Source organism: Crocodylus siamensis, chromosome 4 (assembly GCF_052110815.1).
Source record: "Crocodylus siamensis isolate JL-2025a chromosome 4, ASM5211081v1, whole genome shotgun sequence".
Classification (NCBI taxonomy): Eukaryota; Metazoa; Chordata; order Crocodylia; family Crocodylidae; genus Crocodylus; species Crocodylus siamensis.
The window spans coordinates 194,863,018-194,935,106 of NC_143398.1; the positions used below are offsets into that span (position 1 = coordinate 194,863,018).

The 72,089-nt window shown below is 41.1% G+C and overlaps 1 long non-coding RNA gene across 3 annotated transcripts; it reads left to right on the top strand.

Moving 5' to 3' along the window:
* The first annotated feature begins 20,690 nt into the window (after positions 1-20,690).
* Positions 20,691-57,004, top strand: LOC149867386 (uncharacterized). Of its 3 annotated transcripts, none has more exons than XR_016442026.1 (4): positions 20,691-20,805; positions 39,601-39,690; positions 39,836-39,897; positions 52,274-57,004. It is a non-coding gene; the product is annotated as an uncharacterized LOC149867386 (long non-coding RNA). The 3 variants fall into 3 exon arrangements; XR_016442025.1 differs by lacking the exon at positions 20,691-20,805 and adding an exon at positions 35,102-37,379; XR_016442024.1 differs by lacking the exon at positions 20,691-20,805 and having other exon boundaries at positions 38,001-39,690.
* The last annotated feature ends 15,085 nt before the right edge of the window (positions 57,005-72,089 follow it).

Sequence of the window (72,089 nt, forward strand, 5' to 3'; positions counted from 1 at the left end):
GTTTGAGAGGCAAGATGCCTTGAACTGAACACCTGTATAATAATATATCTCTGTAATATAACCATCTTTGGGTGCACCTGATGCTTGCATAATATAGAAAGTTAGGCTATCTATACATGTGTTTGGAGGGTGGAGGTGATGTTTTAATTAGAACAGTTGCCAGACAGCTGCTCTAATTAAAATGGTTCATTGTCACATGAATTAAGCCCCCACAAATTTAAAAATGGCTGTGGGACACTTTATTTAATGATGAGGTTTAGCTAAAGCACCATTAATCAAGTCTGCTCTCACATGTTCTAATTAGAATGTAAATGAGCACATATATAGGTAACCTTAGGTTCTAAACTTAGAATTACTTATGCGTGTCTTAAACCTTGAGTGAATGAGTAGTACAACAAATTAGTGGGAACATGTACTTTCTGTCCCTTCCAAAGGTTAAAATGTAAGGACTAAGACACTAAATTTTAAGTTTGTGATTTTAATTATAATTTGTGAACAGCACATGCCTTTTTGTCTTTTGGTTCATTCCCCAGCAGATTTTTGTCTAAAATAAATAACGAACTCTCCAAATACTAGCTGAAACAAGAAACAGGAATTCTGAAATTCTGTGAGGAAAAGTATGTTTCATGATATTGCTATCCCAATTTTCTACATCTGAAAGTTTCAGAACACACTTTGGGGGGCTTATATAAACTAAGTGTATTAGAAATTCCATCAGCCTTAGTGGAAAGTTCAGGAGGCATTGCTTTATCTTTTTGGCTTTCTGTATTATTGTATGTGAATTGTGCAGAATTTTGGCACATTAGTGTCTGTGGCAGGGCACTGTTTGTGCCTGCCCCTTTAAGGGCCTGGAGCTGGCAGCTGCCAGGTGCCTGATGAAGGCAGCCATTTTGAATCTGGGGCTGCCCATATAAACAGGGCAGTTCTGCTGTTAGAGGCCAGGCAACAACATCGCCTGGCCGGAGGGCTGCTGGTATCATCTGGAGGTAAGGAAGGAGCTGTAGGGGATGGTCAGGAGGCTGGGAGTGGGTGGCCTGATGGGGCTTTCAGTGGCCTGGGAACTCCCAGGACATGCCAGGCCAGTGACCACCCCAGTGAAAGGTGGGTTGGGGCACTTTAATCCCTAGTCCCCACAACTGGGTGGGTTACCCCTTGTTTGGAGGGCCTGGAAGGTAGACCCTAGGAAGAAGAGTGTGAGGCCATGGACCCACGAACCTGTCTGACACTTTCCCCAGCTGAGGGCCTGGGGTTCCAACTGGCCTGGAGGTGGGCCAAGGCTAGTAGCCCAAGATCCCGGGGGGACCACACCTGTGAGGGGAAAGCAGCTCAGGGAGCCACATTTGCCGAGGATGAAGGCGAAATAGGCTGTCTGAAGACAGGAATACAGGCGGGGTTCAAAACAGAAGGATTCTGGGTCTCAGTGTGGGGTGCTGGTGATTATAACAACATTGGGATGTCATCTGTGAGGCTTGGGCTGTGGTGTAGGGGAGGAAAGGAGCTGCAGATTGAGTCCCCTGGCATGGGGGCAGGAAATGGGCAGCCTCCCGCTTATTAACATCCACTAATCAATTAATTCCAGCAAGGCATGGTGGGCGAGAAGGTGGGCGGTTAGCCCAGAAACAGGTGGGCGGGCCACGATTAAATCAGTCCCAAGAAAGCCCCCTGTTACAGTGTAATATTTGTATATGTATTCCTGTTACAAGTTATTTATCATCTTAATTTTTGGAAGCTGACTAGCATTGTAAAATATTAAGACAATGATTATTTCTTAATTATAAATTATTTGGCACAAAACGATGATGTAGTAGTTAACTTGAGGTTTCATCTATGTTCTATTAAGGCTACCTAAAGCCATTCTAATAGGATTTCGATCTGCTTTGTAAAGTCTTTGTTGTGCTAAGACATATGAGGCCCACCTGAAGTTCTCACTTAGGCAAAGCTGTCATTGGGAGTATCTACATGTGCATTTATGCTGGCTTAAATTTACTGTGTAGTAAATTACTACACAGTAAGCAGAAAGAGGCTGGCATCTATACATGCACAAGTTAAAGTGCATTAATGCCGTGTGTGGGCTGACTTGTGATTAAATTAGTCCCACGTCCATCCACACACACAGTGTTACTGCATAGTAAGGTGTCTACACATGTGTTACTGTGCAGTAACTAATCAGGCAGAAATTTGATACCTGCATGAGGCAGATATCAAATTTATGCTCAAGTCACCGTATCTACTGCACAGTACAGGCATGCATATGTAGACGTGCGCCTGTACTTCACAGTAATTTCAGTTACCGTGCAGTAAATGTGCATGTGTAGTTGCATTCATGGAGAATTTTGTCTAAGTACAGATTGGATTTAAGGCTATCATGTCATTTTTCATGCTGCTATAATTCCAGGGCATACTGGGGTGAAGTTCAACACAGAATGACAAGCTTTTCTATGAATTTAGTGTAAATTTCACAGGCGAGTCAGGCTTTCAGACATCACAAATAGCCCCTACACTTTAGTTAAATACAGCCCATTAAGCGGTGGGGATTTCTGAAATAATTAAACTGTCCTCAAATGGTGTCTTTCCCTGAAGGGGTAATGTTCTTTTAAAAGATAAAAACAACTGAGTTGATTTTCAAGGTATTACAGAAAGGGAAATGTTCCAAATAGAACCTCAAGTATTTTTGAATCATCTCAAAACTTCATGAAAAGATAGAAAAGTATTATTAGCAATTATGGTATACAAAATGAATTTAAAAACATACTATAATCTAAAAAGGAAAAGTGAAATGTTCCCAACCTGGATATTTAAATGCTACTAGTGACAGTGAAGTCACTTAATGAATGTTAAGTCATTCCTTGGAAGTTTAAAAAAAAGAGTAGCATTCATTCTCTTTTCTTTACTGATGTGTGTGTGTGTGACTTGTTGAATTAGAGTTTTCAGGCTTGTAATCAGCCTTTTGTAAATATCAGTTTACTGGCCACCCAATAGGCTGGTAATTGCATTTTGTGTTGACACACAGGGAATTATAATTTCGGTTGTAATGTTACCTAACAACATCCTATAAAGTGAACAAGTGCTGAAAGAATTACTGCCAGACAGCTAATTTATAGCCAGTTCTTAAAGTGGTATGATAGGTTATGGAGAACCATATTCAGTCATTTACAAATAGAGGCAGGAGAATGCATTATTATTTGGCTAAATTTCGTTTTTTTTCCTGGCTTCAGTGGAACAACACTGATTTTTCTTTTTCACCATCAGTGAAGGATTTGGCTTAACGTGGTCAAGGTTGGATATCAAATACCTATTTACATAACACATGCACCTTCTCTCCCTTCTTTCCCCCAGAACTCAGCCCTACAAAATTGGACTGTCTGTCACTGTGCTGTAATGTCTGCCAAGATGGCTGCTTCTTGCCTCTGGCCAGCAAGAGTCTTGTCTTAACCTTCTCACAGCCCTAGCTGCTGCATGCAATCTCTTGTATCTTGATGATGCTTGTGTATTATTTACAGGAACTTTTATAAAAAACTATTTACAGTAGAGAAGCAAGAGTCTTGCTACTGCCCTTGCAAAGGTCAGAGGCTTAGCTTTGTTGTTGTGCAATTGCACCAGGAATTTCCTACTGCCTCACTGAGACTGTCTCCTGGGACACCAAATTTCTTGAACACTCTCTTTTTCCAGAGGACTTATTCTGTATCATGCAGTTGTTCATGACTCTGGAAAAATCTTTTTGTCCATGTTCAGCTATCTAAAAAATAAAAAAGGTGCATATCTTATTTGGGGCCATGTGATAATCTAATAAAATATGATAAGAATCACAATGAGCAAGCAAGGGAATAGGAAAATGAGCAAGATTGTTGATAATCCATTTACTCTGTAAAGCCACTGACCATACTTTCATTCAAACAAAAGTGTATAAAGGTAGAGGTTGCTCGAACTCTAAAAGCACATTAAGGAACTGAAAAAGAAATTCTGTAGAAATAAATAAAATTGATCACCTAGGTAAGGCACTGTATGTAAACAGCTTCAGCCCCCTTATCCAGATCTAGAATTAGGGGCTTCTGAAAGCTAAAATCAATGCAAAAGTTACTTATATGAAGCCACGGGAATTGGGATTTCGCTTTTCAATTTTTAAAAAAAATATATCCTTCCTTAAAAATGTATTAAAAACCTGCCTGTTATCAGATGTACTTGTACCCATGGCTATTTCATAACAAGTTTACATAATTGTATTTTTTTTAAGTTTTCCTGAATGCCATACCTTTATCTTAAAGTAGCCCCATTCCACCCAGTGCCAGAAGTGGCACGTGCAGGCGCTTCCTGCTTGCTAGGAGTAGTGTGAGCAGCCTGAGGTAAGTTACTTGGGAGAGGGGAAGGAGGAGACTGGTGGGATTGGTGGGGCTGGCAGGTTCGGGGGGGAGTTTATGGGGTCTATAGGGGAAGAGTTGTTGGTGGGTCCATATGGAGGGTATCCTGGTTGGGGACAGGTTGGGGAGTTAATAAAAGCCCAAGAAGGTTGGAAAGCAGTTGGGGGAAGAGGGAATAGGAACAGTATAGCCCTGGGCATGTGATGTGTGGCAGCACTTTCCCAGCCCTGGGGCTATGCTGTCAATTCGTGCAGGTGTTTGATAGGTTACATTAACTCATTTCAGAGTGGATTAATGCAGGTCTATCCAAACTTAATTCAGCTCTGAGGTGAACTAACTTTAGATCAGGTGTGCCATTTGTAGGGCAACCTATGCTCCATGAATGCCAGCTATTTGGCCCCCGACAGACATATTTCAGACTTGATTAACCAGTTAATAATGTCTTAAGTAGTGACCTGACCATACATTCATTCAATTAATGGCAAGGTAAAACAGGGAATAAGTCACATCATTATTACACAAAATATGTGTAATAGCTTTGTGGCTATTTCCTATCACACCATTGATTGAACATGCGGCTAGTGCTCCCAGATTCCAGGAGAATCCCATGTGCTCCAGATGTTGACAGTGCTGGTCAGCTGGCAAGAACTCTCAGGCAGAGCCTTTGGAGCCTTTGGCTTGGAGCCTGGGTTCACCCTGCACCAGCAATATGGTGTAATGGGATTTGATATTTGCACATGTAGCATAGCAGAAGGTGCAATTGTTGGAATCATGCATCATATCCCCTTGTACCTTTAATTTAATGTCTGTCAGGGGCCTTAGATTGACCTAACCTTGGTTAGGTCTATCTAAATGTAAAACCTGTACATACCCCACATGTGCAGATGTGAAGTCCAAGTGACATGTCAAAGCCTGGCAAATATTTGGCCAAAAATCTTACCTATTATTTTTCAATAATTGCCTCTCTGGGCTCAGTTTTTAAAAATGTTTAGGTGCATAGAGATGCAGAGACACACCTACTGGGAGTTTCATGAGCAAAAATGTTTAGCTTGTGGAAGCCTATTCAAGGAAGAACTAAGCTTTGTACTTGTGTTTATAGGCCTATAACCTACTGTTATTACCACCACCAGTACTGTCCCATTCTAAAGGGGTTTCTTGTTCAGGTGTATCCACCAATAAGAATCAGTCTATATTTTTGACTAGGTCCCTGGATCCTCACTGCATTTGTAGGCAGCAAAGTAGGCAGCAGCTAGTCTCAGGTAGCTCACTTGGGCAGAGGCTCCTTTCCTTGGCAGTTGCTAGAGAGAGATAATGTGCTAGCTCCAGCTCTAGGCTTATATGTCCCCCAGGGCCCTGCCTCCTTCTGATCAGCTGACTGCCTGCAGGTATGAGCCAGTTACCCTATTTGGCCATTGCTTAGGCATCCCACAGCTCTGGAGCTCTGCCTAGCATTCTGAGCAGCCTGGCCAGGCTGCTTCTGCCCTTTAAAGTAGCCAGCACATCTTGGTGTCCTACTACAACATATATACAAGCTTTTATTTTTCATTTTTCTTTTGCTTCTCATTCCTTAAGGAGAAAGAGAACAGGGATCTGATAAGCTAGTATGGTATGGATACATTACTTCAGGAAGAAGAGGCACTAGTTTTGGAAATGCAATGTGGGGTGCATGCACATCTGCATGAATGTGTATATGTTTGAGTTGCCTATGTGTGTGTCATTTGAAGGTGTCATTATTTCTCAGAAGAGAGAGGTAGTTTGCTCTGTTAGTCTGAAGTCAGGCAGAGGATAGGGCATAATGACACCTTAGAGTGTATGTACACATATTAAGGTGACTTAAAATAAGGAGACTCAAACCACGTTGGAGTGTACTGTACATGTACAGATCCTTGACATGGTGGCAGGCATCTTGCACTTAGAGTCAACTAAATTAATTTGGCTGAAAATAATACACCTTGGAAGTATATTATCTTGCCTCATATAAGTTGACTCCGATCCATATACCTGTGTATGTTTTGACAGTTAAGTTGACTTGACTGGCAGAAAGTTGGCTTGTGTGTATGCACCGTTAAAAACTGAGTGGTCCATAGAGGCACAGCTTTCATAGCAAAAGCCTGTTTCATCATATACCCTTCATAGCTTCTTACAAAGTAGGGTGTCACTTACAAAAGCTTAAGCCCCTCTGAACCAGTTAGTCATAGAGGTAAACTGCCAGCCTTTCTTTCTCAGAAGAGGAGTGTGAAGACTAGAGAAAGAAGGAACCAAAATAGCGATGTAGGAAATAACCAAAGGATAAAAAGAAAACAAGTGATTAAAATGATATCAGACAGAACCACTTGATTTGTGCTCATGGCAAGAACATATTGAAAATGCTGTTAATTTAACATCTAGCATCTGAAGACTGTGCTGATTTGTAACACATCAGTAAATCCAAAATGACAAAACAGTCACTGATCTAAAACTGAAAGTGGAAGATAGAATACAAGAGGAGCTGTTTGAAAGCTAACTAAATATTGATAAATTGCCATAGAAAGAACAATTCCATTGACAAGCTCTTATTGAGCTAAGAGCCAGTTATGCTGTCCATTTAATCATAGGTTTGACCTAACCTCTTATATTACTGAACTGAAAAAGACAGGCATAACATCCAAAAATATTGAAAGCTCCTCTATATTTTAGAGATTTCTGTGATGAATGGTTAATGACTGTTTCTATAAATAGGAAAGTAAGGACTTCCTTCAGAGAGAATAACAAGGAACTTTAGGTGTGAGACATGGGACCTATAGACTTAATTGACCTTGGATATGGGAGCCAGTCTTATGAAACAATCTTGGCTTGGATTCTGTTGTCTTACTGCTGAATTGTTTGTTAAAGATTAAACCCATGTAAGAAGTATGTACTGACCTTATGCAAGACAGGTGGGATAATTACTGACTTAGAGTTCCTAAAAGGTATAAAGGTATCTACAGCAAAACTTTACTTGTGGGAATATTCTTTACTCACCCAGGTAATCTGATTGAGAAAAGACTACTGTTCTTATTTTAAAAATAGCTCTTCGTGGCCACGTCTCTATCAGTGGTGGACTGCACAGTCATTTAGTACTTGCATAATTAGTACTCAAGTACTAGTACTAATGACAACTCAAGTACTAAATGACTGTGCAGTAACTGGCATTGCTGCACAGTAGCATCCTCATGTGGTTTTTTCAGATGCTACTGTGCAGTACCTCATTACTATTGTGCAGTAGTGTCAAATCACAGTTAGTGCCCACCAACTCTACTGCACTGTACTAATGAGCTACTGCACAGTAGCATCTCATGTAAACACACTCAGTATTATCTTATTATTTTTTCTATAGAATGAGTATCCAAAGGCCTCAGTCAGGATTGGTCCCACACCTATAGGTAACATGATTAAAGACAAAGTCTCTTGTTCAACACAAAAAATGATTATAAGGAAGAGAGTGGTATACAGTAAATGGGGGAAAGTAAATATATGCATTAATCTTCCCTTGCCTCCTTGTTTCCTAGTCCTAAAGAAACAACACACTACATGATGCCTTATAGATGCAGTCATCCCATTTTCTCACAAGCATTTAGAGAGGTAGGGGTTTTATAACTGGAGTCTCTGTAGTTATATTGATGTTCTAGTGGGACTTCATTAGATGGTCAAACATGCTTTTAATTTAGAAGAGATCATAAATTGGTATTTGCACTTTGAAAATTTGAATCAAACTATTGTATCTCTAAATAATAGAGGTTTTTTAAATGGTATATATGCATTTTGGGTACGTACTTAGAGTTTTGTATGGCTACAATAAATAAAGAAATACTATTGATATATCTAGATACCTGGGGAGAGAGAGAACTTTTGGCACCTGAAGAAGCAAAAGTTGAAGGTTTTGGCACATTTAGAATTGATGCTGGTCAGTTTGGGATTCTGTGGTAATAGCACAAACTCCCAGCTGTAGTGAAGGTTGGAATTGTTCAGTACTATGTCTGTATAGAAGAGGACCATATTTTCGGCCCAGGTTTGTTTGTACGTATATCTATATCTCACACACACACACACATGCACTCAATAGCATGCAGGTGTTTTGTGATTTGTTCTGTTGTTTCAAATGGGATTTTGGAAAAAACGTTTTATTTTAACCTTTTGTAATGAGAATTGTTTAATTTAAAATGACTGTTTTGAATTTTTTAAAAATGAAATTGGAAGCATAGTTTCTAAAATATGAAAAATCAAATGAAAGAATTTGTTTGATCCAAAATTATTATTTTATTTTATTTTACTTCTCAGTGGGCATGTCTACATGTTCAGTTAATGCAACTGAATATACTCCAGCACAAATTTGTAAACTAATCCTGATGTCACCATCTACATGTGTGTTTAACCACAGTAATTTACCGTGCAGTAGGATAGTCCCTGTGTCTGAAGGGACTATCCTACACAAGAATAAATTAATCTACTGCACACTAATTGTGGTGCACGTGGAGACAGTGATCTTCTGCTGCACATTAAATTGTCTAATGAGTAACAGACATGCATAGTTTGGAAAATGCTGAAACCAATTTTCTTTTGGATTAGCTTGAAATGAAATAGCATCACTCCCCCTAGAAATTAGTGAACCAGAAAAACAGTTATTCTATATAACTCTAGTACAATGCATTGCACAGTGGGACTATGATCTTAGCTGAGGCCTGTAATGAACATAGTAAAAGAGTTAACAATATAGATATGTAAACAGTCACACATAGTTACCAGATTTTTAACAATTGTTGCCCATTGCAATTTTCTCATTTCAGAGCATCTGTTTGAAGACTTAGCATGACACAACCTTAAGAGATAGAAATGTACGTATATATATATTTAAATGAAATGATGAATGAAGAAGATCAAAGGCGTAGATTTTCTGACAGATTTTGCAGCTGCACAGTCATGAATATATGAGGCCCTGACAATACGTTACATTAAATGTAATCAAAAATGCCTTTTCAAAATGAATCCCTGTGTGTTCACAACAGTTTCATCAAACAACATCCTACAGTGTATAACTCTTAAAATAGAAGCAAATACATCAGGAGCTTACCCCTGTAATATATTTCTGTACATCAAGCAAAATTTTTAATTTAAACAAAACTGTGATTATAATGAGGTTGTTTAAAAAGACACAGTCTGTAGCGTATTTTCAAAAATTTACTGAGTGTGGGGGACAGGGTTAGTGGCAGTCACAATGTTAAAGGAGTCACTCTAGCAAAATGCACTATCCCTAATCCCTGCAACTCTACATTCTCAAGCATTTCTAGATCAATGCTGTGTTCATCATCCTTTACATGTTTTTTGCTTTTTCACCTTATCTTTCAGAAGAATGGATTAGTCTGCTCAAATACGTTGACACCTTTGTGAATTGCAGATGCATTTTGTTGGCACAGGTTATGCCGTGTGCTAAGCCTATCTTCTACAAGGAAATATGGAAAGAATCTAGAACTTGAAACATGGATTGTCATAATTTAATTCCAGAAAATCCAGCTTTACTTTAAATATGTTGACCTATTTGCCTAATCAAAGGAAATTACTTTCAAAAATGGAAATTTCTCTGTCTACTGCTGGCAATAAATCTGGCTGAAATGATCTTACCTTTAATTGCGCCACTGTTTGTAAGGTTTTGATTTCTATTTTCAGACCAGCTACATTTACTTTGAAGACATTTTTAATGTTTAGTCATTTCACTACATTATTAATAACGAGGTTGGCAATAAAGTGCCTATTTAAATGAGTAATGTAGGTGAGCAGCAGCTTGATTCAAATCAGAAAATTGTGTTTCAAAGACCTTTGTGATCTTGTCAGGATACTTCACTATTATCTATTATTACAGAAAGAAGTTTACTTTTCAGGTCTGCTTGCTGTTTTGGAATATTTATTATTTCACTTTTAATATAGTGTTATAAAGTGCTGTTTAACATTTAATTTCCTGGTAGCAAAAATGATGATAAATGAGGCAAATGCATTTCTCACAATCATATGTAAAGATTTATTATTTCTCCTTCTGTCATGGAAGTTGTAAAAATAAATGTATTATTTTCTTTTTTGGTGGTTCATAAAAAGCCACTTGCTTCTAATCTAGTTTTGCTGTTGCCAGTGACCAATGGTCTGATCTACTAAACCTAGCATTCCACTGCTGGAGTTCTCTAACAACCTCAAATGATTTTAAGTTTTAATTAAAACAACTTTAGAGATTATGGTTATTAATATAACCCCCCTGATTTTCCTGAATTTAGCTGTTGCTATCCAGAGGTGATGAGTACCACAGACTAATTATGTATTGTATTAAAATGTATTTTTAGTTGTTCCTGGAGCTCTTAACTCCTCGATTGTCCACACATTAACACCTGAAACTGGTTTTAAACAACTTTAGGAAGATTAAAGTTACACTACTCCAGGGTAGGTTTATCTCTGATCTGTGTTACCCAGCTCATGGCCCATTAATGTGTGACCATTGTCCACAGATGAGCCACCTTCAGCATCCCAGGATGCCATGTCCACTCGTCTAAATTCCTGTTCTATGTGGACAAACATTGTGCCCCTTAAACTCTACTGCCCCCTCCCACCCCCAGGGATGCAAGACCATATAAACAGCCTGCAGAGCACATCCCACTAGCCAGGTCACAGAGAATGGATAGGCTTAAGGGGGGTGGGGGACAAAGGAGGGGTCCATATCTGGTCCCCATGATTTGGGGCTACCTTCCTGGGGCAGTGGCAGTAGCTCCCCCAAAAGTGCCTTTCCTCACTGCTCCAATTTCACAGCCACCTCAGGAAGCATGACTGCAACCCCCATACCTATTCCAAATCTCAATGCATTAAAACATGAGACCTTTTTAATATACGTCCTTTTTATTTCTTTTTAAATGCTTTTTATCACTAACTGACTGACTGACTTCATTCACCACTCTTCCCACACCTCCCTTTTCTTCCCACCTCTGATTTCATAACCCACCCTCATCCCATTAATTCTTGACCTAGCTTCATGTCTGTCCCCCACCTAATAACTCATTGCTCACATTACCCTGACCTATAGCAGGGATAGAAGCTTGTTCTGGCTCACCAGTCCTCTAGTGGCAACTCGTACTGTAGCTCCTAGTCTAGTGATTTCTATTGGCAAGTCACAGGTGTGTGAGTGGAAGACAGCATCTACACACACATTGTGCTGGAGTTTATTGTTCCTGTCTGTACCATTTGATCCAGGGCACAGCAGCCCCAGGTGGCAGGGGGCCAGGGGGGTTAGCCTGCCAGCCTGGGACTACTCTGACTTGGCTCATCATGCTGCAGAGGGGCTGGCTGGGGCATGAGGGTGCTTCAGTGTGGGGCTAGCTGGCAGGCAAGCCATACCAGCTGGGTCAGTGTCTGCTTGTGCATTGTTGTGCACTAAAAAGCTCTGCTGCAAAATAGTACTTGTATTTCCAAGTACTAACCTGCGGTCAAGTTTATTAGTTTGCTGTGCCTAATAGGCTGCATGTGTATATGCTGAGACATTTACTGCAAAGCTAATTAGTCAGCTCTGAAGTAAACAGCTCATGTAGATGCAGCCTCTGAGAAGCTTTTTCGCTTTAAGGTGTGACTGCTCCAACCTTGAGCTAGCACTAACACTGATCAACATTTGAGCAGCTCAAAGTACAATGCCCATGCAGGCATCCACATAAAGGCTTATTTCTGAAAAAACAGGTATAACTTCAGACACAAATACAGTGGAAGCAGCTGTATGTTAATGTTAGCACCTATGCAAACCTTTGTAGGATCAGAGCCTAAATGTAATTTATTTTTCCAGGATGCTGAAGCATTCATTGAACTTAGTGAATCTTCCAAGTTTCCCTATAGCTCTGTAAAGAAAAAAAAAATGTTGGCAAACAGGTTTGCAAGTGTTGGCTTAAATCTTCTACACAAACATATACGTCACATGTAAAAAGATTCTATTACAAGCCTTCAAATAAAGACTTTATCCAAAGGTGGGCAGGGACATTTAAATTATATTATTTTAAGCTAAAACCAGTCTACTAAGGGAGTCACTGTTACTTCAGGAGCAGAAGGTAAGAGGAAAAGTAGAATTAAACTTGCTAGTGGTGGAATATTTATAAGGGCCAGTTTCTTAATGTACTCCACTACATTCTTCTGCACTGATAGATTTCTGCTGCAAGGCCCATACCATAAAAATGTCCCAACCACTGGTTTCAAGTGTTCCTTACATTTAGTAAAGTACCCCTTAAATTCTGGCAGTTCTGCCGCATAGTTTCGCACAAGTGTTCTGAAAATCAAAGATTCCAGAAGGGAAAATGGTTTGCAGTTCTCATAAGCTGTGTTGGCTTCTTACAGATATGCAAAAAAAAAGCAAGCAAGCAGTGCTTTACTTTAAGCTCAGCGCATTCCTGTGCTGAGTGCAGTGCATGCCCAGAAATGGCATCCCATTAGTTTTACCCAGTTTGCCCAAGACCTACATAGATCAGGTGCTTCAGCAGGGCTTTTTGGCACTTTTATCTAATACCTGATTGAATCGGTTATTAGATAAAATCACCCAAAAGCCCTGCTGAAGTTCTCGATCTATACAGATGCTGGGGAGCCAGGAAGAACTGACCTGCTTCCTCTTTCGATAAAGTGCTGTTTTGTTTCTCCCCCATGTCTTTCAGCAGCTATTGATGCCTAGGTGATGACTATTTTAAGATTGCTGTTGGGGGGGCGGGCAGAGCTGCTCTTACACACTGCTTTGCAAAACTATGACCTACAGGTTGGCTGCTTCTGCTGTAAACAAATTTAATGAGGGAAATTATTTTAACAGAAGACTCTTCTCCCTTCATTATGCCTTGGCCATTATCATTCTTTGTGGGCATTTAAGAATAATTACAACTGGCTTTTATTTCTATTCATAGTATACTTGTTGCAATACCATGTCAACCCATCAGAACCAGAAAACTTTCCAGAAGACAAAAATGTCAATAATAACAGAAATCTTCCTAACTCTATCTGGTCTTACTTAATCTCCATGCAAGAAAATTTCCATTTAAATCCCAGCTCTACATTCCCTTCCTCCATTTCAGTGAGTACAGGAGAACATTCCTTAAGCCCATTCCCTGTGCCATATTCTCTATTCCTTTCTTCCTCTCTCACTGCCCCAGGCAAAGCCCCCACTTATGTTTCATGGATTTCTTGTTCAAAGGAGGAAGTCTTGAATAACTGTTTTATGTGCCTTGAAGATCTATATCAGTTTGTTTCTTACTATAAAAGATAGGCATAACATATGGAAGCACTGAAAACTCTTCTGTCTTTTTAAATAGTCTCTTTTATAGACTGCTATACAGATGATCAATTGGGAATATTCCTATAGATGGTTTCTTTCACTGGGGGAAAAATATCCACCATTAGTCTGAGGTATCTGTACCAGCCAACTGGACATTGGCTAGATAGAACAGAGTGCTCTCATCTGATTTGGCAATTCCTATGCTTTACAATTAGAAAAGGAACCAATTAAAAGGTTAAAACTATCCATGAAAGTAGTTTCCATCATGTAAAAATAAATAAATAAAAAAGTCTTCCAAAATATGCAATAGCTGAGAATAGCAAATAGCAGGCTCTTGATTTACAGGTTGTTAAATGGAGAGAGTCTTTGCTTCTACAGCATGTCCTCTAACTTAACTAGGTCTGCACAGATCAGCACAATATTTCTTACTTTTTTATTATGTGATTTCTTAACTTTCAGTAGTGTAAGGTATAGACTAGTACAGAAAGCATACATTATTTTTGTGTGTTTGGGTAATACTTTCAAAAAGAGATGGTTATTGCTTTCCAAATATATATTTTCCATTTGTTTACAGAGTTTGGAGCAAGAACAATAATATATACGCATGCAAAAAATATATGGCTAGTGAAATAGACCAAGTCAATAGTCTGTCTGAACTAATATTTGACTGGAATAGAAATATGACATTTGATTACTAGAAAAATAATATTACACAAAGTGATATAATGTTGAGCAGACTTATAGCTTTCAGGTTCGACAATCCGACATTGGCTTATAAAGCTGGGATAATGCTATAACTGCAAGACTGAAGGCAATGAACCCTCTTATTGTCTGTGTTGGCTGACTTTTACCACTTGGGAGATCTTTGCAATAAGTTTAGAATAAGGGCATTATATCAGTGGCACCCAAGAAGATGGGGGCAGGCATCTATTGCCCTTTCAAACAGCTGTTATTTTCCAAATCTCTTATAGAACCTATATAGCAATTTAACTTGAAATTTAAAATCACCATGTAGTCAACTACTAACTTACTTGTGGATGTCTGTTGTACAGGTTGGTTTAAATCTTGGCAGGATACAGAGATCCAGATACAAAAGCTATATCAAAAGTGATGCCAGCTGTAAGACCAGTTGAGCATAATGTTGCTTACACTGGCCATGATACAGAACTTGTGCTTATAAACAACAAATTGATGGTTGTGAAACACATGATGTATTCTTAGATTATTTTATGGGTTGGGGAAGAAACCTATCAACTGGGTAGGCATTCAGAATAAAATGTGCTGTGTTTTCTGTGTGAGATCTGTATCCTTCACTGTTAAGGAAATTTGTCCATATATACTATTTTCATGAAAGTTAGGCAAGATTATGAATTAACAAATAACTCCAAATGGATTAAGACTGGAAGGGACCATTGTGATCCCTCTGACCTGTATTGCAAAGGCCATGGACACAAGGGCAACCAGCACGGTTTCATTAGGAGCAGGTCCTGTCAGAGCAACCTGATTGCCTTCTATGATCAGGTCACAGAAGGGTTGGATGCAGGTGTTGTGGTGGATGTAGTCTTTCTGGACTTCAGCAAGGCCTTTGACATTGTCTCCCACCCCATTCTCATAAAAAAACCCAGGAGACTGTAGCATTTATGCCTACACAGTCAGATGGATTGCAAATTGGTTGAAGTGTTGTACTCAGAGGGTAGTGGTGGATGGGTTATTTTCGACCTGGAGGGAAGTGGGTAGTGGAGTCCCCCAGGGCTTGGTCCTTGGGCCCGCACTGTTCAATTTCTTTATTAGTGACTTGGGCGATGGGGTAAAAAGCAGCTTGTTTAAATTTGCCGATGATACCAAGATTTGGAGTGAGGTGGGCACACTAGTAGGGAAGGAGAGATTACAGCAGGACCTGGACAGGTTATAGGGGTGGGCTAACGAAAATCGGATGGGTTTCAATACTGACAAGTGCAGGGTGCTGATAATGCGAGGTCATGGCCAGTAGGGCTAACCATACCTTTTTGTGCATCCAGAGATGCATCTCAAGCAGGGCCAAGGAGACGATCCTCCCCCTCTGTGCGACTCTGGTCAGGCAGCAGCTGGAGTACTGTGTTCAGTTCTGGGTGCCACACTTCAGGAGGGATGTGGACAGTGTTAAGAGGATCCAGAGGAGGGCCACCCACTTGATCCAGGGACAGCAGGGCAGACCCTATGAAGAGACACTACAGGACCTCCAATCTGTTCAGCCTTCACAAGAGAAGGCTGAGGGGGGACCTGGTGGCCATCTATAAACTCACCAGGGGAGACCAACAGGGTTTGGTAGAGACCCTGTTCCCCTAGCACCTCCCGAGGTAACAAGGAATAACAGCCACAAATTGTTAGATAGTATGTTTGGACTAGACATCTGAAGGCACTACTTTACAATCAGGGTGACTAGGATCTGGAACCAACTTCCAAGGGAAGTGATTTCATAGATTTCATAGACATCAGGTCTGGAAGGGACCTCGGGAGATCATTGAGTCCAGCTCCCTGCCCAAAGGGCAGGAAGTCAGCTGGGGTCATAGGACCCCAGCAAGATAAGCATCCAATTTACTCTTGAAGGTGTTCAATGTAGGTGCTTGAACCACCCCCGCTGGCAGACTGTTCCAGACCTTGGGGGCTCGGACAGTAAAGAAATTCTTCCTTATGTCCAGCCTGAAACGGTCTTGCAGGAGTTTGTGACCATTCGACCTAGTCATCCCTTGGGGCGCTCTGGTGAACAAACATTCCCCCAGATCCCGGTGGTCACCCCTGATAAACTTATAGGTGGCCATCAGATCACCCCTGAGCCTGCGCTTTTCCAGGCTAAAGAGTCCCATGGCTCTCAGCCTGTCATCGTAAGATCTGTTTTCCTGACCTCTGATCATGCGCGTGGCTCTCCTCTGGACTCTCTCAAGCTTCTCCACATCCTTTTTTGAATTGTGGAGCCCAAAACTGGACGCAGTACTCCAGCTGCAGCCTCACCAAGGCCGAGTACAAGGGGAGAATGACGTCCCGGGATCTGCTCGAGAAGCATCTATGGATGCAAGCCAGTGTTTTGCTTACTTTACTAGCCGCAACATCGCATTGCAGGCTCATGTTCATCTTGTGGTCAATGATGACCCCCAAGTCTCTTTCTTCTGTAGTGCTATCCAACGTAGCACTGCCAAGCCTATAAGGAAGCTGCAGGTTTTTCCACCCAAGGTGGAGAACCTTGCATTTTTTGGTGTTAAACACCATGAGGTTCTCGTCTGCCTATTTGCTGAGCTTGTCCAGGTCAGCCTGGATCACCCACCTATCTTCTGGCATGGATGCTTTGCCTTGGGGGTCTTTAAGAGGAGGCTTGATGTCTACCTGGCTGGGGTCATTTGAGCCTGGTTTTCTCTCCTGCCCAGGGCAGGGAGTCAGACCTGATGATCTACAAGGTCCCTTCCAACCCTACTTCTATGAATCTATGAAAGTAGTTGTTCAAGGCATACTGTACCAAGTCACTCAAGCAATTCCCCTTCCCATAATTACAACACTGTTTCACCACTCTGCACCACAGCAAGTAAGAGGGGACTACTTTGCCACAAAACTTCAGGTGCTGAGTCAGATGACCAGCCCAGGATGCCAGCAGATTGAAACTTCTGGAAAGAGGTGGGGACACTTCCAGGGAAGAAGGGGACTGCTCCACATGAGCCACTATAGCTCTGCTTTCCTTACTGTATTGTGACCTGAGGAACCCTTCATACGGAAGAGGTCCCCCCTCATTCTCCTTCAAGATAACATAAAAAATACTCTCTTCCCCATTAAAAATGCTGGTCCTGGCTCACCTCCTCAAGGGAAGGAAAGACATTGCCTCTTTTCATAGGGGGAAATTCAGGGCTGGGGGATTATGCAGCTCCTGCAAAACCTATTTCTGGAATTTCATAGATTACAAAAATTTCATAGACATTTGGGCTGGAAGGGACCCTGGAGGATCATTGAGTCCAGCCCCCTGCCCCAGGGGCAGAAAGTCAGCAGGGATCAGAGGATCCTAGCAAGATAAGTATCCAAATGCGTCTTGAAGGTGTTCAAAGTGGGTGCTTGAACTGCCTTTGACGGCAGTCTATTCCAAAACTTGGGGGCTCAGACAGTGAAGAAGTTCTTTCTTATGTCCAGTCTGAATTGGTCACAGTGGAGTTTGTGACGATTTGATCTTGTCATCCCTTGGGGGGCTCTGGTGAATATTCCCCCAGATCCTGATGAGCACCCCTGATGAGCCACCAGATCACTGCTTAGCCTGCACTTTTCCAGGTTGAATAGCCCCATTGCTCTCAGCCTCTCATCATAAGGTCTGTTTTCCTGCCCTCTGATCATGTGCGTGGCTTTCCTCTGCACCCTCTCAAGCTTCTCCACATCCCTTTTGGATTATGAAGCCCAAAACTGGACTCAGTACTCCAGCTGCATCCTCACCAAGGTCAAGTACAGCGGGAGAGTGACATCCCGGGTTCTGCTTGAGAAGCATCTATGGATGCACGCCAGTGTTTTGCTTACTTTACTAGCCACAGCATCACACTGAAGGCTCATGTTCATCTTGTGGTTAACCATGGTCCCCTAGTTCCTTTCATCTGTAGTGCTAACCAGCGTAGCACTACCAAGCTTATAAGCATGGTGCAGGTTTTTCCTCCCAAGGTGGACAACCTTGTATTTTTCAGTGTTGAACACCATCAGGCTCTCATCCGCCCATTTCATGAGTCTGTCCAGATCCACCTGGATCACCCTCCTATCCTCAGGTGTGGATGCTTTACCTCAGAGTTCGGCGTCGTTGGCAAACTTGGCCAGTCCGCTTCTGACACCAATGTCCACATCACTGATGAAGATGTTAAACAGTATAGGCCCTAGGACCGAGCCTTTGGGGCCCCACTGGCTCACTAAGATGATTGGCTCCTGTTGACCACCACCCTCTGGGTCCTACCACGGAGCCAGTTCCCCAGCCAGCGGATCGTGGTGATGTCAAGGCTGCAGTTAGCCAGTTTAGTCAAGAGGTGATCGTGTGATACCAGTTCAAAGTCTTTTTTAAAGTCAAGGTATACAATGTCGATCTCTTCCCCCGTTTCAAGGTGGTAAGTCACCTGATCTTAAAAGGAAATGAGATTGGTCAAGCAGGATTGTGATGATCCTATCAGAGCTTCTTGCAGATGGGCTGCAGCTTTCATGAGTCAATGTCTGCATTGAGATACTCAGTCCTGTCCATCTGCTATGCCGGAGCCTGAAATGATACTTCACACAACATTTCTTTGGTGACCTTTCCTCTTTAGTCTGCTTCTACAACAGAGATCAGACATAACTGAAGCATTGTCCCGTGGTCCTGCTCAGCCCCTTGGAATGCCGAAAGTGTGTTTAGGCATTAACCCATTAGCAAACTGCATGCCTAGCCAAGACACTGTGCATCAACGTAGCTACAGCTCTCTTCCCCCAGTGCTCTTCCATGTACCACTATTTGGTTCTCCCAAATCACACATGGCACAGTCATTGAAGTGGCAATGCACCCTCTGCCTCTTTATGTGTCTCCACTATGTCATCCTGAGCTCTAAACTTTATAATTCAGCAATAGTTTCCAGGTAATTGAAAAATGTTAAATTAAACCCTTGTGAGATCCTACTGGGAAAAAAGCAGAAAACAGTGATTTGTTTTTTACAGTTATATTTTGAAATATTTCATTTGAGTGGGTTTAATCCAGTCAGTGTATATCACATTGAGTTACTATCAATCTAGTGTCTTAATTGAGATATTGTGCGGTACCAAATAAAATGCTTTACACAAGTTTATTACATCAACACTACTAGTGTTAGCAGCCAACCTTGTATTCTTAGGAAGAAAATCTAATTATTTTCACAGGATCTGTTTTCCATAAACCCACTTTGGGTGGTATTATTTATAGTGCATTCTTTTAATTTTTATTTCAGCTGCATATTACCCATTTCTTTATATTGCCTTGGATCAAGGTCAGGTTGACAATTCTATAATTACTTGGCTCACCCCATTTGCACTTTACAGATACCAACACAACTTTAATTACTATAGGCTGCTTACAGATCTTAATAAAACCCTGCAAAAATCACGTTTTACAGGAAGAAGCAGCGCCTTACTTCAACTTGGCTCTGTGCGTCTATAAAGATCAGGCACTTCTGCAGGGTTTTTTGGCACTTTTAGCTATGGCTGTTTGAATCAGCTCTTAAATAAAAGTTCCAAAAAAGTCCCATTAAAGTACCTGATCTTTACAGACATCAGGCAAGCTGGGCTGAAGTCATGGACTGCCTTTTCTGAGTATGTACAGGGCTTGGCGTGGGAATGTGCTGCATTTAAAGTAAAGCACCATTTTGCAGGTAGGAGGGGGTTACATCAGCAAGCATCCTATAAGATTTTATTTTATTTTGGGCTTTTATGGTATATCTATATATATCGATGCAGTACAATTTAGAGATACCCATGGTAATGCACTAGCTCTGGAACTGGAATCAGGAGTACCTCTACACAGCTGATGTAGTTCTGCTGAAAACCAGGACAATAGCTCAAGTGCAGTAACACTTTAACTTGGCTTTACTGCCTCCAGTTCTAGAGCTAGTGCATGTACAGTCAGCTTAGATACATCTAAACAGCACTGCCTTGTGCTATGTAGAGTCCAGTATGCTAGCTACCACATTCACAGCTATCTTGTGTTGTCTCTTCATGGCACTGTACTGACACGTAGATATACCCTTAGCACAGAATTCACAATTCAGTTACATGGGGTTAGTGTTGCTATCAACTGTCTTTGGAATCCTCTCAATTCTGAGGCACTAGAGAAGTTCTGGACATAAAGTAGAAAGCCTATTGCTCTGCCAAAGTTTTGGCAGACTTGTTCCTACTTCCTTTGGTTCATAACACTGTTTATAATATCTGGGCAGTTGTCCAAACCCCAACAAGTTCCTTCTGCTCTAATATCCTGGTGCTTGTGGTTGAATCTGTTGTACGGGAGCGATACCTGTCTTGTGCCAGTAGATATTTTCTCTTTGCGAGTTCAAGACTACAATGGGCATTTAATGCTGCTGCAACTTTATAGGAAAGCTGTATCAGAGGAGAACTCTTCTACTGTTTCTCAGTGCTCATTACCTAAAATAAGCAACACTGCAGAAAGAAGGATGGATTTTTGACTTGTGTAAGGTAAGAAAGATATGGTTTAATTCCTAGTTTAATAAAATATTTCTGTCGGATCTTGGACAAATCACTTTATATCTTAGTGCTTCAGCTATCTATACTTGAATGTAGAATTTAAATAACATGTCTTTCATCCTTTATTTGTCATTTGCTTTGATTGGACAGAATCTAGCACAGTGGGACTTTGGATATATTTGACTCTTTTCGAGTTCAAGACTACAATGGGCATTTACTACTGTTCTGCTGTTCTGCTACTACTCCCACCATCACCACTATCACTATACTGAATGTGGATATGAACTAAAAGTGAATATGTACTTAATACTGAATAATATTAATAAGTAATATGATTTTTACCTGCAGTGCTAAGCAAATGTTCTGTCAGGTCCTGATTCTTGTAAAATGTTGTATCTGGCTTAAATCAGCTTTAAAATTCCAAATATAGGGGAGATTAACACATTTTTTTAAAACTGCATAGCAGAGCAAGAAGAACTTGACAGCTTCATGGATGAGTTCTCCATTTACCAACTATAATAAACACTGACAATGTTATGAAAGGGCCAGCAAACACAGTAATGCTAACATATTTAGCTCTCTACTTGTCCTTTGTGTCAAAGACTCCCACTGACAGTTTGTGTTTGCTTCACCAATATGCTGAGACCAGGAGATATTCTCCACACTGTGGGAAATAAACAGCCAATTTTTACCAGTTTTTAAATGGTAAGAATACCAAAGTCTCTCGTCATTATTAAAATCAAGTTCAGGCTTTCTTTGAAGCTGTGTTTCCAAAAGACATTTTGACACAGAAAAATAGGAACAGCTGCTAACTTAAAGAACATCCAGTAACAAAAAGATACAACTTAAATATCCATGCATAAGATAATTGTTACGGCTTTGCCTGTCTTTGTGTTTTGCTATAATACAAATACGCAGTGTTATAAAGTTATCCAAGTAAATGTGAATGTGTGTAGGTTTTTTTTAGACTGTGTGGTTCAACATTAACTCATGTGTGAAAAAAACCTATTTGATTGGACCATTCTGTCTATTTTAAAATTATTATACCATATCTACTTGTATACCATGCACACCTTTCTCCACAAAATTAGCCTTCCAAAATTGGGTTGTTCATCTTTGTGAGAGAGAGGGAGAGCCACAGGCTAAACATAGGGTCACTGGCCCCAGACCCATAGCCCCAAAGGACCCGGCAGAAACCCTCCTTACCCAGGTGTTTCTGGAGGAGAGGGGCTGGGAACTCCAACTCCGGTATAAAGATAAGCCCAGAACAGGCCAGAGCGGGGAGCACAGAACCGGAAGGAGGAGGATCGAGCCGAGCCACGCTGCAGAGAACCCTGAGAGCGATGTGGAGAGCTGGTAGGAGACTTCTCCAGAGAGCGAGTTCCCCAGAGAGAACTTAGAGACAGAGAGGACTGCTGACCTGGCAGCACTTGGAACCACCTGCTACCATGCCAGTAACCCGCGGAGCCCAGCAGAGGTACCGTAAAGTCTCTAATAGAGGTGCATTCCAGAAAGCTGATACCTTAAGGACCCTAAAAGGGGTGCAAGTAAAATGTTGTCAAAGATGGACCTAGTGGGATGAGGGGAATTGTGATGACCCCAATAAGAGGCTTGTGGAGAGCCACCATAGAGACGATAGCAGGGAAAAGGAGGGACTGACCTCACGGACGTCATTTTTTTGCGTTTGTTTACTGCCAACGAGAACTGGAACAATAATCCAGGCCAGGAGTGCTTGCTTTTTCCTTTTTTTTTTTTGGACAGAGGCCATGGGGAAGGACCAGGTGGCCAATCAGGGACCGGAGTAAGATAGACGACCAGTGGAATGGGCAAGGGTGTAGGGGTGGAGGAGCCCTCAAGAATGTAGGACCTCATTGGACGACTAACTGAACCCACACATCCAGGTATGGAACCAACTCCCTTAAACACTAAGTCACAGCAGATGAAAACATGGGTATGTAGACCTCTAATTAGGAGTCGTCTCTCAAGTCGGTCAGCAGGCGAGGTCCTACCGGCTTGCAAGTTAAGGAGGTATTTGACAGATTTAAGTAGGGAAGCTGATTTTCTGCCCAGAATAGTTGTAGTGGTATTTCTATTAAGGCAGTGCTAAGGCAGTCAATTGACTTCATGGCTCATTAGGATCTACTTGGTTCCTGCTACTTGTTCTTCACTCATCTGGTGCTAATAACCCACTCTCCTCTTTAATAGCCTCTATGTTCCACTAATCCTACTATCCTTTCTTCAGTAATTTTAGGTAGTCCAGGTGTCTCTTCTCCTGGTCTGCAATTTAGGTACTCCTAGCCTCTCATCTATTTCAGAGCTTTGCAGATTATTTTTAGCTCATTTTAAATTCCTAATTCTGCTAATGGAGTAGCCTTCAGCTACAGTTTCAGGTTTCTGAAGAGCAGCTAAGAGCTGCTGACAATTCAGCTATAAAAGAGTTAAAACTGTGGCCTTTGCCCAAATAGGAAAGAGAGGGTAAATAAGCTGAAAATTAGTCTGTCTCTGCTGTATGTGACCATCACTCTGGGAAAATCTTTTTTTCTTCATTTTGATTTCCCAAAAAACAAGGTATGTTTTTAAACTGGGATATGTGTTATATCCAGTTAAATACAGTATATTTACAATCAATATTGGGCTGAAATACAAAAGTGGTGCAAGAAAAGGGCAAAATGCACTTCACTATATTTAAAAGACCTTCTCAAAAAAATTTTTGTCAGAGGATTGAAGATTCTATACGGTATTAATGTATTGTAGTATTTTCATCCCTTAGCTATAGTATTTCAGTTAATGTTAAGCTCATAAGCAGTGCACAAGTTAATTGTTTACCCAAAAAAAGCAGTATTTTCTCCTGTTGTCTCTATCTACACGGATAATCTGACTCTGCTCATATTTTGGCCTACAGCTGGAGTTTTAGTTCTGATTATTTGAAAAGAAAAGTATAAATAAATCCTTCCTTAAATATCCTTAACCATTTCTTCAGATAGTATAGATCAACACAACACTCTAAGAAATCTAAGACAACTATAATCTCATATATATGTTTAACTATTGAGTTAATTATAAAAAATTGATTTATAAAACCCTATAGAATACTAGCTGTGAATTTGCTCTGTGGATATGCAAATGGATGAGTAGCCAGTACCTTATATTTGCATATAAAGCTGTTTACTGTGAAATGCTACTGAAATACTTAAATTCTGTCCTCTGTCTGCAGCAGGACTTCCACTAATTTCAATATCAATCAAAAGTGCACACATGGATCAAAGTTGGTGTAAAATCTTTGATTTGTAAATGGCAAATAATAGTTCATAATTCAAAATATTCCAAAATGGAATATATGTTCAACAGCTGAAAGGATTTAATAATCTGAACATGTGCAGAATATAAACTGGGACTATTTTGTGGCCATTCTCTAATATTATTTTGGGCTGTTAATTTTGGGCCTTGATGTTTTTTCTGCAATGCTGACAAAAAAAGCAAAGGCTTCAGAGAGAGCTGACCATATTGGAGAAATAAGAGTGGAAGCTCACAGAATATTTCATTGTTTATATTGTATCCATTGCCTCAGTTGTCTGCTGAACAGTAGCCTGGCTTAGACTTCGACTGTCAGTGGGAACAAGTCTGCTAGACAGCTTCTAACTGATGTCACTGACAGTGTCAGAATGTGCCATCTTTTAAAACTTGGTGGTGAAAGGAGGAGATACACTTGGCCAGCAATGGCACATCCCTGCCAGCTGATCAGTGCTATGGGAAGCAAGATTTTTTTGAATCATTTCACTATGATAGGCAGCAGTCCTTGGCTCACTCTAGGTTGACAATGATTAATGTAGTCGTACATCAAACTAGTCTGGCCTGGAAATAGAAAATTTATATGAGGAGGGAAATTCATATTACAGAGCACTGTAGAATTTGTAGTATCCATATGAACATGTAATAGCATTGGGCCTCATGATCTTTCATCTTTCTTGAGCTCCTTATTCTCTTTTCCTCTTGATTTCTTGTCTGTAGTTTTACTGTGAGCCATCCAAGAAAATTATACAGCACATTATAGTATGAAAGTTTCTTCTAAAATCATTCCAGTTAAACTTTTACTTAGCATAGATATTTTAGACAAAGTAGATGAATGCAAGTTTCCTCTTGATTGACCCCTATAATTGTTTCAAAAATAGGTGATAATAAAATCAAACATTGTTTTAGGGTTTCCTGTTGCATACAGTCCATAGAACTAGAAAAATGCAAAGATTAAAAACTACTACTCAAATAATCCAGGGTTTTAGATTCCACAGTGCCAACACAGTTTGTACTTTAACATTGCCTTGATTTTTTCCAATTAGCTAATCAAAAACCATTGCTAATTATTGTAAATCAGTAACACCTCTGAGAAAAGGTTTGCTTTTTCTTTCCTAAAATAACCATGTCTAAAATATTTGTTATAGTCAAGTTTTGAAGGCAATATAGTGCATGACTTCTATGTGCCTTGTTTGCAAATTCATTTCTATGGCTTTTATTGGAAAAAGACAAATACATAGTTAGCATTCATTTCTGAAGGAACAGACAAAAGTCCTAAACACTGAAGCCTGAAATCTCTAGTGGTATAACATAACAGTTGAAAGATTAGGTTTCTATACCTCTTCCTTTGCCACTTCTCAAATGTATTTGCTCCTGTCAAAAGAAAATCCATCGCTGAATGTTAAAAAGTATTGTGTGTGTGTTTCAGAATCAATTTCTTAAATATTTGTCATCTTTTACCTGCACTTTTTCCATTGCGCTACTGCACATTACTGAAAATGAAAATCTTATGAGTGAAGGTAAGGTGGACACATTTTTTGTTTCTCATTTTCTTCTCTTGTCACTCATTATTCCATATGGCTTATAAGCACTCAGGGCAAAAAATATATTGAAATTATGAAAAACCTTCTTCCATCATTACACTTGCAGAATCAACACTAAAAAGGTATGTGAAGTGATTTGTTTGTTATTTAGTATAACTGCAGCACATTAAAGCATAATGTTAGAAAGAATTTGGAGGCTTTGCTATCTAGATATGGTAATACCCCTTCTTTTTCTTCACAGTTACAACTCATTTTTAGGGTAATTTAGACAAGCCTTTACACTTTCTCACAGTAGAGAATTAAAGGTATGAGCAAAACAATATTTTCATACAGATAATGTTGTGTCTAAGATAATATACAGAAATCATGCATTCATTCTGAAATAAAAAAAAAACACTTATAAAACCATAAGGACCCTACAAAGAAATGATACTTATATTCAATTGCATTGAATACAATTGGAAACATCAGATTTCTATTGCTGAGGTTAATTCAGATCATGGACTACAAACCATGAGAAACATCAAATTTTAATGTTTATTTATGAATAGGCTCCGCTGTACAAAGTGACCACCAGTTTTATCTAGTGTTGATCATGTACTATTGCTTTTCCCACCACTGCAAAGCTCTGCAGCTATTTTAGCTCTGAAATAGTTTGTAGACCACTTGTATAACCATAAGGTGACCCTAACACGTGTACGGCTTCTTCACAATAACTGCCCTGTGATCCAGAAGGAGGATTTCCAGTAGACAAGTAGAAGCAGAGTAGTGTAATATTTCTCTGCAACTACTGCCTTAATCAAAATCGGGATCATCTGAGAGATATGTAACAAAAAATTCAGTTGCATGAGGGATTTTGTGTTCTTTTTCCTCTCTAAAGGTGAATAGATTATATACTTAGTGGTCTTTTTTTTTAGTTCAGGGAATGTTAGAAATTTTGTAGAAAAAATCCTAGTGCACAAATGTAGCACAGCTCTACCTAAAGAAGTCTTGACAGCTGGAAAAAAAGTAAAAGTGCACCTCCATGTATAAGGTTTTTCTCAACACTACAAATACAAGGATGGTCTCCTTGCACATTCTGGAAGAACAAAGAGTGTGATTTAAATTATTAACTTACTCATCTGGCAGTTTTCATCAACATGCAGTGCAGATCACACCTTTCTTACTCATAGCCTCCTTTATGGGGCTAGCTCCTGGCAATCCTCTAAGCCTAGTGCTGGGCTCCTATTCATGTACAAAGTTATCCTCTCAATTTACATATTTTGCCATACTCAACCTGTGGAGGTCTGGTGGCTCCCTGATGTTTCAGACCAATTTATAATCATCCCTGGGAAAAGACTGTAGCTCTGCCCTAAATCTTTCTGCTGTCTTGATTAAATCACCTATACAATATTCCAAATTATTTTGGAATGATTTGCCTTTTTCTAACATCTTTGGGATAAAAAATGAATGATCACTTACCCCAGCATAAGGCCCTAAATTCCACAGCTTTATCTGAAGTATCCCTTGCCAGTCTGGACACCAGTGCATTAATTCTGAATGTTCTAAGAATGCCTAGGTTATCTCTTCAATGCACTGGGATGTCTTGGATGCATTGAAGTTCCCTTTGATTATTTCCCTAAAGAATCTGGTCATCAGAGTCCTTCCTTTAGGGCCTTTGATTCAAGAATATTACTTTATTAACCTCCCTTTCAATCAGTTAATCAAAAAGTTTCGCAGCTCAGTGGTCCAGAACATTTTAGTAAACCAAAACACCAAATGAGAAATATTTTCCTTTCGTTCTTGCCAAGTCCTGTTGTATTATTGAAACTCGATTCCCTATGTACTGCAATGAAAAGATGACCTTTCTATTATAAATTCAAGGATTCATAAAACAGATGGTGGAGACATCCTCCAAAAAAAAAAAAAAAGCAGCTTGCCCTGATTCCTGGACCAAAATATAAATATCAATATCTATGAAAGCTAACTGTATAACCTAAACTATATAGAAGAGATTTATGATGCATTGTATCCTTAATTTAAAGTATATGAGTGCTTCCTTTGGTGCCTATCAATGAATAGAACACGAAAGCCATTTGCTAGTGGAGGTTACAGTGGGTGCGTATTTGAACAGAGCACTCATACCTTTGTGGGTTCTAAGATGTATCCCCCAGGAGTTCAGACACAATCCTTCCCAAATTGCATTCTTACACCAGGCCTTACTTGTGACATTCAGGATTATATTACTACATTTGAAAATTATTACTGCAAGGATGTCAAGGCACACTCCCCCCTCCCCCCCCGCCCCCGGATGTGGCAGGACACTGGCTGAGAATCACTGATGCAGTCCCTTCTCTTAAGTTTTTTTCCCTAATGTTTTACTTCTTAACTTTCTAGCATCATTAAATGTGTAGTAGCTTCTTTCTGAATGGATGGCTCCTGTACTTCAATGGCTTGCTTGTTAATTATTTTCATTGTGCTCAGGACCACCATTGTGATGCCAGGTGCACATTGGTGCTTTCCTCTCAGAAATCATTAATTATACCACATGATGTGAAGGAACATAAAGGCTAGGATATTGGGGCAGTAAAGTAAATATTAAACATGTCCATACCTGGCTTTAGTTCGGTGGAGATATTCTGTTTTTCTCAGCCTAAGTGATAGCACAGTCTATGTAGTTCATTGTTTCTTATGAGTATGCCATTGACAGCATCTTCCCTGTGCTAATGAAATACAAATGACATCTTTAAATTAGTTTTGCATCATAATTTTATAACATTAAAAATTACCATCTTCAAAAACATGTCTCCATGCCACTTCTCCATAGAACAGAATGGTCGATAACTCTTACAATATCAATTCTATTTAGAAAGATTATTTCTTATGCTCCCAATTTAGACTTTAATCTGTTGTTCTCCATAATGGAACAAGAAAGAAAAAAGGATCAGTGTTTGTCATACAGTGAAGACAGGGTAATATCCACAAATTAAAACCTTGTGGAGTATTGAATTGGTAGGATTAAAGAAAGAATGGACTCCAGTTGGCAGGCTCTGGGAGGACTACTGAAGAATCTTGTCCTTCCTGTTAACTTCTGTGTATGTGTTTTCAATATAAGCCCAAATTTATTCTCTTTTGAGACAATCGTGCTGTCACTCTGCTTCTCCCAGCTGGTGCTTTGTTCACATCATCATAATTTTATATTCTTGGTGCATATGCCTTTCATTGGCATTTAGTTTATTCATTGTTCTACTTCACAGATTTAGTTTTCTCTTATTTTGGTGCTATACCAGCTATACCATTAAAGATGTGTATTTGGTCTGTCACAGAGAAAACGATTGGCATCAGTCATTATGTCATTATTATGTCAAGAGTTTGGCGAGTCTTCCATTTAACATCCAAAAGTACTGAATGTCATTCACGCCTAGCAGACATAATATCAAAAGACAAGCTGGTTCATAGTTAGAATAATGTCTGATATCTAAACAACTTGCATGGGATGAATTAGTTTCATTAACTGCTGCAAGAGTAGCAAAAAATTGTTGAACTATTTTTATGAAAGTCTTGTAACAGTTCATGGTATTCGAAGCTTCTAAAACCCAAGTTTACCATTCATATATGATACATTTTTAGTCATCCAAAACATGGTATTACATACCTATGAGAGACAAAACTTTAAAAAAAAAAGTGTGAATTTATTTTAGGTCCTTAGTTTGGTACTTATTCTCCATACTCAGACTTCAAAGCAGCTGCAAAGTTGAGCTGGAAATCTCATGCAAACAAAGATCTTAACTACATTTTTCATTACTTTCTGCTTCTGGTAGAGCAAAAGCTAATCCATAACAGCCTTTTTTTTAGTCCTCCAGAATTACTGCTGCTAGCTTCAGTTGAGCTACATGACAATGAAATGGTTATGTAAAAAGTCCTATTATGTCTTCAGAAAGGTTAATATCAGTTTGAGATAATGACTTGGGATTGTTGTTGGTGTAGCCAAAATAGGTCATAGATACCAACTGCATGTTACCTAAATATGTTAATAATAATTTCTCCCCTACCCCTCCTCTTCTACTCTGATACAGCATTTGATAAAATAGGAACATTTAACCTGTAATGATATCTTACTGGGCATTGTAATAAAAATCATATGGTTTTACAGGTATAACTTTGGATGCCTGTAATGTGAGATAGCTTAAACTAGGCCAGTTGCTGTATAACACTTTGAAGCATATTGACAAGTACAGTTAATTGGTTAGTCTATAGCCCATGGAGAAAGAATTTATGATCTTTTTGATAATATGTAGAATTTCAGGGTCCAAAGTCTTAAAAAAAATTATGAATGTCTTAGTTTAGTCATTGGAAACACTGAAAATCATTCTCTATAAAGTATACCTAGTAATCAAATAGTATAAAATTTATGCAGTTGCTTTTTCAGACTATACATGAGATTTGCCATTTTAAGGCAGCATGGGAATTTTAATCTCCAGGCACTGAGAGTGTTTCTGCCACTGGATATTGAAAGAATCTATATTTGTTTCCTTACTGGTTAAGAAAAATAAATGGGCTCTCTCCAAATCTCCATAATGCTGTTCAGTTGTAAATCATTGCCTATTTGTATGCAGAATAAAGGTTGTGGATCTCAAATCAGATTAATAAAATATTTCTGGAATTATTTCTAAAAATAATGGTGTATGGTATATCCCCCAAAATGATGCAGTATATTTTCTGGTGAATTATAGCTAATCATGGGGACAGCATGGCTAAGTACAAACATTCAAAAAGCCCAGGGCAGAAGCAATCTAAGTTTCACATGTTACTTGAAGCAACCTAGGTTAGGTTGGGAGCAAACAGAACAGATGTGCATCCTTCAGTGTGGGGAGGATGCTGGCTACCTCGGTTGGCTGAGGCCAGCAGGTTGGGAGCAGTACCACCTGCCACCCAGCAGGCTGCCAGAGAATGCCAAGCAGTCAAGCAGCAGAACATCCCTGACTGGCCATCATGGACTCTCTCCCCAGCCCCACCCACTTTGCCAGTGGCCAGCTATCAGAGGTGATGGGGGGAAAGAGTGGAGGGCCCCACCCCACCTGTCAGTGATGGCAGAGAAGGTGGAGAGTGGAGACCTCCGCTGCCTGAGTGGGGGGTAGGGGGAAGGTCCCCACCACTGAAAGCCATTGCTGGTGGAGGGGTAGGCTTGGGGAAAGGGGCTATGCTGGCCACCTGGCCTGTGACGTGATGTGGGAGCATAGGTCCCCTCTGTTCCAGACCTCCCCAGTTGTGGTGGCTTGGGCCTGGGGGAGCCAAGACCTGGTCCATATATTGGGATCTTCCACTTCCCACCTCTCCCTACCACCACTAACAGCCAGATGCTCATGAGGGTGCAGGGCTGGGTCTGTGCTGGCCATCTGGGTCGGGAGGTTGGGGGAGTGGAGGCTCCCACTAAAGTCTCCCCCTCCACCCCCCAGCTATGCTGGTTTAGACTGGGGCTGGGACCCTCCCCCCAGCTGCATGGGGTCCACTGAGAGCTGGCATGGTCCCAGCCCTCCTCCTGCCTGTGGCTGGCTTTGTGAGAGCCCACTCAGCTGAAGCAGACCAGCAGGGCAAATGCTAGTGCACTGCCCTGCAAGGGGGGTTTAGCAGGAACCTGTGAAACAGCTTGGGATGCAGGGAGACTATGTCTTAACTTGAATCACCAAAAAATCTGGTACAGAAGTTCAATAGATCAGTCTGATCTAAATCACTTAAGTCTGATACTATACCTATTCAGGTATATCTTAGACCAGGTCCTGCCATTTTTAAACTGGTCTAGGTACACCCAACTTCTGTGCTGTTGTGAGTTTTTGGTCATTTTGGCTTTTGACTGTTTTTTGGTCATTGATACTGATTTACGTATAATGTCTGTACATATGTTGACATTTCATTGGTAATTGCTAAATCATTTCAATAGGGTTCAAATCAAGCCCCATATGTATAGATTATAACTATATTTTATTTCCAATAAGTCTAACATGCCCAGAACAATTTATATTTGGAAAGATGGAGATATAAATAATAGCACTGCATATATTTGACATCTGATACTTCTAAGACATTTTGGTTCCTTATAATGTTACCCTCTTCAGACTGCTTTTTTTACATGCAGGTATCTGTTCTTTGTTGAATTTGGGAGGAGTGTGCAGTTATGTCTTGGCATTTTCTGAGAATGAGACAGGCTACAAAGTATTTTTCTCCAATCTGGAAAAAATCTTACAACTGCCACTTTGATAAATTCTAGTTTCTCTATGGAGAAGAGGCTCAAAATTTTGACAGGAGGGATTCTCCAAGTGTTAAGGGTTTACATTTTTCTCGCCCTGTGGAGGTTTGCTCAACTTGGTGAAGCTCCTGTAAAATCTCCCATTTTACCATGCCTCCCTTTCCCATGGGTAAAGGGGTGATATGTATTCCACAAAAATGTTGTGAGGCATTGAGATATACTGTTAATGAGAGGTTTTACTGTTGCGTGCACAGATAAACATGGGGTTTTGCTGTTCTAGGACCTACATCAAGTAACTCTCAGTATTTGCCTTATAATTCTCCAGTGATTATGCCTGCACTGGGCATTCACCGTCTGGGATTTCAGAGTCTTACTTTGGAATCCTTCTCCTGGAACCTGGGTACTGCAAGGAGTGGCAGTTTTGAGTAAGGAGATTCCCTTGCACTTGACGTCCCACCTATCCAATTGTGCCCAGACAGCATGGAAGAATGAAAGGAGGGTCCCTAACAAAATGCATAGTGAGCATAGGGAAGAGATATAGGGCAACTGAATTCAGATGCTTTGAGGTATGAAGGAGGTTAGTAGCAGAAATCAAGAGGTGGTGCCAGAGGCAAGACTAGAGAACAGGGAGAGCCAGATAGGATCATAGGACATGGGTAAGATTCTTAGCAGTATAGGGAAGACTAGGGATAGAGGGGAATAGCAGCAGATGGAGGGAAGCAGGGATAACAAGAGAAGCAAGGGGATGGGGAAGATGGGGGAAACCAAGGTAATACACACACACACAGCTCACTTATGCTTTTTTATTATCTCTCATTTGGGGCTTTCTTTCTAGTCAAGTTCTGCTGGGAAAAAAAGGATGGCCTGAGCAGTTAAGGTAGTATTGTTGGAGTAGAGAAACATAGGTTCAGTTACCTGCACTGCCATATACTTAAAATCACCTCACCAAAAATTCTTCGTTGTTTTTAGCTATTATAGATCCACCAAAGTTAATGGGAAGTCAGTGGAGATATTTCTGACTTTAATGGAGCTATGACAGATTATCAACACCACCTGAGGATCTGCTATTCCATTTTTCCATGCATCAGTTTCCAATGTGTAAAAGGATGATATACTTCCAATGTGTTAAAGGGTTATATACTCTCATTAATAGCCTTCTGGCAATTTGGATCCCTTCAATGTGTAATTGATTGGTCTCAAACAATCCTGAAAACTTCCAGTAGTTTTTGTAACTCACTTTCCCTTACAGAACTGGCCTCGTCACTTTATTTCAGGAAGCCACATCCTCTCTGAGGATATAGCTCTTTGATAAACCTGCTTCAGGGCTAGTTTCTACCTGGTTTTCATCCTTTCCATATCTCCCCTGTCACTGTAGTGTTTGAACTGCATAGGGTTAGCTCATGCAATAGTTGCTAATCCTCTGTGAAGTAGAACCAGAGCTCTTCTCCAGGGATCTCACTTCCAGTGTAATGGATTTGGTATATTTTAGGCACTCAGTAGCTCTGAAAGCAGAGGATTTCTTTCACCCAGATGCATAGAAATTAAAAAGTGGTCTACGAACCCAGAAAAAAATCACTCATAAATCCACACACAGGCACAAAAAAGATGCATCTTAATGGACCATAACCTGTATAAAGAAGTGGGGTGCTGAGAGCATCATTAATACCAAGTCTTCCCTTCTCCCTGATATGACAGTTACCATACTTGAAATGTATGAAATATATGTTCTCTGTGTCTATACTTGTGGCAGTTTTCTTCACAATTTTGGGGCATGATGGTTGACAGCTTTTTAAGCCTATTTGTCATAAGAAGGTGTGACAATACAACCTTTATCACATAGATACATTCCAAATCATTATTTTAAGTATTGTCAAAAGAAAAGTCCTCTGTGAAGAGAATACAATGGGAAGTAAACAGTATGTTGCTGCTGCTGCTGCAGTGCCTTTCACTTTAGACTTAAGAGCCTGCTGTATATTAACCTTAAAAAATCTGTTCTCAGTCTTATTCAAGCTAAACATTTTGCTGCAATGCATCACTGCATCTACTGTCCCTCTGTCCTGCTGCTCTTTCTGTCTCAGCCTCACTTCTAAATCTGCACCAAACCTGCAGTCTCTGCTTCTCAGCCCTGCCCGTTACTGCACAAGGTAACTCTATGGAGGCTCATCTTGAGTTACTGTGCCTCTTTTTAAAAAGGCAAAATCAGACATTCTGAGTATCCATGGTTGCATGACACAGCACTGCCTTGGTTTCCTTAAACAAGCAGCAAGTTAACTAGTTGGTTTCTTCTACCTTATTCCTGAAATCTCTTTCCCAAATGCAGCAAGCTGAGCACACAGTAAAAAAATAAAATAAATGGCACTAAATACTGGAAATAATCCTTCTAGCTACTGAATTAAGCAACATAAAGATTAAAAGGAAAAGAGTGTTAAATGCAAATGACCAGTAACATAATTTTGGGGGGGTCTAATATAAAGTTCTGCAAGTAAAGATACAAAAAATGCTTTTTTTTCTGCAGCATATTACATTTTTGCTTAATGTTCTCAAAGAGTTGAAGTGCATTAACTTACAAATAGGTTTAGACCTCATTGAATATATTAATTTCTCAGTCTTTAAAATGTGTGTTTTCTATATCCAGTTCCAATCATATAGGGCCTACAGTTTAAAGTACAAAAGCTCAGATTTAATGCCAGTTCCCCAGGAAGCTTTGTTAGAACTAGGACATATTTAGCTACTGCAGGTAATTTTTGCTCAGGGCATGTTAGCGTGGTAGGCTATGTATCAATATTTTTTTAACAATAACTATGTGGAGCCACGGTTTGTTTATGAATTGAATGGTCCAGGATTACATGCAGTAAAGCAGCTAAATCACATAGTTTCTAACTTGCCAAAGTGAGATCACCTGCTTCTCTGCCAGTTGTATTTATAAGAAGGCAAATTGCTAGAAAAGTTATTTTGTTTTGCTTTTTCTCTACATGATAGTATCCAATACATATCCATCTTCTTACAGCTATACAATTCTTTTCTTGCCTGGTAGAAGGTGAACTGATGCATTTTTCCCTTTGGGCTTTATCTTTTTTTTTAACAGTTCTTCCTTACTTCTTTCCCCCCTCCTCCCTACTATTGCCTATTGCTACCCATTGTTGTAGTGTTCCTATTGTCTTTCATTTTGTCATGGTGTCAGCATTGTCACAGTATGGGAGGATGCTGCCAAATGCTCACATGGTCTGTGACAGCTGTCCTTTGCAATTTTCTTGAGATCAGCATGGAAATTCTCTATGGTTCTCAGTCTGAGAGTTGTAGGGCAGACACTTTCCTTCTCATTCATGGTTTTGCTATCTTGGCATAAAACTAGAGTAAAACAATGGTGGTCATAACCCCATATTTTTACAAAGAATGTAATTATCATCCTCAGGGCATAAGTCAGATACTGACTCATAAAGGTTAAGAGGAAATTTTCCATATAAGCAGGTTGTACCTTCCTTTGAAGAAACATTATTGCCATTGCTAGAAGCAAGAGATTGGTTTTATTCAATATTTCATGTTATCAGCAACTAACATTTATTAAATGATTATGAAATGACTACATCTTATATTAAATTTGCATTGAAATCTGGAAGTCTCTGATAGTGGCCAAGGATTAAATAACCCACCAAGATTTTATTTTCAGTGGTAAAAATATCCCTCCAATCCAAGGCAGAAGACTTGAAAACAGAGTTGTGTTATGAAACTTGCACTTATTTTGATCCTCTTATAACTCTTCTGCAACGTAATAAACAAGTTCAGTCTTCTAGGACTGTCAAATGGAGATTATTCAACAACACCCTACCTTCACACAAATATATAAATTTAAACAGAGATTTTGAATTAAATCAATTTATTTTACAAATCATCTCCTATTCCCTGAATAGAGCTAAACGAGTGTTCCTTATCTACTGTAAGAACAGAAAGTTTAAAATGTGGCAGGATGAAAAAAATGTCCTTATTCTTTTGCACCAAAGTATTTATGATTGTTTCTTAATAAGAGTGAGATGGAAGAGAAAAAAAGGGATGACAACAATGACTAGTTAGGGTTATCCTTGAATTTTGGTGAAACATGTATTTTTATGTTCTATGAGAGATTGGTGAATTTGTTTTGTTTCTTCTCTTTTAGAAAGTATTAGTTACCATAGCAACTGCTATCTAACTTGACATATTCTCTGATACTTCAGAGATGCAAAGAAAAATTTTAAGAGAAACATTGTAATTAGTCTGTACGGTTTTTTTTTTTACTTTAAGGAACATATATTACATTTATTTTATGTTACAGTATTGTACGTGAAAGCTACAGAGTGGGTCTGTAATTCAGTTAATGATGTGACTTTGGAGAAGGGAAGTAAAAGGTGATGGATTTAACTTTTTAATGGCATAAGATTAATCACATGAGATTCTTTTTAGTTACAGTGCTGGGGCAGCCCCTGGGGAAAAACCTGGAGCGTTGAGGCTACATTTGCAGTTGGTGTAAACTAGGGGAGGTTCACTGAATTCAATGCAGTTGTGTACATTTGTGCCAGCCTGAAAACCTCGCCCTTAAGTGGTTGGGAAGCCAACAGGGTTTCTGGGTTAGATGAAGGGACTGAGATCACAAGGCCTGTAATCTGTTTCTGAAGAACACAGATGCAGTGTGTGATTGTGGAAAGAGTCACTGAGGCTTAGAAGCACAAACAGAATTTAGACATCTAACTCCTACGGAAATCAATAATCTTAAATACCTTTAATGAGGTGGGTCTTAATCTCTTGGCCTAAATTGGTCTAATAAAAGATGTTACCAAAATAAAAGAAACCTTGCTTCTCACATATTTCCTGAACCATCACAGCTACAACAACTCTTCAGACTCTATAAACTAGGGCTGATAAGGCATCTATAAATTTTCCTGGTTTCCGTTTCCCATGATTCACAGACCCTAAGCCTAAAAATATTCCTAACTTTATCTCTGACTTCAGAATTAAACCACTCTACTCCAGCACCTCCATTCCCAGAGCCTATCAAACTCCTTGCTAAACTGTAAATACTATGAATCTTTTAAATGCAATCTGAATTAGATTATTTTAGATGCTTTGTAAAACAGGACAGTGAAAACTGTTTGTGTGGTTCGAGAGTGATAAAATACCTGTGGGGTAAATTTATGAGTTATTCTGGTTTTGCTTTTCATGTCACGTACAGAATTGCCTCTCAACATCTATAACATATATATCTAGAAGCAAATTACTGATGTTCACTGTCTTCCCCCTCAATGAACTGGCATTTCTTCTCTAGCTTAATACCTCAAAGAAAATAAAACAAACTACTTTACCATGTCTGTATACTTATATAAAAATCAGGGTGTGAATGAAGCATCATTAAAAGGTTAATACCATTTTTTTTATACTTCAGGAACCTACGTTTCACTGCTCCTGTCACCTTCACATTCTAATCCTGCTTTCGAGCTGCTGAATAAACAGGCAGAAGATTATCACACAGGGAACATTCATGTGTAAAATGAAATTCCTATTAAAGTTCATTGCTTCAAATGAAATATGCTTTGTAGCATTTCCTGTAGAGATTCCCACTGAGTTCTGTCATGATATGCTGAAATCCAGGCTTTCTTCTCTCAGCCTTCTTCATAGCCCTTGAAGAATGTGATATTTTTGGTGATGTTTTGTAAAGTCTGACAGAAGAAGCCAACAATGGTTTCATTATTTAAGTGTCTATACTTATACTTTTAGTATGTTATATATTTAAATTAGTGTCTAAGTTCTTTTAATCAATGTCTGTATGCCTGGAGATCCTTGCCTTCTGTTCCAGTTACTTTACATATTAAAAAGAGGTCAGGTGGTATAATCTGAATCTAGAAGTACCAGATCCAGCTACCAAAGGACTGCCCAACCGAAGGAACAGGAGAGAGATTGGTCCTTGCTGGACAGCCAGAGACTTCTTGTAAGGGTCTTTAGCAGAGGTTCCCTACTGTGGGCAGGAGACCATATCACACAGTACTGAGAACAGCTGAGCTAGACAGAGCACCCGCTGCTGTGACTTACTCCCCAGGGGAGTCCATAGCTTGTAAGATGTAAAGGGTTGAAAGACACATCTACAGTTTTCTCTCCCTCTTCTGGCTTTCTTTTTTGTTACTTTTTATTTCAAAACATTTCCCAGGCATTCCATTTTTCACTGGAGGACAATACTTCTCAAATCTCTCTAATACAATTTCTTAGCTTCTGTGAGCTGAATTAACAGAAAACTAAAAGTATAACTTACTTCAGAATAAATTAATCAGAAAGAAAGCATCCTTCCAAGTCATTTCCCATTTTTTAGGTACTCATTGCTGGCAGATGGAGGATGAAATACTAGTTAAATCTTCTCTGGATACCCAGAGTTTTAACTCCGAAAGAAATTTTGACCACTTCATGCTTCGCCTTATGATATTTTATTTGTTACTTTACTCCTGTTAGTCAGAAATCACTCAGAGTCAAAGATTCATTTAACTCTGTGTTTGAGTGATGACTAGGTAACGTGAGCTTCTGCATTACATAATTGGCTTCCAGATGGTTAGACCTGCTTCATGCTGGAGGCTTTCAAAGGGATGATTCCTCATGGAAACTCTGGATCTCTGCAGCTCCTGAGCTTTTCCATCCAGTCTTTGAAGTCTTATAGGTACCTAAAATGTCACCTATCTCTTGTCTCTCAGATACACAAATGCATACATGTTACTAAGAAGTACTAAAAAAAACATGATTAGTTATTGTATTTTAATTATAATGTATTGCTTAATTCAGTCTCTCTTCCTGAAGTGTTATGATAGAAGAAATTATTTTGCTTTGCTGTAAAACCATTTGACCATGATGGTTTTGACATTAGATACACAACTAAAGCTGTTCGTATTTCCTCTCTAGAGCAATCAGTAAGTGGATTTAGGGTATCAGTCCCAGAGCATGAAAAAGAAATGGAATAATTCTCCATGCTTATTCAGTAGCCATCAGTATCCTGCTCTCACAATCATCCCAGCGATTGTTGTCTCATCAGGCAAAACAGGGAATAAGTTATTGCTTGGTAAAAAAGGAGTTAATTCAACTTAGCCCTGTTGGCCTTTCACAGGTGCTTCAGGAAAGCTGTAATAAAGGTTCTAAGAGGCACCCTTGTTTCCTGCAAGGGTAGAGTTTGTCAAGAGGTAGAGGAAATAAGTCATAAAATTATCTGTTTCTTTTAGCAGGTTAAATGCTATGTCTTGAAAGAATCATGCTTGGTTTAGGTGTTTTCCTTGCTAAGTCATTTCACTGGTTTATAAAACCTCCAGCAAAAGTTTCTGACTTGCTGTAGTTAATCTATTTACTTTGCTTCTCCAAGAAAGAGAACTGTTACAAGGAAATGGACACACAACCTTTATTTACACTTATTTTCACCATAGAGGGCAAGACTGTGTAAATGCTGTAGATGCTTAGCTGGTATAAATTAACAGAGCTTTATTGATATCAGTAGAGCTATGTCAGTTTATAGCAGCTGAGAATCTAGTCCAAGGAACTGTGAATGCTTCTGCTTAAGACATTTCTAATAGCACTTGTGTTTTCTAACATCTTGATATTTACAGCACAACTGCTATCACTTGCTAAATTATAAATGTCATGCTCTTTGTGGAATATTTTCACAAAAAAGGGGCGAAAGGGAGATGAATGCAAAAATAAAAACAGAGAAGATTCTGATTATTCTCTAATTTTTCTTAGTTACAGAATACTTAAAGGCTGCCTTGTAGAAACTTAGCAGATTTGCTGGAGGACAAAATTGGTGTACCTCTTCATTGGACGAGCTGTACAGTAAGCAGTGCATTTGCTCAGATTATTAAACTCCGTGTTCAGTTTATTAAGTGAGCCATCTGTATAGTTTAAATGGAAAGGGAGTAGTAAAAGTATTCTATGAAAAAGACCCTCTGCAATTTGCTTCTCTGCACATTTCCCTTAGATCCTGGAGCTGATGATTTCAGGAGAAAGCAGAAGACTCTTTGTTCTTGACATATCATAAAGGTGAGCTGGTTGGGGGCAATGGAGCTCATTTGGGACCTGTGAATGCTTTTGGATTTGATATGGCTTGTTTTTTAAAGTCCATGGCCATTACCTCAATTTGCAAATACTTGCACATTTCTTTATTCTTATTAATATAGAAAGTTTACCTCAAGTCATTGAAACTGGCTAGGTAAAGCAGATATGTTTTTTCTGAACAGGGCCCTTTATTTGTCTATCTAACAAACTTCACAGAACCAATTGAAATATCTAATAAAAGCAAAATATTTTGCTGAGAAAATCGTGCAATAGGTCAGAAGTCTGTAACCAAATTCATAGCTGGACTGCAGGGCTTTTACTTCACTGAAAGCTCAATGATTTAACCAGAAATAAATGTCTTCCAACATTTCTAGATTTCAAGGCCCTAGGCTATACGATAGACTAAGACTCTGTGGTAGAAAGAACTGTAAATCTAATAACCTTGTAATTGCACTAGATGAGTGTGTCAATAGGCAGGAGAAATATAATTTTCCAGAGATGGCACACTGGTGCAAAAGGATTTATTTGATCTCAGAAAAGCTGTCTAAATGGCATATTGACTAGGTTTTGCCAAAGTACCAATATGAAGTCATGGGCAATGACCGTTATAAAGTGATTAATATATTTTAATTCTCTACACTTGTGAGAGATTGCTGTTTTCTTTGAAGATATGATCCTTAAATCTGTAGTTGCTAAAATCAAGCCAGGCCTTGTTTTTAGTTTTCTTTATAGAATTGCTGGTGTCTGGATTGTGCTGCTTAGCAAGCTGTTGTAAAAGCAAGTACAGTTTGTGAAGTCTATTAGGAAATTTAAGTGTGTGCTTTGCTATTGTTGTAATATTTTAGGTCTACACTGAGAAATAGGAACATGCCTATATAATATGTTTAGTATAATAGCCATCTCTCAGACAACATTATGTTTCATTGGATTGAGCTTCTAAATGTCTTTCTGTCTTCTTGTATTAAGACATGACTTTTTGCTGGTTACCTGTAGTTTTGCCTTTCAAATCTTGTTAGGAGGCTGTTGTAAATTGAACTATGGTTGTGAAGGCTATCTTTTTTCTCACCTTGAACAGATTTTTTTTATCATTCATTTGGATGAGAAAGAGTTAAAATGCAAATAACATGCAGCTATTGTAGAAGGCAGCTTTTTTATTTCACAGCTACTGCTTCATGCCAGTAATGTCATCCTCTGCAGCGCTGTCAATTCCCCCAGAGGGATGGCTGCCCTCATTAACACAGTTTGGCATGTGGAGACAGGAAATAACATTTTCAAAACAGCATCAGATGAGTAGGGTTAGTTCATATAAATCAGCAGGTAGATCATAAAATTCATACTACTACTCAGTTATAAATGATGCTGGTTGTTGCTTTCACCATCCATCCCAGATTTGAGAGTATGTGTGGTGTGTAAGGCTGTGCAAAGCTTCAAGTGGTGATTCGATTCGAAGGAGATTAACCCCGATTCAGTGGCTGAATCTCTGAATCCAAATTGAATCAGGGGACCAATTTAAAGGTCTGAATCAATTCAAGGCTCTCCGAATCTTCGGAAAAGATTTAGAGAGCTTTGATGATTTGGACAGTCGCTGGTGGCTACAGCAGAGAGCTGCAGCTGGACTCCAAGCTGGTAAGTACTAGGGGTGGGGGAGGGGGCCATGTGGGGACCCCTGCCAGGCCCCCAGGCTGCTCCCACTCCAATGGCTGCCCCCCACTGGGTGCTGCTGGATGGGGGGGGCAATCCCCACTGCCCCCGCTGCCTCACACTGCATGGGGGGCTTAGCCATGAACCCCCTGACCCACCCTCACTCCACCAGGACCCATACAGGTGCCTCACCCAGGGCCAGCTCTGGTCCTTTAAGGAAAAAAAACCCAAAAAAAACAAGCCCTGGGACGCACCGCTCCTGCAGCAGCCTAGGGGCTTCGGGTGGCTCATGTTGTCAGCAGGAACAGTGAGTGTGGGGCTTTGGTCATTTTTTTTTTCTTAAAGGGCTGGAGCTGGCTTGGGGGGGCTCAGGGAGTGAGAAAGGGAGGTTGGGGGGGGCTCGTGCAGAGCCCCCCATGCAGCATGGGACAGTGGGGGCAGCAGGGATTGCCCCCCCCCCCCCCACCTGGCAGCACCCAGTGAGCCAGGCCTTTTTTTCCCTGAAGAGCCAGGAGCTGGGGCGGGACATAGGAGTGTGATTCAGCAGCTGTAATCTGTGACTGAGCAGCCTCTTCAGGATCCATTTGGCTCACTCCACTTGGAGAAGGGGATAGAAAAGGTGCCCTAAGCATAGCCTTTTTAATACAGTATTCTGTATTTCTTCCTGACTGGATAACTATGTCCAGTGGGATCACCTTTAGTGTGGTCGAAAATATGAACAAAGATGCATCACTCTTTTGGGGCCCTGGAACAGCAGGATCCTCACGGACAACCCTAATAGTGAATACCCAGAGTACCACACTGCAATTGTGGGTTCTAAACTTAGGCAACACAACATTGATGTAGCTGCACTGAGCAAGACCTGGAAAGCAGGAGATGGGCAGTTCAAATAACATGGAGGTTGCGATACTTTATTTTAGAATGGTGAACAGAAAGGCAAATGCAGAGTTCAGGGATTCAGTTTTGTCATTAAGAATGAACTCTTAAACCAACTCAATGAGTTCCCTCTCAGAATTAATGAATACCTCATGACTCTCTGTCTTAAACTGGAGGGGAGCTAATATGCCTCTGTCATCAGTGTGTATGCCCTGATGAAACCAAGGAGGAATTCTACACCAACCTTGACCAAGTCCTTTCTGACATTCTGGAGGGAGACAGACTTATTCTTCTCAGTAATTTTAATACCAGTCAGAAGGGACCCTAATCTCTGGAATGGAACCATTGGCAAGGAAGGAGTAGGAAAGGTCAATTCCAATGGCATCCTCCTCTTGACCAGACATGTGAAATGTGAATTTACCATCACCAACACCCTGTTTCACCAGAAAAGCATGCACAAGCCATCATGGAAACACCCATGATATAAGCACCGGCATGTGATTGACTATGTCCTTATCTGTGCCTGGGATTGCAAACATCTCCACATTCCCTGAGGTATGCTAGGAGCTTATGATTCCCGGACTGATCACCAACTTATCTGCTCAGTTATGTCACTCAAACTGGCTCTAAAACAGCAGCTGCGGCAGAAGTAATTCCAACAAAAGATTAACGTTAAAGGACTCAAGGAGCCAATCAAGTGGGAAGGGTAGGCGCCGGGCCGGAGCCAACCAAGTGAGACCTCTTCCACCACTGCCATGACAATAAAATGATGAATTCCAATCATCAACACTGAAAGAATGTCAGCAGCATATGGGGGTGCCCTCAAGGCCACTGTCATCAGTACCTGTGAAGAGACACTTGAATTCTCTACTAGGAAAAAACAAGACCAGTTTGACGAGAATGACAGAGTCATTCCAAGAATTGATCGACTGCAAGCACAAGTCCTTGTGACTGGCTGACATCCATGATACGTGTGGCTTCTTCAGTGTCACCAAAGCCACCCTTGAGACCTAAGGATGGAGGACATCTGATCAAGAAAAGGGAGCCATCAATGCCCATTGGTAGGAGCATTTTGAAGACCTTCTCAATCAAGACTATGCTGTTGATGAAAGTGTTCTCAACTCCATTCCACAACACCCAATCAGATATGATCTCAAAATCCCTCCAACCCTTGACAAGCTGTGGAAAGTCACCAAGCACATGAAGAACAACAAGGCACCTGAAGCTGATGGAATCCCCACTGAAATCTTATAACAGAGAAGAGCTTCATGCCCTTATCTTAGGATCTGGAATGATGATGAAATCCCAAATGACTTCAGGGACACCATGATTGTGAAAATCTTCAAGAAAGGAGACCAGTCAAATTGTGGAAACTACAAAGGGATCGTCTTGCTGTCCAGCACAGGAAAGATCATTGTGAGACACATTCTGAACCATCTCTTTCCACTTGCTGAAGAGTCCATCCTGCAATCTCAGTGTAGATTTAGGGCAGCTCTGCCCTGGCTCCAGACATTGCTGTCACCACTGCAAGATCGCAGCCCTGGCCCCAGAGCAGCTCCTCACCTAGCCACGCACCCTGCCAGTGCTGCTGGGGCCAGTCTCCATGGAAACCCTGGGCCTGTACTGTCACAGGGCCACATGATAGGCAGGCAGGGGCATATAAATATTAATTTTCCAATTTTTTAAGGGTCCCATGGGCTGCATAGAATGGCCTGGCAGGCTGCATCTGGCCCTCAGACTCCATTTTGCCCACCCCTGCTCTAGTCCATACCCTATAATAATACGTAACTTTAACACTTTTTGCTGTATTTACACGTGGCTCTGGTAACCAGGCCAACCACTTTTCTGTGGTGTGAATAATGAAAATTACAACTTTTGGTAACAAGGATTTCTTGTCCCCTTGCTTTAACTTCATAGAATGTTACTTCCCACAGTGTGGATATATTTCCATTAAGTTTCTTAGGTAAGAAGTTGAAAATAAGTCTTCTACAGCAAAACTACATCTAATACACTTAGTTACATCAGTAACTACTATTAATATCTTTAAGCAAAAGCTTTGTTTGGACTTTCTGTATTAAGGCCCTCATGTATAATGGCTCTTGCTTTTTAAAATTTGATTTCACTTCATTAATTGCTTCCTTTACTTTGTCGTTACATCTGCAAAGGTTCGCTCTGTGGTCACTTGCAAATGGTTTGGGGGCCTTCTGCTTTGTTCACTTTTGCAAATTGGCCAAGGCCCCTTGAAAATGTCTGAGGCTAGCAACTCCTTGTTCTGGAACCAGGACTACATTCTTGAGGGAATGAAGATGTAGCAAAGTAGTGATGGTACTTATGTTCTCCCCAAAATGTTGCCTGCCTAATCCTTAGCCCTTCCCCTTTACTCTAAGACTCTTTCCTCCTGTTCTTCCTACCTCTTTCTCCCCTCTCTTTTCTTCTTCTTCCCCTCTGTTTTCCTTGATGCCTTAATCAGGTGTCTTAGCACTCCTCTTTTCTCCTGTATCTTCCATCTGTGCAGTACTATTCTGTGCACCTCAGAAAATGATGTAGCAAAATTGGAAAAGGTACAGCAAAGGGCAACTAAAATAAACAGGAGTATAGAGCAGCTGGCATAACAGGAAAGATTAAAAGTCTAGGACTCTTCAGTTTAGAAAGGAGAAAGTTGGGTGGGGGTATGATCATTGGATCCTAGAAAAGTAGGGTAGGAAGGGACCTCATGGGGTATTTACTAGGGGGGGATCAGAAGGGTTTGGGAGAGACCTTGTTTCCCTTAGCTCCCCGTGGCATAACAGGGAATAACGGCCATAAATTGTTGGACAGCAGGTTTAGATTAGACATCCGTAAGAACTACTTCACCATCACTTGGTGCCTGGAGCACAGCAGCAGGAACACTGGGGAGCCAAGCAGTTCTCATGGCAACAGTGGCTGTGCCTGGAAGCTGTGTGCTGGTAAGGGCTGGGGCTCTCCCCTGCACGAGGGTGGGAACACAGCATGCGGCCCTGGTGGGAGTGGTTGTGACTCAGGCCTCATGAGAGCACAGCAAGGGCAGCCGCAGGCTGGGTGAGAAGCAATTAATTGGGGGGCCACCTGTGGGCTGGATAAAATTGCCCTGAAGACCGGATCCATCCTGCAGAATGTATTCTCCTTGCCCCTGCTCTAAAGGATCTACTTGTACCATCACAGAAAGGATACTGGGTTAGGTGGACTGTTGGACTAGGTGGACCAATATGGCATTTCAGATGCTTTTAACAGCAGCACTCCTATGCTTTTCTATACTTCTGGGATGCTGCGTCAGTACCAGCTGATAATCAACATTCCACTATTCTTCTTAACGTGTTAGATGCCAAGAATGAAAGGGACTCTAGCTATATACAGTTCATGTTACAATTAGGTTTGGAAAGAGTTTCAGATGCTACATGAAGCAGAGACATGGAAGTAGTATCTTTTTTTTTAATTCCTTCTTATCAACGCCAATAACTAAAACACCAGCGTTATCTTACCTTAGTAAAAGAACGTAAAATAGATCAGGGCATGCCAGTAGTATAAGCATGCTATGTTTAACATCTCATCCTAATATTTGTTTTGATGTATTTTGCTTGCTTATGCTGTGCTGATCTATTACATCCTCTTGATAATTGGTAAGATCTCACCTGGAGTATTATGTCTGTTTTGTGACAATGTTTTAAGAAAGAAGTGGAAAACCAGAGGAAGATCTAGAAGAGAGCAATACAAGTAATCAGAGGTCTAGAAAATGTACTATAGTAACTATATAAGATAGCAAAATTATTTAAAAATATATTATAGTAACTAATATTATAGTAAATATTAGGAACTGTCAGAAGAATTGATGGTGTTTAATCTAGAAAAGAGAAGATGGGGAGGAGTGGATTGATAATGAAAAGGACAGGATGAGACATAATGGGCTTAAATTGCCATAAGGAAAATTTTATTAGGAAGAACTTTCTAAATATGAGAGTGGTTAACCCTTGGAACAGATTACTTTTTTAAATGCAATTTAAAAGGTTTGTCTTTGGATGCTTTATGCAATAACAATTCTGTCTTGAGAGGGTGATAAACTACCCACTTCTTGAGATACTTCCAGCTCTATCCTTCTATGATCCATTTCCTCTCTGGCTCTTAACATCAACTAATACCATTTTTTCCATCTGTTGCTATTCCCAATACTTAAAGTATAACTATACCTTCAAATTTGAAAGCTACCACTTAGAGCTTCTGAGATGTTAGCAAAAAGTGTGTCATTTGAGAGATCCTATCTTTTTGGCCTGAAATTTAAGATCTCTCTTGTGTGATAAATCAGTTCACTTTGCCTTAATTTTAATAGATATTTCCCAAAGGATCTCTTAAAATGAACTGTCTGTATCAATATATTTCATTGTTTTCCACTGCACATGAAGTTGTGTGCAGTGGAATAGTTCCAGGATATTATAAGGCTGCTTGTTTTCTTCTAGAGACTATTTTTGGGTACTAGTATCCAATAAAGCCAGTTTAATCTTTTATTTATGTCCACAAAAAAATAGAAGAAAAAAGTTTGAAGAACTTTCGTAAATATGTGAAGCAACTAGAATAAACACTGATGGAATGAGAAATAATGAAAGAAAGATTGTCTAAATGTCACACATCTGTTTTGAGAGGAAAACAGTGTTTTTCTTGTAGAGCTGTTTGGCAGATCCTCTCATCATGCTACTTCTGTATGTTATGAAGGTTGTTACAAACTGAAGAACTGACTTTTAACAAGTTATGTGTATTCTACACTGGTGATAATTGCTGTCGTGGAAAAGATTTCTGCAGTACCTTGCCTGTCTTGTTTACTAAGTTCACATAGACAGCAATCGTCACCACATATCACAAACCTTTGCAGTACACCAAACAAAAAAATGTTGTTGAGGTGTACAAACCTCTAAATGAATCTTAAGGACCTTTTCTGTAAATCATAGCAAAATTGTTTAAAACATAAAATGAGTGTTGACAATGCCCCTTATGATACATCTTTGTTTAAACACTTAGTGTGCGTGTATAAGGCCTTCTAAAGATAAGTTGCTTGCAGGACAAGGATACTATCTCCCACCTGAGTGTTGCAGCATGTTCAAAATGACAACAGCACTGTACAACTTGAAGTGCAATTTAACATTTTGACAGAAAAATCAAACAACTGTTGAATCTCATTGCTTTCTTCAAAAATTGCATACGTGAATCATTAGCACCTTTAACAAGTTGGCAGTTCTCCAAATCTATTTGGTCAATAACTCTCAGCTTCAAACAGAACTGCACTAATTTCTTTCAGGGTCTTGATGGTGTGCATCTCACAAAACTGTTGAGCACATTCACAGAATCTTTTACACCACAAGAACACATATGGTGTGTTTCCTATTTGTGAATTTCTCTGATATTAACACTTTGTCACAACTCTTAACATTCTTTGAATGTAGTGTTTGTGTGGAAATGTAGATAAATTGTTGGAAAGGGAACACAGAAACTGGCAGTCTTTGACAAACTCTCCCTCTGCATTTTTTAAAGTTCATAACCCAGATGTTTACTGCACAGTATTCTTCTTCATGTTGTTAATGGATAATAATTCATGCCTTGTATATTAAATGCGTCACTTAAAATATGTGAATTTATTTTACATTTATCTGTACTTCTGCATATATATAGTAATGTATTGAAAATAAATTGTGTGGGCAGCCTTTTGGATGTTTTCCATAGACCAAGGCCTGAATTAGTCACACAAGTCATAGATCCATTTTTCAGTCAATTTCTGAAGCACAGAAGCTGAACTGGATTTGATGATGATAAGCCCTTCAGTTTCCGTGATCTTTAAATGGGGAAAGGCCATGACAGGACAGACTTCTCTTAGGATAGAATAGAGCTAATGCTCTATTCACCCATAGACAGGTGTCAGTATTTTAAATTACTGTATGTACGGTAACTTGGACTTGTTTTGCATTGTATGATAGATAAAGAGGAGAGCTGCTGGGTAGGGCAATGCAAAGCTAACAACTTGGGGGTGTTTGTTACATTTTTAATGAAGTGGTTCTTTTTTATTCCTAAAGAACACTTTCTATTTCAATGAATTGAGTTTAGAAGGAATTAAATACAAGAAAGAAATGCAAGGTTCCAAAAAATGTCCTGTCTTAACTAACATGCTAATAGCAGGTAGCCTTAAAATAAGAATCTATCAGGCATTTGTAGAGAACAAAGCTTACAACAACCTGAGTATATGTGGATACTATGGGCAACATCTGTATTTTTATTAATATGCTTATATATCTGAGGCTTGTGGTATGGCTAGCTCTAAGGACCACTCTAAAGAGTAATGTCAGAGTGAACTGTGTCGTTTTGACTCCTCTCTTGCTCACTCTCTCCCCTTAGGCACTCTTCTGTCAAATGACAGGCCTGCATCTGTACTCAGGATCTCTATTCATCTCCTGAAGGAGCTGAGTACAGTACAATATCAAAGTACAATATCAAAGTCAAGTGGCACTGTCACTGAACAGGCTCTACAGAATACTTTCTTTTCCTCTGTCCTTATGACAAGGTATTTAGCAGAATTTAGATTCATTTGAATCTGACAAGCTGTGCTAGGAGCACCTCTGCTATGGTCTTGACCTTGTGACTGCTGGGCTGTCAACTGTGCACTTTAGTGCCTGCATCACCCCAATCCTGACAGAATAAGTAATTGATAACAAATGAGAGGGAGATAGTGGCTCCAAAGGTGCACTCTGTCGACAAGTAGGACCTAAATAATCTTAGTTGCCTGGGTGGTGTCTAGAGCTGTGAGCACTTCCTGGAAGCATCTGTGCCATCAATTGCCACTGATTTCAGTGGGAATTGTGGATGTTCAGCACCATTCAAGGTCATGGATACAGAACAGCAAAGTGCTGGTGCAGCACAACAGCAAATTTTGGAGATAACTTTCTGAATTTTTTTGCAGCATACTAATCCATTCAGCAGTAATAAATCAAACCGTCTAATGCAGTGAAGGGTTTTTTCAGCATGATAAATCCATGCCTGCTGGAATATGAACCAGGGACTTTTGGAACTTAAAGCTAGAATTTTGCCATATAAAAAAGACATGTCAGTAAGTGCCAATAATAGTACTTCATCTCTGAGTACTGTCGGTGGGAGGAAAACAATGTACTTATGTTACAGGGGTGGGCTAACAAAAACAGGACGCGTTTCAATACTGACAAGTGCAGGGTGCTGCACTTGGGCAGTAGTGACCAGCAGCACACTTATAAGATGGGAAACTCCCTTCTTGAGAGCATGGAGGCAGAAAGGGATCTTGGAATTATTATTGACTCCAAGATGAACATAGGCCGACAATGTGAGATCACGGTTGGCAGGGCTAACCGGACCTTCTCATGTATCCACAGCTGCATCTCAAGCAGGGCCAAGGAGGTGATCCTCCACCTCTACAAGACACTGGTCAGGCCACAGCTGGAGTACTGCGTCCAGTTCTGTGTGCCCCACTTGAGGAGGGATGTGGACAATAATGAGAGGGTCCAGAGGAGGGCCACCCACATGCTCTGGGGACTACAGGGAGAGACTATGATGAGAGACTGCGGGACCTAAACCTGTTCAGCCTTCACAAGAGAAGGCTGAGGGGTGACCTGGTGACCATCTCTAAACTCACTGGGCGGGACCAGAAGGGAGAGATCTTGTTTCCCCTAGAGTCCCCTGGCATAACAAGGAATAACGGCCATAGGTTGTTGGGGAGTAGGTTTAGATTAGACATCCGTAAGAACTACTTCACTGTCAAGGCAACAAACTTCCAAGGGAAGTGGTGCTGACTCCTACCCTGGGGGTCTTTAAGAGGAGGCTTGATGCCTACCTAGCTGGAGTCATCTGAGCCCAGTTTTTCTCCTGCCCAGGCAGGGGGTTGGACTTGAAGATCTACAAGGTCCCTTCTCACCCTACTTCTATGATTCTATGACTCTATAGTTTGCAGTGTATGTGAAATCCAAAAAGCATGTTTTCAACCCACTGGAAACCCCTTTTCAGAAATCCTTGGAGAAAATAAATGGCACTTGAAGTCTCATAAACCCAGAGCCAGTGATGAAGCATGATTAGCTGTCTCAAGGAAGTTTCAGATGCACCACACACAAATTATAATAGCACAAAATACTGCTGCTGCTAAACAGTGTGCTAGTTATTTTTTTTTTTGGGCCATTTAGCTATCTTAGTAGCAAAAATATTTGAGTTCCAGAAAAGGAAAACATCTAAATCAAAACACATTTGCTAATAAAATAAGTTCTACTAAAGTAGATATAATCCTTTTTTGAACACACATTTTAGATGGTCATCCTGAAAACCCTTATGAACATACTTAATTTGAAACCTCTCAATTCCCATGTTGACCTTAGTGGATGCAAGACTATTATATAGATATCTATAATCTTGTATAATATATTTGCATAGTTTTCTTTTGCTTGAGTAATAAATGTTACATTCCACCTCTGTCTTTGACCAGCTTTAGACAGATACTATAATATCTCTTTTAAAAGAGAGCTGAAGTACTAGGGTTAGTATCAAGACATCTGTTACCTATTTTGAAGTTATGGCTGAGTGATTTGCACAGTTTCATTTTTACATCACCCAGATCTGTACTCAGAGGCATATCTGAACTTATGTGGTCATAAAAATGTATAAAAATGGCTCAGAGCTAAATTAGATCAATCGAATCATCACTCACCCTTAATCCTGCCTGTGGAGGGTGACATGATGAGAATAGTTTGGGAGACAGACTATAGCAGGACTCTTGGTGCACCTGAAAGGCAGCTTTCAGGTGTCATGGGCGGGTGGGGGTTGATGAGAGACTCACCTGACCAGAAGAGACTCAGGCTTGAGCTATATAACCCCAGATCCTGAACCAGTCAGGCAGTCTAGCTCTGTGAGCCACAAGGAGATAGGAGCTTCTGGCAGCAGAGCAGGAAGTCTCCTGAAAGAGCTAGGGTAAGCCTCTTTACAGGCCTGAGAAAAAGGATTTATCACTGGGACAGAGAGGGAATGGTTCCATGTAGGCAAGTGGCCTTTATTTTTTGTTAGTGCTCTTGTTTGTATTACAAGCCTCGATCCCTGCTCAAGGCATACCCATACAATCTCCCCAGTCCAGGGAGAGTCTGAGGTGAGGGAACCAGAGAGTCCCCCCAGGCCAGGGAGAGGGCAGAAAAACCCAGAGGGTCCAAGAGCCCAGGGAAGGCTCAATGACAGGAACATCAGTAGTGGTAGTACCTGCAAGCTTGGGGTATGGTATAGGGGCAGGCAGAGCCAAGCAATTAGCCTTTAAGGGAATGGCTGAGAGGGCCCGTTTATCTCCTGTACTGAGTAGAGACTAGTGGGGTCTGGGAGGGACCAGTTGGTTATTTAAATCACTAAGGGTCACTTTAAGGCCTGTGGGCAGCCTTCCTTCCCTAATCTTTAGTAAGAACAAGGTGTGGTGGGTGAGTAATCAAGGAAGAACTATTTTGGAGTAGGAACAATGCGGCCACCAGGGGGCATCATAGTTGCCTCTGTCTTGCCACACAGGCACTTACTGTTGTAAAGTACACATTTGTCCACCAATAATACCTCAGTACTTTGGCAATGGGAAACAAATGGTTTTCAGGATTCATTGTTCTACGTTAAGACTAAAAGTTTCCTTTTCAGTGATGAGTCTACTAGAATTGATTAGCATTTATGTTTGTAAATGTTATATTTACTACTACATCTTTCTACTTCAACTCTTTTGTCTTATTTTTTAATGAATTGATATATGTTTTCATTTCTTTGAAAATGTTAAATAACAGCTCCTCATTAAAACCTATTGCTTCCTCTTTCCCCTCAATAGATTTACATCTGAAGTCATACATAAAGGCAAGAGAACAGGCCTTATGAAGAGAGGCTGAGAGCCACGGGACTCTTTAGCCTGGAAAAGTGCAGGCTCAGGGGTGACTTGGCCAGAGCACCCCAAGGGAAGACAAGAATGATTGGTCACAAACTCCTGCAAGACTATTTTAGGCTGGAAAAACTTCTTCGCTGTCTGAGCCACCAAGGCCTGAAACAGACTCCCCCCAGAGGTGGCACATGCACCTACTCTGGACACTTTCAAGAAACATTTGGACATGTATCTTGCTGGATCGTTTGACCCTAACTGACTTCCTGCCCCTTGGGCAGGGGGCTGAACCCAATGCTTTTATGAGGTCCTTTCTGGTCCTAATGTCTATGACTTCTGTAAGCTTATTTAAATAAATTGTGTATGACTTCTAGTGTTATGAAAACCATACTGCACAGATTATCAAACCTAGTGCATAGTTTATAATATTCTCTGAAATACTGCAACACTTGTAAACAAAGAAATTAACTATGTGGGTGAGAGACTGTGAATCCTATATTAAAGGATTTAACTATGTGATTCAGAGCTTCAGCATATCTTTCTTATCTGTATCTGTGTATGTATGAATAGCTAAATCTGAATTTAAATACTTACAGGATTATAGTTGCTAAAGGTAGTCTTGGGAATTAAGCACTCGGAACTGTAACATGCTTTGTGAAGTTGGGTTTCTAGACTAAACTGTGCAAACTTTGTCTATAAAAGCCTGTTTCTGTACTTTAGCCCTTTAACTTCTTTGGGTTGTGGGTACTGTTTCTCATGTCCCCAGTAAATGGGACTCTCATCTTGGTTTGGGCCTCTAGATACTACCATAAAAAACTGCAAATCATGCATTTATTTCTACAAAGCCTTTATTCACAAGCTACTATGTATTACAAAGGGAGAGAAGCTGGATGAGGTATTGGACTAATAATGGGCCACAGGAGTTTATTGAACAATTTATTTAAAAAAAAAATGAAAATGGACTTTTTCTTTCCTTTGAAATTTTCTAAAATGCAGAGACTATTAAAAACAAACAAACAAAAAAAGCAAAAACTCAAAAAACCGCAAACACGCAATAACTGTTTTTGCTTTATTTTGTATTTGGTTTTCCTTTTTACCTCAATGTTTTGAATTTATGTTTGAACACTGAATGTTTTGTCCAGCCTCTGAAGATTTTAGTTTCAGTTTTCTGAAAAAAGCTTGATATTGTCATGTTTCTTCAAAATTGTTTTGTCAAATGTGAGGTTTCTGTATTCTTTTACTAAGCCCATGTTTCTTAAGGGTTTTTTTCTCTTTCTTTTTTTCTCATTTTCTTTTTTGTTTTTTTTAATTTTTTAACCTGAAATAGCAATCATCAGTAACGTGATTGGAATAAAACTCTTTCTAATACGTTTGGAAAAAAAAAAAACAACTTCACAACTCACATTCAGAAAATGAAATCTAGAAACACACTGTACAGCTAGGAAAGAAAAGTTTGCTAATTAATTATAGTAATATAAATAAATACCCTTTTCTTCACTTATTTTCATACATGAAGTGGTTTCATAAGCCAAAGTTGCAGTACAGGTACAGGGAGCTAGGAGACTTTGTTTCTATTCCCAGTTCTGCCAGCAGCCTAAAGGGTGACCTCAGGCAAACAGGCAAGCCACTTCACCCAACTTTATTAGGTTTTATATCATGTTTATTAGAGTTTTATGGCACAGGTGGTCTCTTTAAATGTATTTTGTGACATTCTCTGGAGGCTACCACAATTCTGCTGCTAATATTGTACCATTATTTTACTTTTTAATAATACCTGTATTTTTTAATGAAATGTCTGCTCATGCAGATTCTCAAGGACTTCAGCTGTGAAAAGATGATGAAAAGATTGCTCAGAGGAATTTGTATTAATAGGTATTGGTAAAAGCTTCATGAGGTTTAGACCATCCACATTTGATAGAACAGAAAATACCATGGGAGGAGAGATAGCAGAGAAGAAAATTAAATTCATTTGTTCAGATGATAAAAACAATGTGATAAATATATTTCTTAAATCCAAGACAGTCAAGAAAGGGTTATAAAAGTCAAAAGTGTGTTCCCAGCTATGCTTTTCTTACTACAAACAAAGTCCTAAAAAGATGGACAAACAAGGATTTTACATGACTTCACTGAGTAATGTTACTTTAATGTAGTCCCTGAAAAGTTGATTTAAAACTTATGCAGATAAACTGGCCGTATCTGTTGATTTGCTAGGCTCATTGGGAAGTTGTCCTTTGTAATGATAAATAATTAAATAACATTAACCAGACATACATGGTAATGGGAGTAAGTTTCTAGCAGTCATTAGGATAAGCAAAATTATTGCTTAAGTTGCTTGATTGGCTTTGATTATTATGATTGGGCTTGAAGTACTAAATGATATCAGTCAGGTAGCTGAAGCTTAGCAGACCCACGTTTGCATTTGCATATGTATAGTGAAGGTCACATTAGTGGAATGTACAAAGATATTTAGGTAAGAGTTGTTTGCATCATTTAAATAATTATTAGCAATTTAAATAAACTCATAAACATATGCATATAGGTTTTAATAGATTTTTTGACTATTCTTCCTTTTTAATGTATTTTTATTAATTCAAATGCATCACATTAATTGATGTTAAAGGGCCTCTTACAAAAAGCCTAAGAAGCGTATGAGGAAAATGGATATTCCCTTCCATCAGCAGGATTCTGAAAACGGGGTTTTCAATGGCTTAGTGAATTGAAAAACTTATTTTAAAAAATCGTGTAGACCCAAACAACAACAACAATAAAAATAATAAACATTTGTTTCTTTCTTGTCAAGATGTGGAGGTTTGAAAGATTCTCTGCAACCAAAACACATTTCTTCCTTTTCAACTTATCCTTCTTTAATTTAAATTTTAGGTGATTGTTTTTAAGTGAAAAAAATGTTGAAATATTTCATTTTAGTTGTTTTGAGAGAACTTTGCCATTGACTGAAACAAAAAGAATAAATTGACAATGATTGATGAATTGTTTCAGTCATCCCAAACACTCATTTTTGGAAAAGAAATTTTGTCCACCTCCAATTGCAAGTGTATCATATGTGCCTCTATATGACAACTATTGTGCTTGTATCAATCTGTACCACTCTCATCATATTTATTCTGGCAGGGGTACAAGTATGACATTTCCTTAAGTCTCTACATGAAGCAGGAGTTTCTACAACTGCTTCAGTTAGTGATGCACAAAGGCGTTAGCAGAAGCTAAGCACAGGATCTAGACTTTTTATTTATTTGCTGAAATTGGGCCAGATCCTCACCTAGGGTAAGTTATCATTGCTTCATGAATTGCAGTAAATGTATGCTAGTTCTGTCAGATGTGGATCTAGCAAATGGTATATCCAAAGGTGAATATTTTGTGGAACATTTGAGAAGAGAAATGTTTTCCAGAAAAAATAAAATATAGTCCTACCCTGCTTTCATATTCATCTACTTATGGCTCTTTAAAAACAGTATATTGCATTCATTGTATAAAATTGAATTTTTAGTTTAGAAATCTTTCTATGAAGATTAAGTTTGGAATTGACTGAGTTATAACCCTTTCAAAAATTGAATGCTATTACAGTATTGAATAGTATACAGTATATTATGCATGTCTTACCTTAAAAATAACAGACCTACATATGTACATACAAAGTTAAACTACCCATATAGGAAACAGTGAAAAGTCCTTTCTTGTGCACTTTGTGGGCAGGGTCCATAAGCTCCAAGGAAAAGGGTTCTTGCTTGGTAATCTAAATTACATAGATAGGACCTTCAGTTGCCCTATGAGCAAAACATTACCCTGGAATTTGTGTTCCCAAACTACTTTAAACTAGAGCAGTAGCTTAATCTTCTGGCACTGTGGAACCTATAAGCAAAACAGGGCTGGGCTATGGGCTTGATCCTGAAGGCAAGTCGATCTGCAGGCTAGATTTGGAATTGGGGTAGTGCACTGGCATAGCCTTGGATGCTGGATCTGGCTGCAGAGCAATCTTATTTTTGCCCCCTACCTCAGAACAATCTCAGAACCACATTCTGGGCTGGCCCTGCATGCCAGGCTGAGAAGACTGGTGCACATTAATATAAAACAAAACACATCTATCTGGCAGCCCGTTGCATGGGGGAGAAAGATAGAATGCAAGACAGAGCCATAGCATATAACAACAGCAGTTATGCAGCTGCATGACAAATAAAAACGCTAATTGGAAATGACTCAAACTTTTACGATGTTGCAATATACAGAAAATATTTGCTTAGACAAAGTCTACAGTATAACAAAAAGCTATGCTGATTTGCTGCAATTTACTTTAAGGCAATGACAACAAATGATTCTGAACAGTCTCCATTGTTGATGTTACTACAAAAATGGCTTGGATGTACTACCCTTACTACCCTGTGCTCGTGATCATCAATCAAACTGATGTGACTTTGGAGGCCTGGCTCATTAGCTAATGCTGAATTACAGTACTGAAAAAAATTATATACAATAAGCCATTGGTTTTACATGTGTACTCCTGACTAGGATTGAAATAAAACTATGGTAATTGCTTTATTTATGAAATCAATAAACCTGGCCTTAAAAAAGGGGGGTAGTGGTAGGGATACAGTAATGTGGAACCCTTGGCAGCAATGCTCATTTTAAACATAGCAACACATTTCTGAACTTATGAATCCAAAAAAGCTGAAATGTCACATGTTTTGGGAGGGGGGGATGGGGCTTGCAGGGGCCATTTGGCCCCTGTTGGGGAGCCAAACCCCTTCTGGAGGGGTGAACCCCTTGTGGAGGGGCCTTTGCCCTGTGGAAGGGCAGCATAATATGTATTCATGAATTCATGAAACATGTATTTAGAGTTCACTTTATTATTATGATGAGACTTGGTTTAACAGTGTAAGATATATCAATAAAACATTGTCCAGCTGATCGCTGTCTCTGTCTCTCTGTCTCTCTCTTTATAGTGGTCTTTTGTTTTACTTGTGGAGGAACATGGATTTGAGGATATTTTACAGAGTGACTTTGGAATTTTTTTTTATTGGGGATTTTTCAGTTTTCTAATAGGGCACACCAGAATTTCTGCTAGGGAGGCCAGTGGCAGGACTCTGCTTGCTCAGAGCTGGCACCTGGGACCCAGCAGGCTGTGGCTGACCTCCTGGCCAAATGGAGCTAGGAGGACATGCTTTGACAGTTCAAATTTGATGCAATGGATGAGATATATTACATTTCTGGAGGTGCAGCTGTACAATCCAGGAACACTGATGGGCATGTTGTGGGGTATACTAATTGTGGGGGTGGTGGAAATATGTTGGCAGGTTTTACATTTCTTGTCATGGCATGGTCTGGATCCATTCAGTGTGTTTCAGGCCATAGGAAGTTTGCTTCTGGTGATTAGGTTTTTCTGGTGGTGATATTTTTTTTTTTCAATTTGTTTGACATATGTACCCTAATCAAAGCATTACCTTTTTTTTTTTGAGGCGAGGTCAAGATTTGTGTACAACCTATTCCATTTTTCTAATTGAGTGCAAGACTCCTGTTACAGTCTGAACAAGCTATTCTGACCTCATTAAGAGGCACATTAAGGAGGGGCACCTTTGGAGAAGCCTGCTGCTGTGTTAATATGCAAGTACAAAGAAGTAAGCTTATAGCTATATCCTGTTTGTGCTTCTCTGCTTTCCTTTTCTAACTGCCTTCCTTTGCTGTCAAAGCTTAATGCAATTGACGGTTCCCATCTCTCACATGTTTGCGCACAGACCATTTAACATATTTGAAACTTGTTTTTCTAAAGAATGTTTTAAATGTGGGTTGTTTCACAAAATCAAGGGAATTCTTTCCATCTATTTTTTCTGTATGGTACATCTATGCAAACTCTATTAAGTACATGTTTCCTACTGTTTTTCTTCTCTCTGTAGAATACTAAAGTTTATTAATCAAGGAAAATATAATGTGATTAGTATCATCAAAGAACATAACTCATATGATGCCTCCTTCTTAACCTTTTTTATCTAGTTAAGTTGACAATTATATTGACTTTAGTAAAGTTACCGTTGGACTCAGGTGAAATTAGCACATCATCTAAATCTTATTTTAGATTAAAATGTATTGGGGGATCTAATTTCTTAACAGTTAGCTCAGGGTTGTTCAACCTCTGGCCCAGTCCTGAAATAGGAACATCAAGTCCTGGTCCTAGGCTGCATGACTCCAGGACAGCAGTTGTCCTGGGTTACTAGTGTTGTGCAAGAATCCAGGTTTTCCATTCACTGTATAAAATGGTGGGCTTCCCCTTGCTGGCTGGCAGAGGTCCAGCCTGCAAGAGGCTGCTGGGAGCAGGATGCAGGGGGCACCACGTGCAAGTTTGGGTGCACACACATGCATATGGCCAGGAATACAGACCCAGGCAGTGGTGGAGAGTAGCAGGTAAGTCTATGGAGGGGGAGCAGATTGAGGATCCCACAGTGAGGGCGGGAGACAGGGGCTGGTCCTGGAGGTGCTGATCAGCAAAGGCAGTGCATAGGGCACAGGGCTGAGGCAGGGTGGGACAGACCCTCATCCAGGGGTCACGAGGGGAGTAGCTCCTTGCAGCTACATATACTCCTGGGGAGAGGGGAATAGCAGGGCACAGCCCCCCTCCCAGGTTTGTGTGCAGGGCGGGGGTAGATGCAGGTTGCTCTCTGACGGCTTGGAGCTCCCCACTGTGCTACCTGGCCGCCTCCAGGAGGCTGCACCACAATGGTGAGGCACCCCATGCCCACCCAGCAGCAGCGGAGGCAGTGGCAGCACAGAGTTATGCCCTCTGCTGCTGCCAGGCAGGCAGGGAGCACCTTGCCATGGCAGCACATAGGGCTTCCAGGTGAACGAGGGAGCAGAGCGAGCAGCCTCTGCCCTCCCCATCAACTGCCTCTGCCCCACCCATCAACACTTCTTTGCTCTGCTCCAGCCGTGGGGGGGCATCATCTTAACCCCCCAGCAAAAAAAAAAGGCACCTATTAGAGCAATAGTTGTTTGATGCAGCCCTGCATGCTAGATCATTTCGGCACACATCTGGATCCAGTGTGAGGGGTAGGCCCTGAACGGTGGACCACTTGGTCAGACCAGAGCCAGAGGTTTGAGCTCATGAAGCTAGCAAATCTTAAATGACATCTCCTGTAACCCTTTGAAAAGACCAGAAGACATTTATTTCAGGACAGATCAAAGTATGTATTTATCATTTCCACCCTGTTGCAGGGTACTAAGGTGCCTGCTCCTTCAAGGGCAGAAACTGCCTAGAGAGAGGGCCGTAGGAGCCAGGCAGAACCCCCACAGGTGCAGGCTGCTGTGGCAGCAGGCTAATGAGGGCATTAGCCTGCACCTGCAGCTGGACAGCTGACTGGAAGAGGCAGGGCCCTGGGAACATATAAACCGTAGGGCTAGGACTAGAGTGTCAGAATCCCCAGGGGGAAGGAGCTCTCAGAGAGGAAGCTAATCAGAGATCCTTGACTTCCTCTTCTGCTTCTGGTAGGATTAAAGGGCTCCAGGAGCTGACCAGACACCCTGGCTAACAAGGCTCTTAGTGCTGGGGGGAAGTATGACTCTTTCAAATGGACAGAGCATTTCCTGAACTGCTTATATTATGTTATAGCCCAGGGGCTCATATTTTGGTTACTATTGATAGACCGGTGGATTGGGCTGAGGCTATTGGGGAAGGAAAAGGCCTCTTTGGGGGCCTACTACAGTGTTGGGGCCCCAGCACCAGGAGGACGCAGTGACAAAGGGGGTGAGCAGACCCCAGTGCCAAGGGGGCACACAGACCCCAATGCCAGGGGCATGGTGACAAAGGGGCTGCAGACAGTGTGGGCACAGAGACAGGGCTGCAGAGAGCCCAGTGCTGACAGGAGGCTGAGCAAGGCCCCAGAGAGATGATGTTTAAAATACCATCTGCAAAGCTTGGGGCATGGTAAAGGGGCAGTGGGTATTGTAAGACATCTCCTGAGTGTGGGACCTAATAAAGGGGACTAGCAACCTACAGGATTTCGGGGAGACTGTCAGTACTGTGACTGAGAAGCAACTTGAGGGCAGCCTCCCAATCCATCATTTATAACAGCAAAACATGGTAGGAAAGATTAGTAGGTGCCCATAGGGTGGAGCTTGCACAGGCATGGTGCCCGTGGGACATCACAGCCATCCTTGAGGTGGTTGTATCGTGACACACCCCAACATATAAAATGGCATTTTTGTGTTGGCAAATATGGTTAAGTATCAAAGGGTTGTGGATTCTTACTTTTCTATATAAAGAAATAGTGAAAAGAGAAAAGATATTACTTTTAAATAAGGAACCCTTCTCTATACAGAAAATATATGTAATTAACCAAATTAAATGTAAGATAAACTACTAATAATGCAAATTTAGATTTAAATATGTGTGTGGTGAATCTGTATAAACTGCAAGATCGCACTTCTTTGAGAATGAGGGATTACGTAAGGCCCAAATGATGAAAGAGGCTTTCATGACAGTATCATCAAAGCTACAGTAGGGATGGGTTCAACACAGCATAGGGTAGGGAGTGCATGATGGTTTAATGTTATCAACCAAATATTCTTGACCTCTGGGTTCTCTTATTTTTCATGGTATCAGCCAAGTTCTACTAGAGAACCTTTTCTACGTATAACAGTTTTATAGTTTACCTCCCCCGATTTGAGAGAGTCATATATTACAAGCATTTTGCTACTTTTTAAGGTAACAAAATAATATTGGGAAAGAACTTAATGCATCCTTACCTGCATTTTAATCCCACAACAGGAAATGAAGATGAGTGTGCGCCTTAAAAACCAGGCCTCCTTAGGCTCTCTAGTGTTTAGGGGACTGTAGTGGTCTTATATGCTTTAAATAGTAATAAAAATGTGACAGGGTTATTGTATTATGGCGTTGTATACAAATTTCTGCATACTGGTCACTGCTCTGTCTGCTAGTGCTAAAACAAAGAATTAAAAGTAAAGTTTCAGTTTCAACTGCTACACAAGGCTCATCAAATTTCTTTTCTCCCTAAATAGGAACTAAGTGTGAGATCTGAAAACAATTGTCAGTCAGTAAGGGAGGATCAAATTCCCATTACCAAATCTCAGTCAGTAGGACTAGCACTATGACCTTCACTTCTTATAATTCTAAGACCCTAAGGTACTTGGAATGAAAGTGTTTCTAAATTACAAAGACTTTTTCTTGAGTTTCTTTTTCCCCAGAATTATGAAGCATGCTCTATTCAGCGTCTTTTTGCTTCCTGCATGCATTTGACATTGCACATGGGCTTTTCAAAACCGTGTTAGCAACCAATTCAACTTGTTCACCTCAATGAACTAAATATGCATGAAAATGTATATATGTAAAAGAAAAACAATATTAATATCAACTCGAAATTTTTCTTTGAATATTGAATTACCTAATTAGATTGTGTTCAGAATTTTTAGAAAATTGCTAAGTCATGCTTCTCAGCAACAAAAGATCAGGAAAATATTATAGTACATAGACTTAATATGAAAAAATGGCACATTTAGAAATTGCTTTACCTTAATGGAAGGAAAATTGACCTTTTAAAAAAGAGGAAAAGAAACAAAAAGTTGGAAATATTCCTATAAAGAATCTGAACACCTGCAATGGCATCTCATGGGTTACAGCTGCCACAGGTAATAGTTCCTTTATTGCATGATCTTTTGTCTACAGTATTCTGGATACTTTATCACCAAGTTTAAATAAGCAAATAATCAACTTCTTTCTTTAGGAGGTGCAGTGACAATTCAGGTATCTTTATATGTTACTACACAGTCTTGAGTGTAAAAAACAAAACAAAACAAAACAACCCCCGCCCCAAAACTTACATTTCCCAGGATATAAAAAATAATGACAAACTACATTGTCAAAATAAGTCCATAGCTCATAACAGCAAATTGATCTGGCCTCAAATGTTTCATTTGTAGATTTGTTTTTAAACTACAGCCATCCCTTTTTTCAGATTTTATATATTATTACACACACACACACACACACATATATATACATATACATACATACATACATACGTGTGTGTGTGTGTATAATGAAAATAAAACATGAATTTAAATTATGTAGGTTGCTTTGATTGTTCTGAATTGTGCTTTACTTAGTTAAAATTAATAGCCATTCCTTAAAACCATTACTTTCTTGGCTTCCTGTGTGTGTCATTTGTCTTTAGCTAGCTAAATCAATTATGCATGTCTTAATCTTTGACATAATCTATGAAGATAACATTTCCCCAGGTATAACATATTTATCTTAATTTCTTAAGGATTATTCCAAAATTTTCCATTACCATGGGTTTTCAGAATCTGCATACTTAACTATTTTATTTCTCTGTACATTTCACTGTGACCTCAGTTTAAATGGAATCTCAGTTAATAATTCCTATTACAAACTCTTTGCCATCATGATACATGTACATGCTAGGCTTATATTAAATGTGCCTGTTCATTTGTTTGTTTTGTTCTAACCGGGTCTGTACTAGTTTGAAAAGTTTTAGAAAACAAAGTGGAACAAAGGCCTATTACCTCTTTGCTCAAAAGTGGCAAAAATAATCTATAGCCCAAACTTGCAGTCATTACAAGCTCATTTGAAAAGTGCTATACTCACTCTGTTCAAATGATGCTGTAAGAAGGGCAAGTCTTGAAGTCTCAAATTTTATTTTTATATAAAGAGTCAAAGTTTTTTCTATTCTCTTTCAGTAAATACAGGCTGAGACTCCCATTTTATGTGATTGCATCAAAAGCTGAACTATATATGTTAGCTGTCATAATTAATACAACATGCCTTTTTTCAAAGAACTATCAGTTAGTAATTGGAGTTTTCATTGTAAATGAGGAAATATGGTAATAAGAGCTTTTGCCTCTTCTAGGGGAAAGTAAAAGTAGTGTTGCAGAGCTGCACATGGGCTGTCTAGCCCCTAGCTGTGGACCTGTTCCACTCTTGCTGAAGAAGCTGCTACTGGCCTACTGCTATGCCAGTATTTTCAAGAAAAAATATTTTCTTCTGCATTTCAGCTTAGAAAAACAAGTTGCACATCATCATGTCTTACTTGGGAATGTGTTGGGTTTTGTTGTTGTCATTGTGGGTTTTTTGTTTTGTTTTTTTGGTGAGAGAACATAGTAGGTGTTGTGAATGCTTTGAAATCAATATAAAGTTTACCATTGACTTCAAACAAGTCAGGATTTCAGCATGTGATTTAGTTCAGATAAAGTGGCCAAGTCTGAATTCAGAATATTGCATTTTTTTAAAAATTGTTTCAAGGGCCAAAGCAGTTCTGAATTCTATTGGGCAAAGCTGAATCGTCAAGTTCCAAGTTTCAACTGATCAGAGTTCAATCGTTCAGGTCTGTGCTGTTCTACCACCAAAGGCAAGTATCCTCCCTCATAGACCCTAGAGTAAGGGTAGGCAACATTTTTTGGCCAGAGTGCCAAAAAACACCATAATGCCTACCTTGGAAGGTGCCGGAGTGCTGGTATGGCAGAAAAACAAAATGAGGCAAGGGGTACATGGCAGGATGCCCTGCTGGTGCCCCTTGACCTTCACCCAAAGCCTTTACCCCCATAGCCCCCAGTCCGGGCTCTGTGGCTGCCAGCAGCTACCCCAACTCTGGGTAGCTGCTGAAGCTCAGGTCGCTCCCAGCAGGGCTTGCAATGTCCCAGCTAACTGCTGGGAGCAGCCTGGGATCCCGGCTGGCAGCAGCTCCCCAGAGCCAGGGCTGGCTGCAGCCAGGAGGTTCCAAACAGCTGTGCCGGGCTTTGGCATCAGCTCCACACCAGCACATGCAGACTCACCTTGAAGCAGGTGGTGGGGGAGGGACCTGAGGCAGTGCAGCCCTGGTCTCTCCCCCATTCCTGGCACAGAGGTGATGAGCCCAGAACAGCTCTTTGTAGTCAGCCTGCTGCTTGCTGCAGCTGCCCAGAGCCCAGGCTGGCTACAAACGGCTGCTCCAGGCTCATCATCTCCATGCCAGGAACGGGGGAGAGACCAGGGTGCACTGCCTCAGGCCCCACCCTTACCGCCTTCTCCAATGTGCAGGTGCACGTGCTGGTGCAAAGCTGATGCTGGAGCCCGGCACAGCTGTTTGGAGCCCCCCGGCTGTAGCCGGCCCTGGCTCTGTAGGAGCTGCTGGCAGCCAGGATCCCAGGCTGCTCCCAGCAGTTAACTTGGATGCTGCAAGCCCTGTTGGGAGCAACCCAGGCTCTGTCACTAGAAGCAGCTTCCCAGAGCCAGGGCTGGCTGTGGCATGCCAGGCAAAATGGCCTCATGTACCACGCTTGGCATGTGTGCCAGGGGTTGCTGACCCCTCCCCTAGAGGCTTTGGTTACTCACCAAAATCATGGCAGACATTCTACGTGCAGTCCCTAAGTTCAGAGGCCTTGAGGTTCAGATGTCCTAGTCTTCCCCCCTCTCTCATCGCCCTCAATGAACCTGGAACTGACCATCCAATGCTGACATTGAGTAATTTCTGCTGATAACTATAACATCTTACTGGAATGGTTTTGTCTGTATTTCTGTTTGTATATGTGCTCATGTATGTCAGTATGATTGGTGTGTCCAAGCTTATGTATCTGCTTCATGTAATCAATAAACACAGTATTTTGCCTTCTCCCCTGTTTTTAAGGTCTTGCTCTTAATTTGATCAGCTGGCAATTTTCAGTAACAATACAGCCTGTGGGCTGGATCTGGCCTGTCAAAGAATTTTGTTTAGTCCACAGCAGGTCCCTCAGTCCCATGCAGCCCAGGTACACAGGGTAGCCTGGGCCATGATTCATGCAGCTGGACCTGCTACTACACACTGCCACCACTGATGATCCCAGACCTGGCCCTGGGCATAGCTCCCTGCCTGCCTGCAGACCCTTTCTATCTGCCTGGCCATGTACATGTACAGCTGGTCTCCATGGAGACCCCAGGATTGTTAAGTGGTGAGAGCACGGGGCTGGAACCTGGGGCAGAGCTGCAATCTGCTCCCTGCATGCCTCTGCCTGTAGAACTGATGCCTGTCACAGGGGTATGTTGGCAGCAGATCATGGTTCTGCCCCAGCTCCATGGGGCATGTCCAGGTGAGCCAGCCCATGATTCTTGCAGCATCTCAAACCCCTTCGAAACACTGCAAGAGGCACGTACAGGAACAAAAAACCATTCTCTGTCCTGAAAATTTACAGAGGCAGAACAAAATTAGACCCCTGTGTATCCAGGGGTCAAACAATACCCCGGGGGAAAAAACTGGGTTAGGGCATGGTACTGAGACAACTGGAAGCTCAGTCCTCCACAGATGCTCTGGCAGCCTTTCAGAATATCTCCATGGTTGGCCCTTTCCCCAGTCCTGAAGCATGGTGGGGACCTGGCTTCAGTCCCCCAATCCCCTTCCATAAGTAGGGGGTTGGGGGATTGAAGGAGCGGGGAGGGGACCTTCCCCAACTACCTGTTCCCATCTGATCGGTGCCCCTTTCTCTCTCTTTTCTTGTAATTGTGTAATAATGAGGACTTCTGGGGTATTTTAAAAGTGAGTTTGGGATGCTGTTTCAGCAGTCTAGTTTACACATGAGGCTAGTGTCCCCAGAAGCTCCTATCTATTTGTAACAGTCATACCGTGGGCCCTAAGGCCCACCTGGCTAACTAGTAACCCTTTTTGGGGCTAATGAGTGAGTGGTACAACTAAATTCTAGGGACAACTAATGTAAAAAGCTCCATTTTGGGAGTATCGTGTGGGTCAAAGGGTCAAAACATGAAAATAAATGTGGCTAAGGGGGACACTAAGCAAAGTCCCCTGGGTTACACCCACTAGTCTTCAAAGGCATCCATGGAGCCAGTGGATGCAGCCCACTGGTGCTCTCCCTGGAAACATGCATGGATAAGTGAAAGGAAAGTAGCCCCATAGTCTCTGGACATCTTCCTGGCCAGAGCCTCCTTCCTGGTCAAGTATAGGGCCCATGTGGCCAGGGTCAGGAGGACGTTGACCAGGACTTAGTGAGGCTGTGGATGGGGTGACCAAAAACAAAGGTGGGGGTGAAATTCAATAAGAACCTCAAGGAGAGGTTCTGGAGATGGAGGTGGAGGGCCTGCAGCCTGCACTCTTGAGAGTCATGTGCGCCAGGATCTCCCTCTGCCTGCAGAAGGGGCAGGAGACCAGGGTGTCCATGAAGCTCACCAGATACCTGCCCATGGCAATGGCTCCTTGGAGGAGCCACAAGCTGAGGTCCCCAGTGGCTCATGGGATGAGGGTGGAGTACAGACTCAGCCACTGGGGTGTCCCAGCCACACCCTCGCCAAGCAGGTCCCACCACTTGGTGGCTGGGCAGGACATGAGGGAAGCATGATGAACAGTGCAATACATGAGCATGTAGAGGCGGTGACAATGGACAATGGAAAAGCAGATCAGTCTGGTGTTCTCCAGCCATCTCAGGTGGTAGAGCAGGGAGCGCCATGAGGCCAGGTGAGGTAGTGGCCCCATGACAAACTCTAGTGGGCTGGAAGACACCAGGGGGTATGGACTACTGCTGTGCAGGACCTGGTCAACAAAGGCAAGGGAGCTGGGAGGTAGGAACAGATTTCTCCTCCTGGACCAGACGGCAGGTTGCACATGCCGTGGATAGACCCATGCACCAGGGTCCACCCACTCCCACCTATCCTAGGCCAGGAGGTCTCCAATACCATGTTGACCCAGGCAGAGGAGGCCACTGAGTACAATGCCTGACAGGCCTCCACCTGCACCAGGTCACCCAAGTTCTGGACCATGAGGAGTACATTGTCAGCATATGCTGACAGGATGAGCTGCACCAGCAGCTCCTGGAGCATCTTTCCCACCATCCACTTTTGCAGTAGAACAAGGAAGGGCTCCAGGGCCACAGTGTACAGCTGGCGTGCCAGTGGGTAGTCTTGATGCAACCCTCTTCTGAATGGGTTGGGCTCCGTCAGGTCCAGTTGAGCTTGACCAAACACTCTGCAGGGGCGTACAGCACCTGGAGAGCCCACATGAAGCAGAGTCTGATGCCAAAGGCCCATAGTGTGCCTGTGAGCTCTGTCAAATGCCTTCTCCTAGTCCAGGGACTGGAGGGGGAAAGACAGGCCCTCCTGGCACACTAGCTCCAGGAGTTCCTGAACCAGATACAGGTTGTTGAAGATGGAATGTCCAGGTACTGTGTATGTCTGGTCAGGCCTCTGAGGCAAGCAAAAGACCCCCTTGCCATGAAAGTTGGAGGCTTCCATGATCTTGGAGGCCCCCACTACCTGAGCCAGGGTCTGCATCCAGGTCTCAAAGTGCAGGTTCTCCTGCTTGGGCAGCTGGCACTTCACTCTGTGCCTGCAGGCAAGTGCCAGAAAGGGGGCCCCGCTGCCTGAGCTGGAAGGCTGGTGGTGGAGGGTCCAGGCCCCTGGCTTTGGGTCTCCCCCCAACTGCCTATGCATAGCAGTGGTTCTCCCTGGGGGGGCACATTGGTGAGACTGGGGCTAGGGCCAAAGACAGGCAGTCTAGGTTTGGGGGCAGAGCCCTTGCCCTTGCCATCCCCAGCTGTGGAGGAGGCTGAAGAGGAGCCCTTCCCGCTGCTCTTGCCCTTGGTCCCCAATGACAGGAGAGAGGGCCTGGGGACCCCTTTGGGGGGGGGGGGGTTGGCCCAGGGAGACCTCCTCGCCTTTTTGGCTTCTTACCAGAGTCCCACCTGCCCCTACAGCAGAGATTGCAGTGTTCTCCATCCCTGGAGGAGGTTGGTTGGGCTCTGCCTCTGGGGTGGAGGCTGCAGGGGTATGCATCCCTTTGGGGGGCTTAGCTGGAATCTGCCACCATAGTGGGGGCTGCAGGAAGTTCTATGGGGGCATTTACCCCCAAGAAGGTTCCTGCCCTGCCATTGTTTCACATAAGGGCAGGGAAGACAATAAAGAAAAACAAAATATACAGTGGAGCTGGTGAATCTAGTAGGGGCAGGCTGGGGTTGTGGGGGAGAAGGGAGTAGGGGGCTGAAGCTCACTGAGCTACAGCCTCACAGGAAGAAAAACCAAGAGGCCTATGCTTTGAGAATGTGGGGGAAGGGGAACACACACACACACACACACACACAGACACACACACACACACACACACACACAGACACACACACACACAGAGAGAGAGAGAGGAAACTCGAGCTGGCTTACTCAGCCACACAATGAACACCAGGGCAGGGGAAGAGGACTTATTGTACAAAGGCAAGAACACACAGGGAAGGCTGCTGAGTCAGATATAAAAGATGGCTGGAGCGGTGTAGAGGCTTTGTTTGTTGGAGATCTGTCCAGAAGCCCCTCAGGCCTCCAGCCAGGTACTCAGCAGCAAAGCAGTAGGCAGGAAGACAAAGGAGGATCAGATACAGTGAAGTAACTGTTGGGGAGGGCAGGAGCAGTCAGTCAGGCCTACAGGCAGCGCAGGCTCCCTTCCCAGGCTGTCTCCTTACTATGGCTCGGCAACAGGCTGGGCAGCAGGTCAGAACAGGGGTGCAGTGCTGGGGTGCAGTGCAGCTCAGTGCAGTGAAGCCCTCCAAGGGGAGACAGCTCACCACTGGGGGAAGGGGACTGTAGCAGCCCAAGGCAGGAAGGGGTGTGGCCAACTTACTCCCAAAAGCTCTGAGACCAAGCCATCAGCTAGCAGTAGCCAGGGGCAGGAAAGGATGTAGCCATCTTCTCCCCAGAAGCTCCTGAGATCAAGCAGCAGCTCCAGCCGCTGCCACCTGGGACAGGAAGGGACATGGCCAGGTTTTTATACTGGTGGGGCCACGAAAGGGCAGCTTTTTAAAATGCTGGATGCTGCTTACTGCCTGCCTAGGGTGCCATCCTAACTGCCCAGCTGAGCACAAAGAAGAGTCACTTAGGGAGTTTTGGTGACCTGTTGAATGGGTGGTTTGGGTTGGGTGCTGATTCTGCCCATGACAGCTTACCAAAACTCCTTATGTGGCCTGTGGGCCCAAATAATTGCCCATCCTTACTATAAATGGGATATTGCATCTATAGCAAGGTGGTTGCCTTTGGTGGCTTTACAGCTAATGAAGACTACATTCAAATGGCCATTTTCTTGGATTTCTCAGGTGCCTGAGAAATCTGAATTATATTGATAAATATTCAATAGCATATAGGAAAAATATGAAGTAGTTTACCTTAGTTGAGAATTTGAGCTGCTGTTGTTTTATTGTAGAGAAATCAATACTTATTTATTAAGTGTAAATATCCTGAAATTTGGAATCAAAGTCTTAAGTTAGGAGAACTCTTTTGGTCAAGTTTATCCCTGTTGTGACATCAAGACTCCTCAGATGTTTGCATTTTCTATTTGGGGGAAGCACATTTAAATTAGTTATATTGTGTGCTGTGAGTTTCAGGAGCAGTAACCTGCCTGACCTACTTTGCTAACATAAGTGCTGAAACTATATTTCTGCCTTGCAATTTGCCTGTGGCTTTCATCGTATTGTATTCTTGGCTGCTGTTTCCTTCTGATAACACCATCAAATAAAGAGCACAACTTCTAGTGCTTAAGCATGATCTTTTTGCTGCGTCAGGTTATCTGAAGCTGTGCAAGAGTGTGTCAGTTTGCCCAGGTTAAAGTAATTATGCTAGTCTTTATACTTTAAAGCTAGGCTATTAGTCCAGAGTGCTCTTGAACATTTTGAGTTAGTGATGTGTGAAATGTTTAGTATAAAATACAAATACCTTTCACCCCCTCTACTGGATCTTTTTAAAAAGTGTTGGTTTTTGTTTGGGGGTGGGGCAGGGGTTGAGGTTTGAAAAGCTTTTTGGCCAAAATTAAAAATACTTAAAATCTGAAAAAAAGTCAGCTTGGTAGTCTTGATCTAAAAGCCAAAGAAGGGACCAAACAAATCATTTGAGAGCTACTGTTCTCACAAGATTTTTTTCCATCTGACTTGTATAGAAAAGTAGTTCTGATGATGATGAATATCTTTTAGATAAATATGTAGGACTTTGAAAAAATGTCATAGGTAAGATTCTAATCTTTTGAAGATCATCCAACATTGTAATTGAAAGCCGTTGAACCTGAGCCCAAGACATATTGGACCAACTTCATATATGATAAGCAAGGATTTTTTTCCATGATAACTTTTATTACCGTATTTACCCAAATCCAAGATGACTTTGAATTTAAGATGAGCCCTCCAGTAATTAGATTCTATACATGAAAAATGTATCAATATGTTAAATTTTTCTAATTATTGGAAGGTTATCTTAAATTCATCCCTCTCATTGCTAAAGGTGAAGGGAGGCAATGGGGGTAGTCAAACAGTTTGAGCCCTGCTCCTTGCCCCACCACACCTTTCTGTCTGCTCCCCCACAGTCTCAGACCCCTTGCTGCCCCTCCCCCCACTTATTTTTACTCTGTTCTGGCAGGCTGAAGTCATCTAGCCCGGAGGGATGGGATAGGTTGGGGGGCAGAGGCTGTGGATGGGGAGATGGGAAGCAGCTGTAGAGTGGGTGGGGGGACCAGTGGGGGCAAGGGGGGGCAAAGACTGCCTGCCCCTTCCATCTCATATTCAAATCCAAGACAATGGGCTTCTACCCCATATTAAATGGAGGGTGGTACTTATGTTGCATTTGAGTAAGTACAGTAATTCTATAGTTGGGAGAACTATTAAGCAAGCTTTGGGGCACAAATTGATGAGAAGTCATTTTGTACCTAGAAAATTTTAAAGATATCTTCCAATTATACAGTTGATCCAATAAAAGACATCACCAGAAAAACAACCCCCCCATTCTTGTTTCTCTTTTCTATTTCCTAGATCATCAAGGCTACAAAAAACTCCTAACAGTACTTCACTTAAAGTATGATAACAGCCATAAGGAACTGAAATTGCTTTGAGATTTTCTAATTAAATCTCATGTTATTGCAATGAAAGTGGTGCCCCTTAAACTGTCATTTACCGATACAGTAATTTTAACTTTATAAGCAGCAATTCTTCATTATAAGAATTGGATGTTTGTCTGATATACTGTAAAGTCAATTATCAGTTTTGTTCCCCAGGTAGTTCTTCAGAGACTCTGACCTTCTCTTTAATGAGATAAATAGATGTCATGTTTAGAATTTCTTACTAAAATATGCGATTGCCAATATTCTGCTCATCCTGTGCTACTTCTTTGAGAGCTTTCTGATTTCTCAGCATTCTTAGTGAGTTGCAAGGCCCAGAATTTGACATTGCGTATATAAATAGCAATGGCTCCAGTGCTAAAAAGATGCAAGGGTGAATTGTACTTTAGAATTAGTAGGCGCTAATTGTAAGAAACCTTAGTCTGTGTTAAGGTCAGCAAGTGCTAGTGATTAGTTAGGCAAGGTTTTTTGAGTAGATGTGATGTCTTTTATTAGACCAACTGACTAGTTGGAAAAAAAATTTGGCAAGCTTTTGGGCGCAATCACCGTTCTTCAGGCATGGGGAGTCTCTGCTATTCTGAGACTCCAAGAAATGAAAGAAGCTAAAGGTGTGGCAGGATGTCAGTGAAAATGTAAATAGGTAGAATTAGAAAGACTAAAGGTGAGGCAGAGCGATGAAACAGATGAGGGAGGGAGAAGAGAGCAAGGGGGAAAAAAGGCTGAAGGGAGAAAAAGCAGTGATAGAGTACAAGGTAGAAAAGAGGTTGTCAGGCACGTACTTTGTGAATCAGACATCAGGCAGATTGTAATGTGTCATAAAACCAATATTTATATTGAGTCCATGATTTTTAGTATCCAGTAGCTTTATGAAGTGAAGTTTGTAGGCTCATCTATGGAAGGTGTTTTGTAAGTTCCCTTTAAGG